The sequence below is a fragment of the Mirounga angustirostris genome, unplaced genomic scaffold (assembly GCF_029215605.1).
Source record: "Mirounga angustirostris isolate CCGP_5_RB_7025 unplaced genomic scaffold, mMirAng1.0.hap1 SCAF_1, whole genome shotgun sequence".
Taxonomy (NCBI): domain Eukaryota; kingdom Metazoa; phylum Chordata; class Mammalia; order Carnivora; family Phocidae; genus Mirounga; species Mirounga angustirostris.
The window spans coordinates 7589932-7662020 of record NW_026991709.1 but is presented as its reverse complement, the minus strand read 5'-3'; the positions used below and the strand labels follow the sequence as shown (position 1 = coordinate 7662020).

The window sequence follows — 72089 nt, the reverse complement described above, 5'->3', positions numbered from 1 at the left end:
GCTCACATGGTTTTCTTCATCATCATTTGCTTCTTGTGTCAATTTATCCAAATCAGATTCTAATTATATTTGAAGAAGACTGTTGTCATTCCCTTCATGACCTTTTAGCATGCTTGCACTAACTCCTCCACCAAGTGTTAGGGAAGGAAGCTTATATTCTCTTCTCTTTGCACATCTAACACATTACCAGTGAAAGAATTGGTACTCAGTAAGCAGTCCCCTTTCTTCCTGACACTTTGGTTCTCTTAGGTACATTCACAGTATGAGTTAGATATATGGGTGGCTTCCCAACCAAAATGCTTCGTTCTGAACTTCTCTCCAAATTCTACTGTAGACCAATTTCCAGACCATTTTCCAACTATGAAAACAGGTTCTCTCCATGAGCTTATGTAGGCTTGTTTCTCCCCAAAGGAATCCAGCCCAGAAAAGATCCAGTAAATGCCCTTAGTTACAGGGACACTCCACCGAGAATGACTTAGTCCTAGGTATTTCAAATATTTTGATATTCACTTGTTCACATCCTGGCAAAAAGTACTAATTTCCATTTATGAGGTCAAGAAACAACTCAGTCACAGTCCTATAGTTGGAACTGTCTTCAGCTACAAGCAACTGAATAAATTTGTCTGGTTTTCATGACTTGAGAGACTCAGAAGCAGGCAGTGTAGGGATGGGAGGGTAATTCACAATGTCACCAGGGACCTAGGTTCCCTCCTTCTTTCTACTCAGCCATTCTTAGCACAGGTTTGCTTCTCTGCATTGCAAGAGGGCTGGCTGTTATACCACCAGCAGGAATAGGGAAAGAGTGAAGGGCAAAAGTGACACATCCAGTTAAGTAAATTCTTGTAAAGAGGTCTTCTAGAGGTGGATGGACACCTTACCTGAAATTTGGTTCAGGTGTGTTGAAACTGATGATACCATACATGCATCCACCAGGAGGGTATGGAAATGTTTACTACTGACAAAATGAAGTTTTCTGGGGTGAGAAAGGCATGCTCCCAAGATGATCCAAAAATAGCTTAAGACAGCAGTGAAAGGAGACTGCCTTGTCTTTTATGGAGGGTAGGAGATTAAGCCAGGGTGAGAGTTCCTGCATGTGGGTAGGAGCTTGTGGGATTGAAACTTTCCACCACATCAAAGGAGGGAGTACCCAGGCTTCCTTATCAGCTTCCTAGATGTGGGGCAGAAGAGGAAGGGAGGTGGGGCTTGAAAGCAGTCAGATATCAGAAATGGAGTCAGACTCTTTTTTATACCATCTCAGTAATCTTCTGCTTATTTCTCATAGGTGGCTGAGAAGTATAGTGTTTTAGCTGCTATAATGGAGGCTTGATTCTTTGTACATAAAGAGTTGAAGATGTTGGTGAGTTAGGCAAGCGTCAGTCTCTTCCCTCCAATTGTCTTCATTCAACAATTATTGAAATAGTTCTTCCTGCTGTTCTTCATTTGGACATGGAAAGTGATCTTGGCTGTCCATCAAAATCAATGGTGTTCAGGTACTCTGCTCATTTTTGGTAGATGACCAGGTCCAGTGAACTACAGCAATTTGGGCTTTCCCAAGGCTCAGAGGAGCAACAGGGCAACTCTGAGAAGGGTGCTGATAGCTTCCCTTTGGGCCATAGCCGGACCCACAGTGTGTGTTCAGTTATAAGTACAAGCATATGAATACAGGCATCTTAAAGCTTGATCACAGTGATATCTCCTTTTGTTAATTGCAAAGACAAAATGAACACATGTTATTTAAAAACCAGCCTAATTATAACTTCCGGGTTGAAGGCTATAATGCTTTAAACCTGAGGAAGAAGTCCTCTGAAAGATTATTCATAAAAGAAAGAAAGTTTCCCCAGTGGAAGGAAAAGAGGAAAGAAATAGAATAATTAGATAAAAGTGTTTTCTAATATTATATCATCCAGGGTTTGGTATGGAAAAGCAAGAGTGTAGGAGTAAAACATTTCTCCCTTTGGCTCTCTAAATCTCTTCACCCGTCTTTCCCTTACAAAGCATTTTTGTACTCAGAGGTCACTCCCTAGTTAAAGACAGCTCTGCAACTGGAAGGCAAGTCCCCTTGGGAAGGTCTGTACGTTCAAACCTTAACAGTAGATTCACAGCTGTGACCATGGACATCTAGGGTGTTGCTGGATGAAGGTAACAAGCCACTTCCTACTGAACCATAGAAGCTGTGGTTCCTGGCTTGCTGATACAGGAGCAAGAAAAGACCTATCCACATGGCATGGATGGAGAAGAATTCAGAACTAGTTTGCTTTTTGTTTTTTGTTGTCAATATTTCAGGGAGCCAAATGTTCCTGGAGGTATGTTCACACTTACTACTAAGAATTCAGCCAGAAATCTCTTTGATTTGACATTTACATTACAACTTTGATATTTGTAGCCATTGCTCAGTTCCCATGAGATTGCTATCTGACTAGCCCAAGGTCACAAAGCCACCAAGCCAGAAAGTACACCAAATTTAATAGCCACCTAGGGCACTCAGTGAAGACATCCCACTTTCCCAGAGAACCCATGGGCAACCCACAGGACTCCCTTGTCAAGGCATCTGAACACATGAGTTCTGAAAAACCTCTTCTGGGTCCTGATTTATTTTTATGTTTTTCCTCCCCCCACCCCCGCCACTTTTCTCTTTTGAAGGGCTTCAGACAAAAATAATTTCCACTGTAGCTGGAAAAGCAGAAAAGGTACTTAACGCCAACCACATTTTTGGTACCCTATAAAAGCTAAATAAAAAATAATAGTTCAACAATGCACAGGGTACTGCATAGATGTGCAAGATATTTGCAGGCTAATGAGCAAACCAAAGGTACGAGAAAAGTCCGCTCCTCCAACCTTATCTCAAAATACAAATTAGAGCTACAAGGGAAACATCAGCACTAATGCTCAGGGCACAAGAGCTTCCCTTGGGGTCTCCTCTCGACTTGAGGTGAAAGCAGCAAACATTCTGTCATGGCCTGACAGTGGAAAAAGAACATTTTTGCTGTGACTCTATTATCATTCAATGCAGATGTTTGGCTCATGTCTCCTGATCTTGTCAGCAAAATTGACGCTAAAACATTGGTTTACGTATGTTTTCTTATGAGGTGCAAATTTGCACATATGAGCATTATTTTACTGCAGTCCCTTGCAGAGCTTCTAGTTCTGGGGTATATTCCCTAGTCTTTTTCCCTGTTATGAATAAATTTACTAGTCATTTCTACCTCCCCTCACTCTTGTATCTCCAAGACCACTGTCTTAAAATACATTTTATCACAGGGATTGTTGTGCCCACCCTCTTTTTAAACAGCCAACAAGAAATGTAGACTCCCACCATGGTCTTGCCGATGGCTAACATCTTGTGACCTCTAGATTTTTCAAGGTTGGCAAGAAGTTAAAACAGTGGGGAATTTTCAAAGGTCATAGAGGCTAGACCTTCTTCAGAGGGCCTGACAACTGGATTGGCTGCACTCTGTCCAGTTTTCCTGGTTGAAAACGGTTAAAAAGTTGCTAGGAAGTTCTGAAAAATCAAAAGTGGTTACGATAACAAGTTAAGCATTAGCAAGGAAGTTTTTCTTGAGTGTGAGTCGTAATGCACAGTTTGGGCTTTACCAGTAATCTTACACCGGTTGTTTTCCTTTCGGAGGTGGGTGGGAAGTCATTCCCCAAATGCATCTGCGTTGTTGAATATCCATTATGTTACAGGGGAACCATTCCTTCTTCCAAAACAACTGTAATTTTTATGGAGTCTAAGTGAAAACAGGCACATTTATTTTCTTATGGGTAAAGTTCTTGGAATGCTGTATTACAAGGAGTTAGTACATTTCTTGACCAAATAACACTCGACCAAACATTGCTTTCACAATTGACTTCTCTTAAAAGAAAGAAAGGAAAAAAAAAGATTTAAAAATGCAAGCATTTGGTCCGTAAACTCAAAAGAGTTTTCCAGGGACTCAGTTTCTAGAAAGGCCCATCTCCCACAAAAGATCTCCATGGTCAACAGGTGGTACTAACCATCCATGTATTGTTCACAATAAAGGTTACACATGTGTATTACTGTTACTCTTGAATTTAATAGACACACCCAAACTAGTTAATTTGTTCAAACGATTGACAGATTTTCTGTGATTTACCAGGATTGATGAGTATGGCAAATGCAATTAAAAAAAAAGTCCAGGATAGACAGCATCATGGAACATATTGTACCTTATTGTAAAATAAAAATAGCTTTGGACAGCCCATGGAATGAGTTCTAACAGCCTAATCAGTTCTTTACTGTGGTTTTCCTGCCAGCCGGGGAGCCCTGCGTCACAGAGAGTGGGTGCCAAGTGTCTGGTTTGCGCCTTGGTAAGACATGTTTTTCTTGCTGAAAATTTTCAGGTTTGCAATGTCCCCAGTGCAAGGCAGCCAGGTCACCTTCCTATGCAGCGGGGCATGGCTTTAGTCCCTGGGGTCTCATCGAAGGCTGGGGTGTTGGAGCTCAGCTCACCAGTGGGCAGCATGAGCCTGCAGCCTTTGCCGTGAGGCCTGCTGACACCTCTCCGTCCGTGGTGAATGGCACGGACCAGGGTAGCCCAGTGGAATTTTCATCTTGTACAAATGAACTCGCTTTCCAGATCCAGACTCTTTGCTACAAATAGCAAATTTGTGACAATGTGTACAGTTGAGGTAACTGCCTAGATGAATTTGGGCAAAGCAATATGGGACTTTCACCCTCCATGCATTATCCCATTTTTTTAGTCTAAACGTTTCAAGAAAGACTGGCTCTCTTTTTCCCTTGGTCCCAGTGTTGTGTGTAGACCGCTTTCTTCTGTCCAGGGAGGGATTATCCTCAACAGGCACAAGCGTACCTGGACCTGTGGTCACCTCTACCCACCGCCAATGTGTGCATTGGTCATTTTGTTTTGTTCAGGCAACACCCAAATAGTGCATTTTCCATGCTCTTTCTTGGTTCTTTACCCAAACAGAAAATGTAATCAGGGAGCCAGCACTACCATGGTGATGAGCTTCCCAGATCGACCCAAAGTTGCTCCGAAGTACATCCTGTCCCACTAATGCCTCTCTGATGCTTGTTTCTGCCACATGGACAGCGATCTGGGGATACCTGAGCACCAATATTTCACATGGGGCTGCATGCATAAAAGACCCCGTCCCCATACACACACCACACACACACACACACACACACACAAGCACACACATGGGAACATGCACCCTTTGAGTCCAAACCAAAAAAATACCCAGGGCAAGGAGTTTAAAGAGAAAGGGCCCCATCCAACATTTGTTATCATTTTAAGTGCCCAAGTAGCTTCGTTTCAAATTCTTACCATGCCTGCAGGCCCTACAAGGTTTCTTTTTTTTTTTTTTTTTAAGATTTTATTTATTTGACAGAGAGACACAGTAAGAGAGGGAACACAAGCAGGGGGAGTGGGAGAGAGAGAAGCAGGCTTCCCGCCGAGCAGGGAGCCCGATGCGGGGCTCGATCCCAGCGTCCTGGGATCATTACCTGAGCCGAAGGCAGACGCTTAACGACTGAGCCACCCAGGTGCACCCCTACAAGGTTTCTTGCCCAGCCCTCACCCCCATGCCTCTCCTACCACACTGGCATCCTTACTCCCCTGCGCACACCCAAAACTTTCCTTCCCCAGCCTCCCCTCTAGGACTCTATCTGCTCAGCCAACTCCTCCATCCTTGCAGGTCTCAGTCCAAACCTAGCCTCTTCAATGGCACGTTCCCGACCTCCCATCCACCTCATTGATCCCCAGGACCTTCACTTACCTTGGTCTTCTTTTCCTCTTGACAAATAAGGCGTATGTATGCTCACTTGGACGCTCCAGGGAAAGGGGAAAGAAAATTCGACAGCACAAAGGGTCTGTTCTATTTATTGCTGTCTTCATAGCTGGTAGGAGAGTGCTTGGCCCATAGCAGGTGCTTCATTAAACTTGGTGACTGTTGAACAAGCCAAATGCTGCAGTGTGTGAGGAGGAAACAAAGAGTTGAGATTCCATTCCCTGCCTCTCCACCTGGCTCTGTGACCTCAGCACAGCCTAAAAATGAAATAATAAAGGACTCAAGCTTGAGAGTCACTTAGCAAGTCTTTATTCAAGTAACAAATGGCTAACAATGGAAATTCGGCTAAAACTATCTGACATAGCTTATGTCTAATTCAGAAACACTGAAAGCCTCTTGCCTTTGTCTGTACGGTTAGTGAGATTCAGGCTAAATTTTTAGAAAGTTAAGATTTTGGATGTTTTTGAAGCTATGACATTTTAGGACCATTTATCTTCTTTCTGACTTTTTCTACTGAACTGTAGGGTAGGATTATAAAGTGAACATCTTTTTATTCCCTTATATTCACAGCACAAACCCTGCACTTGGTGCTCAATAATTACTTATTGGAAAGAACCCCCCTTTTTTTCTGGAGACTTCCTGTACTTACTGTGACCAAGAAGGTTTTTTCAAATGCTTCATTTTATACAGTTTGATCTGCTGGATCAAGGGTTGGCTTTTTTTTTTTTTTTTTTTTTTCGAAAAGACCAGATAGTAAATATTTCCTGTTTTGTGGGCCATGCTTCCTTGTCACAATTCTGTGACACTGTCACTTTTGGCATGAAAGTAGCCATGAACAACTTGTAGACAAATGGGCATGGCTGCATTGCAATAAATCTTAATTATAAAAACAGGTGGTGGGCCATATTTGACCTTCGGGCTGTGGTTTGCTGGTCCCTGAGCTAGACTATTCTTACCATAAAATAACCATTTGTAAAGCAAACTGTCTGGTTCTGTTGTGTTGAATTGGACTTAAACTATGTGAGATCATTTTCCATTGCATTTCTATTGTTGTCCACTTGTTACTTTTTTTTTTAAGATTTTATTTATTTATTTGACAGAGAGATAGAGAGAGAGCACAAGTAGGCAGAGAGGCAGGTAGGCAGAGAGGCAGGCAGAGGGAGAGGGAGAAGCAGACTCTCCACTGAGCAGGGAGCCCGACGCGGGGCTCGATCGCAGGACTCCGGGATCATGACCTGAGCCGAAGGCAGCCGCTTAACCAACTGAGCCACCCAGGCGCCCCCACTTGTTACTTGAATAAAAACTTGCTCAGTGACTCCCAAGCTTGAATCTTTATTTATTTCATTTCTAGATGGCATGAAGTTTGACCCATTTAAGAAACGCACCAAGGCACTGTCTTTTCTTTTTTCCTCCTTTTTCTTTTAAATAATACCCCATCTTTGTGACTATCTTGTTTACACAAACCCAACCTGAGACAAAGTTCCTGGCGCTGGCTCACTAAGCTCCTTGTGGTTAAACTGGTTTCTCACCCACCAGAATCTGGGAGGGAGAAAGAAAGGACTGTACCAGATGTATTTTGAGGAGGGATCGATATGTAATATAAACCAGACTACACCTCCTCATTCTCCCTGGGCCTAAAAACTAGTTCTCATACACAAGTTGTACACAAGGGAGGACAAAGGGATGGACTTTGGTCCCTTAGTTGAGACCCTAAAAATACCAGGAAAGCGGAGATGAATCCCCATTCTGGGCTTGACACAGAAACTCGACCTAAACCAAGCCTTAGGACCTGACCATAGACCATTGTCCTTCCTCATCTCGTGGTTACCAAACCACCCTCTGCAGAGCTGTGCCTTCTACTTCATCCAGACGTTGCATTTGTTTCATCTGGAGCGGGTTGGAAATTGTCTGTAGAACTTTTGACTCCCCTGGCAGGGGGACACCCAGAGCCCCCTGGTCTCCAACTGTCCCCTCTAAACAGATCTAAGCCCAACCAATAAGATACTTACCTCTGGCTCCACCCCACCCCTACACAACCCAGAGTTCAAAATGACTTAGGGAAGTAGGGGAAGAGGAACATTTTCCTTTGACCCCTGGAAAAGCTATGTCTCATCCAGGCCCTAGGGACAATGGCACTAGGAGCTAATGAGACAGTGGGAATTTGTCTTGTAGCTTTTTTTTTTTTTTAGATTTATTTATTTTTAGAGATTGAGATGGGGGAGGGGCAGAAGGAGAGAATCTTCAGGCAGACTCCCCGCTGAGCATGGAACCTCAGGCAGGACTCAATCCCACGACCCTGAGATCATGACCTGAGCTGAAATCAAGACTTGGACACAACTGACTGAACCACCCAGGCGCCCCTGTCTTGTAACTTTTAAGGTATTTACTCTGCAGAACTAATTGGAACCAGTAGGTACTCCAGACTAAGAACAGCCTCCGTTGTTAAGAAGAGGTCATCAAAGTAACCAGAGAGGTAGACTGGGAACAGACCAAAGGGCCAGCCTAGGAACTTGGACACATCAGGAGGCAGATGACCACATGGACATTGTAGGTCTAAGATGCTATTTTCAAGGTTGGGAAAGCCTCTCAGTGGCCACAGAAGGGTTCTATACGCAGCACCATCACAGGGTAGGTCTGAAAACAGGAGGAAGTCGCAGAGGGAGGCTCAGTGGGAAGAGATAGTGGGCTGGAAATCTGGACTGGAAATCTGAGTTTACCTCATGCTGGGTCTGTGCCCAACATCTTCTCTCTGTCTGCCTCCCTGTTTCTCAACCCTGGTTTTATTCTCATCATCCCAGGATCATAAGCACAATATTGATGTCCAAGCCTCACCCCAGCCCAATTAAATCAGATTCCCTTGGCCATTTAAAAAGTCTCTTTGGGTGATTCTAATGTATAGTCAGGACTGAGTACCGCTGTTCTATTTCATTATCATCACAAAGCTAAAAATACTACCAGAAGGAAGTTACCAAAGGCTATCATTTGCCCCATGGTCCCTTCACTTGAGAACACCCTCATCTGAAACTAGGTTGTGAGATCACCTTGTAAATGATTCCACTTATATATTCTTTTAAAAAGATGAAGGATGTATATAGCTAGAAATCAAATAGGACTCTAGTCTGATATCATGTGTTCATTTTTGGCCATTTCTGTCTTCTTCATGGTGTGACCCATTACTGTAGCTCAGTCAACCCTGAGATGACCCACTTGGGTTGTGAATTCATGGGTGGCTGTAAAATACAGTGATTCAGAGTGTGAGCTTTGAAGTGAGACCAAGATTTGCATCTCTGTGCCTCAAATTACTAGCTATTTGGTCTTGGGCAAGTGACTTAATCTAAGGCTTAGTTTTCTCATCTATAAAGTAGAAATAATAATCTTTATCTTACAGATACTGATTTGTTAAATACGGTAGTAAATGTACTATTAGAATAAATAACTTAATAGTTAATAATAATTAAACAAGACAGTGGCTATAAAATATCTAAATCAAATTCCTTATTCATGGTAAGATTTCCACAAATGGCAATTTTTATGATTAAAACCAAAATGAATTGTGTGTCTGGGCCAGAGTCTCAATTTCTTATCATATGGGATAATGGCTCCGGAATAAGAATCATGACCACTAATAAAGTCTTGATTTTTCTTGAGCAGTGAGCTCCCTAGAGTTTGCTTGTGTTGCCAACTTCAATCAGATCCAGAAGTATTGGTTAGTGTTGGCATACAATGAAGACAAACGTTTGGAGGGATATTTCTGCAAAATGCAAGCCAAAAATAAAAACTCCAGGGCTGCCTTTGATTTTCTTTGAATTCACAGAAACTCATATGAGGGATGAGGATATTTCCATATTCCCTACTATCTGCTGGGGGTTAAGAGATGAGTTACAGGGACGCCTGGGTGGCTCAGATGGTTAAGCGTCTGCCTTCGGCTCAGGTCACGATCCCAGAGTCCTGGGATCGAATCCCGCATCGGGCTCCCTGCTAGGTGGGGAGCCTGCTTCTCCCTCTGCCACTGCCTCTCTCTATCTCTCTATGACTCTCATGAATAAATAAAACAAACAAACAAACAAAACAAAAAAAAGAGATGAGTTACAGTGACCTGAAAGGAGAGTTTCTAAAATCTTGGTTAAAATAAGTGTTAATCATTTAAGGTGAAGTATGAACCTCTCCAGTGCTTTCAATTATAAAAAAAAAAAAAAAAAAAAAAAAAAAAACAACCCAGTGCAGAACTATATTACAAAGCAAGTGAAGTTCCAACATAATCTTTAGGAGATAAATTATGTTTCATGTTACCCTACCTTATAACCACAATATTTGCCTCCTGGCCAGTATGGGGTGTGTGTGTGTGTGTGTGTGTGTGTGTGTGTGTGTGTGTGTTGAAGGGGAATGTATTTACCTACTTCTCTATCAGACTGGTAGAACCAGTCCTACTCCACAAATTTCACATCTGGGATTTGCTGTTCACAATAGTATAAATGCATGTTTGAAAACCAAACTTGAACTTAGTCCTTTTTTTAAGATTTAATTTTATTTATTTTTTTAATTTATTTTATTAGTCACCATACAATACATCATTAGTTTTTGATGTGGTGATCTACGATTCATTGTTTTCGTATAACACCCAGTGCTCCATGCAGTACGTGCCCTCCTTAAAACCCATCACCGGGCTAGTCCTTTTGACAGGAGACATTTAAAGTGAGAAGTTATCCTGAGCTTCAATTTAAAGAAAAAGAGAAAATTCCATCATAAAACCAGAAAATGAAGGACAGATGTGTGGATGGATGGGTAGATAGGTAGATGATAGATTAACACTGGAATTAAAAGAAATCCCTGTTATTCTGTACACCATGCTCCCAAGGTCACTGGTACACTTAGCCTCTCAGTGGAAAGGTAATGTCACTGTTGTCATTCTTGTTCCATCTTGTGCTGGTTTCCCCATGTGCATCAGGAGCACACGCACATGGTTTTGCATGTACAACTATAAAAGAAGCTTTCCATTACCTGCTACCCTCTCACTGCACTCTGAGGAGGGAACCCAACACCTAACAAACATCAGAAAGGACCTTGATGATGCAGCCTTCCCCCTTAACTGAAATTCCATCTCTAGGTCTCAGTGAACTGACAAGCATCACTGTTTCCAGATTTGGCCCCTGCTGACCCTGCCCACATGATTTCTACAATCCAACTTTTCCCTGGATACATTGCTGGTAAGAGCACATTGCATCATAAGGAACAGAGAACACTATCCATACACTCCCCACCCCTTAATCTCCGCCCCTCCTTGTTTACACACATCAGCAAGTTGGTTGTATTTGATTCAGCATCAGGTGGAGTAAGCACTTCAGCAGCAAACAAGGAACAGAAGGGGTGTTCGGGCAACGTCAAATATTATCTTAGGTTCTATAACCAAGATAGGAGATAGATTCCCATGCTTGATTTCTGGGAATACTGATGTCCCATAAAAGTCAAGAAACAATGCTTAACTAAGTGGCATAAACCTTATAGCTAATCGTTGCAATGCAAGGCACTTCAGGAAAATTGGTGTGATTACATTCAAGGTTCCTAGGAATGAGCTAATTAAGTTCTATTTATTCAAGTAATCTAAACTATTTGACTACTCAAATGGTTTTCGATAAAAAAAAAAAGAGTAATACTCAGAAAACACGCAGATGTTCACTGCTGCCCTTGGAAGAAGCAGCAGGACTTCTAGGGAATGCAAATCATTTAACGAATTTTAAGCCAGCTCAGGGTCCCTGCGTAAGGACTGGTAAAAACACAGCAGATCTTTTTTTTTTTTTTTCTTTTTAAAGATTTTTATTTATTTATTTGAGAGCGAGAATGAGAGAGAGAGAGAGCATGAGAGGGGGAGGGTCAGAGGGAGAAGCAGACTCCCCACCGAGCGGGGAGCCCGATGCGGGACTCGATTCCGGGACTCCAGGATCACGACCTGAGCCGAAGGCAGTCGCTTAACCAACTGAGCCACCCAGGCGCCCCAAAACACAGCAGATCTTAAAGGAATTGGAGTATCCCAGTTTATCTGTCCCACAATTCAAACACTGAAGAAGAAAGGATAATCTAGGTATTAGAACAGGGATATGCACAGGACCATTAGTGGGTGTGAGTTCCGGCAAAACAAATGAGTATCCTGTCACAGTGGCCAAGCGCAATGGGCAGGAAGAGTGTCTTGATACCAGCCACCCTCACCATAGAACTCTGCTCCCCAGTGTCCCCTGACAGAGCGCTCATGGAATCAGACACTTCCCACCCCCTCCCCCATGTAAACTGCACAAGAACCCAGGAGGTAAATCTGCTTCTCTCAGTTCACTCGTGCAAAAACCAGCTCAGAGAAGTGAGTTAACTTACCCCCGCTCATGCTGTTAGTACATAGCCATTCTAGAATCAAATCCACACCTGTCTGAGACTAAACCTATACTTTTCTCCATTATATTGTACTGCTTGCCAGAAAGAAATAATAGAATAATTCAGCATTCTGAGGCAAGGATGACATTTTGCCTTCAATTCTTCTGTTAAGTCTCGCACTGTAAAGTGAGAACTGACAAGTAAGATAAGATTACCATTAAGCAATTTGAAAAACAAAACATGACGATGTTTGTCCAAGAGATCAATGTGAGTCTAAGCTGATAATCCAAGTACTTCGGTTTGTGTGCATGCTTCACTGAGTGATAAGTGCTATTTACTGACTGATAGACCATAACACTGCGCCTTTGGCATCACCGCTGCCTAGTAAGTACACACAGATTTCAGAAGGGAAGTGAGCTCAGGCAAGTTTTCAGTGATTAGCAGAAAGCTGACAACGGGAATAGTGTGACAAGGAGCAAAGTATCAATCAGCGCTCACTCTGGATGAAGGTGACCACAGTGATGAACCCAAGCTCGTGGGACAGAACAGATGATGGAGACAGAAATGTCCTCCAGCCTGTGGCCAAAAATAAATGCATGAAGGACAAATAACCCGAGGAATATTTCTTAGTGGGGGAGTAAAGCAAATCCAGTCAATGCCATTTCCAGCCTGGATAGGTCCTAACAACCGCTGAGGAAGGTGAAGATGGCACATCCTGGCTTTCAGGAGCCCAGGCTTGCCTCAGAATTCTCCAGATTCCCTTATTCAGGCTGGACCATCAAGGAGGAGAACAGTAAGAAAAAAAAAGGCATCCTTTTATTAGCTTTCTTTATCATCTCTTTGTTCTGCTGGTGACTCAGCAGTGTCTACAAGGGCACTTGATAAGATGAAGCGCCATGCAAGGACACAAGTGACCGTGGACAACACTCCCTTTGAGCCCATTTTTTTGTTTAACACATGTGTGTAGCTTTGGGTAGAGCTGTACCTTATCCAGGCAGTGTTTACCTGAGCAGCATGGACACTCTGCTGAGGTTGACAAGGAAAAGATGGGGTTCACAGCTGGTATTTTAAGAGTGCCCAACACCCTCTTTCTACACTCACACTGCATCTTTGGTGTGAAGTCCTTCAGAGTTTATGACAACTCAGGTGGGATCTTGCACTTTGCATAATTTAGCCAGTTTGCATCACTCACTTTTTCCACAATGACTAGAATATTTGGCAAAAGGTACAATTTTGCAATGGGAAAGATCCCACAGTAAAAACCTTAGTTGTGGGGCGCCTGGGTGCCTCAGTCGTTAAGCGTCTGCCTTCGGCTCGGGTCATGGTCCCAGGGTCCTGGGATCGAGCCCCGCATCGGGCTCCCTGCTCTGCGGGAAGCCTGCTTCTCCCTCTCCCACTCCCCCTGCTTGTGTTCCCTCTCTCTCTGTGTCTCTCTCTGTCAAATAAATTAAAAAAAAAAAAAATCTTTAATAAAAAAAAAAAACCTTAGTTGTTTACCCACCTCTGCTAATAATAAATACCTAAAATGAGACCTGAGAATTCTCCTAGGTCTTCCTGCATTTATGTCCTGTAGAAATAGGGGTACTGAGGCAGAAGCAGAATGTTTTATGATATTCTGTTGTGTGGCTACCAGAGATAGGGGCTATATGGGTTCATAGGGAAGTTATTCAGGGCATTACAAATGAAAGAGTTAGGGGCGCCTGGGTGGCTCAGTTGGTTAAGCGACTGCTTTCGGCTCAGGTCATGATCCTGGAGTCCCTGGATCGAGTCCCGCATCGGGCTCCCTGCTCGGCAGGGAGCTTGCTTCTCCCTCTGACCCTCCCCCCTCTCATGTGCTCTCTCTCTCTCATTCTCTCTGTCTCAAATAAATAAATAAAATCTTTAAAAAAAAAAAAAAACAAATGAAAGAGTTACAGCATAATAATATCACTAACTGCTAAACGAAATAAAGGGCTGGAGAACATTCAATGTGCACACAGCAGGCTGAGCTAGAAGCCAGGGACTGAACTTGGGAGGAGTGGAAAAGGCTCTGTGTGTTCTCAGGAACCCAAATATCAGGTCAAGAAGTGCTAGAACAATGAGGCCTGTAGAGAGGGGACAGTTTGACGCAGACTGGTGACGATGGGTAGTGACTGCAACAGCAGATGGAGTTGCACACCTTGCTTGTCCTTTGATATCTCCAGCCCAAAAAGAAAGATGCACCGTCAACTTGGTGCTTTTTTTTTTTTAAGCTGAAGAATATAGCTTATCAATAACCGAGGAGCAATCATTAAATGTGAAAACAGGGGGAAATTAGATTAATTCACTGCTTTTGTCTTCCCCAATTGATCGTTGAAATTATTCACGGTGATACTAGCATTTTCTGTACTCTTCTATTTTGAATATTCTTTTTTTTTTTTAAGATTTTATTTATTTACTTGAGACAGAGAGAATGAGAGAGAGAGAGTACATGAGAGAGGGGAGGGTCAGAGGGAGAAGCAGGCTCCTTGCTGAGCAGGGAGCCCGATGCGGGACTCGATCCAGGGACTCCAGGATCATGACCTGAGCCGAAGGCAGTCGCTTAACCAACTGAGCCACCCAGGTGCCCTATTTTGAATATTCTAAGTGTAGCTCTTGGAGTCTCAAACACAGATTCAACCTACCATGTATAAAATACTGTATTTGGCCATCTAGTGGAGATAGGGTCGATGGCCTTGCACCTATCATTGTCTGGTCTAGCAGGTTACCTGTATAGTTGGTTCAGGATTAAACAACAATAAGATAGCAATAGAAGAAGTGAGTTAATGCATGTAACACATTGCCAAATCAGTGATACTGTTAGGCTTTAAAAGGAAGGTGGCATCATATCAGTTGCAATGACCTGGAGATGGTAACTCTACCCTGTAGATGGTGCATTTCTGTTTACCAACCCATATTCTCAACACTGAAAACCATACACTACGATGTACCTTTCACTGATGGGAACTGCCACTGTTCACTTAGTAAAAGTGGCTCTGAGGTGAACCAGAGACAAATTGTGTGTATTTAACCTGAGGTATAAGGTTGCACCAACAACAGCTAAAGCAACGAAGTCCAACTTGAATAAGGCAAGGGGAAATTGGACACTGCTGGGTTCATGTTGGTGGTGCTCTGTAACTCACCAACTCCCAAGCCATGTGACAGATAGGGACGTACAATCACCAACTCACTCAGTGGAGGTTTAAAGGATGGTGTCCAGCCTTTATACAGAGTGGTGAGCATTTCTTGTATCTGACTTTTCTTGTATCACATTTTCCCGTTTTGCAAGATTGGATTTTACACATGCCCTAGCAAAGGTCAGTTTGGTGCTAACAAATTAGGATATCATGCTTATATGAACACTTTTATTTCCAAACCAAGTATTAAGAATTTAGCAGTTGACTACAAAGGAGCCGAGGACACATGTGGGAATAGGGTAATCAGCCACAGCAGTTTTTCTGGGACTGAGGGATTTTCCAGGACACGAGACTTTCAGACCTAAAACTCGGAGAAGCATGGGAAAACCAGGATGGTTGCTCACCCTTCAGAGGAATAACTTGGAGATTACATTTCTGTTAAGTAACTTTTGCATTTTAGGATAAGTTTTGTGCTATCCCATTAAAGAAGCATGTGGGAAATCCTCTGTGTTTTCCTGAGGAGGAATTCTTTTTTATTGGGAATGGTGATGGGAAGATGGAGAAACCTCCAGTGACCAACTGGAGGTTGCTCTCAGTCCCATCTGCTTCTCCCCTAGGAACCCAAAGGACAAGGGGACAGGTAATTTTGGAAATCTGCTGGAAGAGTGAACAGGGCAAATGATCTACTAGTTGGAGGGGCTGTGTCCTATGGGACCTGGTTTAAAAACTAGTACATGATAACAAGTTCAAGAACATCTGACCTTTTAAGTATTTCAGTGAGGGCCATTCACCTGTTCTATGCAAGAGGTCTTTCTTGCATCAGACAGGAGTAAGTGGGTTTGTCACAAGATCTGGGAAACCTACAAGGCCAGCTTTTCCATTAGGTTTACTGAAAGACTGTTACTTTGCCTTACTCTTTCAGTCGGTAGCCTCTATGACTTGAGTAGTTGGCTTGTTAAGCTCCTTTTCAGAATTTGTTGTTAATGTTGATCATTTCAAAATCTTGCATGTCCTTCATGGAACCCAGAACAGCCACATTCTTCCAAATGATGCCCTAAAACTTGGCATGTTTGATCATGATTGTATTCAACAGAAGAGGGCCAAACGTGTGTTTATCTGCTTCCCTATCTGTCTCAACCTCAATTAAGGAAAAAAAACTTGAGTGGCTTGTGAGTTCTGGGTTGAGGCAAGCTGACAGCAGGAAGAAGTTAATGCCACAGGGACCTTGTTTGGGCCATATGGCATGTTATGGGAAGAAAGAGAAAAGAGAGAGAATGCTAGAACTGGTAACAATCTTTGAAAGGCAAAATGAGACTATTCTGAATCTTCATATTCTTCAGAGATGTTATATGTGTCATCAATGATCAGCCATGGAAGCACCAAAAGCAAAGGGCAAGCTTTGGGATAAGGGCTGCCACCTGCTTCCATTTTGCGTTAAATGCCTGGGGACACTATTTTGTTTCTAGCCTGATCTGGTGTAGTATCTACTAGGAGAACTTCTCATGCCCACGTCTTTGGAGTAATTATTCTTATTGCTCTACTAACATTTCATCAGCTTAAGCCTCCAAGCCCATCAGCCAAATCTGGGGAGGGAATGAGTCAAAGAGCATGTTCTCACATCCTGACAACGTCAAACTGATACCCACATTTCTTTTTACACCAATACAAGCTTTGATGTGGGTTTCTGCCACTTGAATAAATTATATGTGCACAAACATGTAAAACTAGGGACTAACATAGTATAGCACAGTGTATGAGGACCTTCAATGAGATGTTGGTGTAGATCCTGGGTTTCAGGCTCTGTGGACACTGTGAAGGTCACTCTCTGGTCTTCAGAGTCTAACTCGAAATACTAAGAGACTGGTTGGGATGACCTGTAGGTTCCTTCGAGCTACAACTAAGCCTCTCTGATTCTTCTCTTTGCTTCCTTTTTGGAACATAACTGCTAGTAAAAGTTTCCCTCTCCCTCAGAGCCACACCATGAAGAGATATTTGGTGGGAGAGGTAGGACTGCAAAGGGGGGAGACGAGGCGTTTAAGTACAGGATGGCTTAGAGAGCTGATGAGTTGCCCGGATAAAATGGGATTTACGGGGTTAGCTCTGGGCAAGCCCATTTCTGCTTGGTGACTGAAATTTCTGAATGGAAGGTAGAAATGGTCGAGAACAAAAGTGAGCTCGAATCACTTAGCCAAAAAAATTAATATCAACAAAATGTTAACTAAATAAAAATGTGGCCTTCATTCTTCAGATGTTACTAAGGGAAGGGTAACTTTCAGGCTCATGAGGTGACACTAAGGCCAACTTGACCTATACATTTTCCCACTCAGTGAAACACCCTGATGATTCTATAATGGAATCCACTTTTTGTTTTTGTGGTTCTTGCTCTCTGGACAAGATTCCATGAGGCTAAGGTTAGAGCTGCATTTCTGAGATGTCGCAAGGGGGCGCTCAGTTGGCTTGATTCATCTTCACTGTTATTCGTTCTATTCCTTCTTTCTGTAATGCCTACAGCCCACCTTTTTCCCTGCCTATGAAAACCCTGCCAGTTGAACTCCATCATTCCCTCCTCTGGAAACCTACCTTCAAACTCCCAGGTAGAGTCCACTGCCCTTCCTGGGGGCTTCTGGAATATTTCCATCATACAGCACTTATCACACTGTTTATAGTCAGCTATTTCCCAATCTTTCTGCTGAACTGCCCTTTACTCCAGTCCTGGGACTGTGGGGTCTTTGTAACCCAGCAAAGAGATTTAGTTATGACTCAAATTAGATTGATATGATATCAATAACAAAGTGTTCTAGAAGTGGTGCCAGAAGGCCCTGCTGGGATCCTCCCAGCACCTTGAGGAACTGCCCTTGTGCATAAAAAGACCACGTGCATCTTAAGTCAAATTCCAAATTTTAGTGCTGAGATCCCGAATTTTATTATTTTTAATTTTTTAAATTTATCTTTTTTAAAGATTTATTTATTCATTTGAGAGAGATTGAGTACGTGCATGCACGTTGAGTTGGGGAAGGGGGGTGGAGAAAATCTCAAGCAGAGTCCATGCTGAACTTGGAGACCAATGGGGGGCTTGATCTCACAACACCAAGATCATGACCTGAGCTGAAACCAAGAGTCTGACACTTAGTCGACTGAGCCACCCAGGCCCCTCCCTCCCCAATTCTATTTTGAGTGGGAAACTGATGTAGCAGGGGAGGGGGGTAGGGGTTGCTGAGGGAGTGAGGGTTCACAGTAAAGGGAGAACCTGTACCCATGGAAGTGTTCACAGGATGAGCCTATGGTGCTGGTGGTCTGCCCAAATCCCCTCGGACCTCCTTCTCAGCTTCTGGGTGCGCATTCCCAGGCTTCCATGAGTACTCTTTCTGAGGCCCTGCAGCCACCGCCCAACCCACTTCATAAGACTGCCCTCGGCTACCAGACCCACTTCCTTGTGGATACAGAAAACCAAGCACCAGGGCAGTGGGATACCCTGTTAGCACTTCCACTCTTAGCAAAGGTGGCTGGGCAGGAGCGGCAAAGTCCAGCTCCCTCATTGAAGATGCAACTTTCACTCCAAAAGCCCCTCCAGATTCAGGCAAGGAACTGGCCTGAGCCTAAAACTACCCCCTTACTTAACTTCATCCCTCCCCTCCCCTGCTGGCCTCCCCTCCTCTCCCTCAGATTTCTTCCAGGAGCAATTTAATAAATTGCACACGCATCCTTGTTGCAACAGCTGCTTCTAGAGAGCCACTCCAAGACAAGATTTCAACTTTTGGCTTCCTGAGACAAGCCTCCCATTGGCAAGGTCAAAGGCAAGCAGGCCCCCAGCTCTGGCCTGCAGAGTTTTGAAAGGATTGAGATGGGCATTCTTCATTCTCCGTGGCTCATCTGCATTCCAAAGGGAATGGGATGTTTTACGTACCTCTGGGTCAGGGGCTGCGGGAGCAAAGGAGGGACCGGACCAAGTCCTGTCTGGCCTGTGGAGGGCAGCTGAAGCCGGTGGGGTCATAGGCGGCTTCCAGGAAGTTTTAAAAACTGACATAATCCTCTGTAAATCATCCCATATGTAATGCAACTTAAATAGATCTAGTCAAAGGTAAAAATGTACTTTTTCCCTCTTATCACACAGGAAGGTTTTTATGTCTTGGTTTAAGCCAAGATGGGAACTGGAAGCACTACGGCATTTTTTTTTTCTTTTTTGGAAATTATTCTTGGGAAATGGCTCTCTTGAAAGAGCTAGCTCTTGTGGTCTTTTCTGTCCAGTTTTCGGACATCATTTTAGAACTTTGGATAAAAATTCAGATTTTAGATGTATACTGTATTAAAATTTGACACATGTAAGAGTCTTGCTTTCAATTAACTAGGAAGGAAGGAAGGGAAGGAGGAAGGAAGGAAGGAAGGAAGGAAGGAAGGAAGGAAGGAAGGAAGGAAGGAAGGAAGGAAGGAAGGAAAGAAGGAAGATTTACTGAACATTCATTCATGTTTGTGTTTTTATTTTAGGCTAAAAGATCAATAACACTGACCATTTTCAGTTACAAGATGATTAGCTATGTTTTTTGAAGTGATCTGATTGCAGATTCTGGACCCTCCTCCTCAGAAGTGGGTTGTAAAAGCAGATTCCACTCACTGGATGGGAGGGAGATTGGGTGACACAAAATGGTTTTTGTTAACATTAATAATTTGTCCCGTTTCTCTCTCTCATGTAGCATTGGAAATACTTAGATCATTCAGTTATTAAAACATGCCAAGGAAAATCTGTCCCCTGTGACAGAAATCTCATAGATATTTTTCTAGAGCTTTCCCACTCAACGACTCAACACTTTATCATGCATTTATAATGCCTCATCTCCTTTTGTGAATTCTGTCGTATCTACAATCTCAACATCTGATTGTTGATGTAGCCCCAGCTGATGCAAATGAACAAAAACAGGTAAACATCACCAACATAAAGCATATCGTCTTAACTGTTAAATGATTTCATGCATCCATACTATTTTAAACTCATTTTCTTCTTTCATCATTTTTAAGAGTGTGTCATGAAGGAATATGAGCTCGGCTGTGTACGATCTTGTAAGAACTAAACCTTCCCGGAGTATTAGACTGTGATTATCATTCATGTAGTGTATGACTTGATATATAAAGAAATTGACACATGCCTATGTATGCCCACAATAGACTAATTTGAGAAAAGTGTAGCCTAATGAAAAATGCATGGACTGAGAGAGAAGAGCTGTTTTGAGCCTCACCCCTCACCCCCTTCCCGCTCTGTGACTCTGAGCACATCACTTAACCTCTCTGGCTCCCACTTCCTTGCCCTCAAACTAATCATGCCTTTTTGGCCTGAACATCAAATGAATAACATTTCTAAAAGAACTTTATAAGTTGAGAAAAAGTATTCAAATGTTAGTTTACTAATTAGAGCTGAGACTGGAAATACTGATTAAAAGTAAGAAAATAAGAATTAAATTTCAATCGTAACAAATTGTACTGTCCATTTATAATCTTTTATCAATCTACTTGACAATTAATTGTTTTAGGGACTGTGATGTGCCAGGTGTCCCTTGAGGGACACATAGTGAACAAGACAGGTGCGGTCAAGCGCTAAATGAAACCGACAGCAAATGATAAAGAGTCGGGACAATTTAGACAGTAGTAAATGGCATACAGACTAAAAGGGAGAAGTAGGTACCCAGTTGGGTTAAGCCATATGAGATGGAGGCCCAGTCCCGCTGAAGAAGTGCCATTGGGCCAAGTCCTGACCGGGGTCATCTGGGCGAATGAAGATCTGAGGGAGAACATTCCAGGCCGATGGGACAGCCTGTACAAACCACCTGGGGTAGGATACGGTCAGGCCTTGAAGCTGGGTTTTCCCCTTCTTGTTATTTTGGACCTCTGTGTTTCCCTGTTTTATATGGGGCTTTCATCACGTCCTCCTCTGACGTGCATCTGATTCCATGGTCTGGAGTAAGAGTGCCAGCTCGAAGACATCTGCACCCTGCATGTCTTCTTCGTTCTCTCCAGCCCTGAGCCCCCGGGGAGCCCAGCATCTTCTCCGAGGGGCCACGCTACTCTCGCAGGCTGGCCCCTGCTCCCTGGGAAAGAGAAGGACAAAAGGATGATATACCATTCCTATTGGCGAATAGGAAAAAAGGGCATGATTCATGCCAGGACTTGGAGTCAAGGGAGAGGGTTGGATAAAGTAGGCAGTTTCAGACTTTCCCCCTTAAAAAGAAAATGACCCCTCACTCCTTCCTGCCCCCACTTAGATTGAGCCCCCAGAGGGCAACAGCTGTACCCAGGTGAAGTGGAGTGGTGCGCAGGAGTGTAGAACCCAGAACTCAGGGGAGGGGACATATCATTTGCTTCCAACAAATGGATTGAGTCACCCCCTCTTCTGTCCAGCCTAAAGCAGCTGTAGAGCCCTGACCCTGCCACGGAACCTGTACAGAGGACTCATGAGTGTGTCATCATCATCTTTGTGACAGAGACCTTTCGCTCCCCTGGCGTTTCCTTTGGACCTGTGCAGGGGATCTCACCGGGGAAGGCATCTGTGGGAAAGCCATTCTTCCCCTGTGGGTTTGCCAGAGTCCGTGTGCACTCTGGCCACAGGAAGGCTGGTGACCCACACAGGCCTTGGCATGATGGCCACAAGAAATGGCTCGGTGTAGGGAGGACATACAGCTGTATTCCAGAAAGAAACTCTGCCTCCATTTCCAGAGACAGTGACCTCCCCTTAGACTTCTGCTTCAAAGATGGAAATCTGACCGATTCTCATAAAAGCACGGATACCGGGGCACAAATGCTGGAAACCAGCGCCAATCCCAACTTCCACAATCCAGAAGAATCCAATTTTACCCATATCTATCCAACTTCTTTATGCTTTTTTTTTGGTCAGGGAAAACGGGAGGCTATAGGGAGATTGAGCTAAAAACACGGAGTTTTTCTCTGTGACATTTTGCTTCTATATATTTGATATGTGTATCATCATCTGTATGAGTTGCTTTGCTTTTTCCCAAGAAGTAAGGATTTTTGTTAACAATCATTTGCAGTGGGGGGAGGGAAGAGGAGGAGGGAACGTGGGGTATAGGAGAGCTGGTTAGAAGAGATCATCTGGTTATTTATTTATGGTTTATTTAGGCAAAGGGGCCTTAAAAAAAAGGTTTTGATAAGAATGGCCAAAGTTTCTTCAAAGATTAACTGGCTCTTTTCTTTAAAAGGGCATTAGTTTTCTTTCCTACAGGTGTTCAGAGAGCTCAGGACTGGGTGTCCACTAGAATTTTCTGCTGGTCTGTAGATTTCCTTAAGGCACATTGCTGACATCATGGAGCCCTCTCTCCCTCTCCCTCTCCCTTTCTCCCTCTCTTTCCCCCCCACTCCCTCCTCCCTCCTCGTCCCTCCTCCCTCTGCTCAATCTCTCCCAATCTCTTTCCTCCTCTCTTCAGTTCCTTCAGGTAAATCCTACTCAAACTTGTACCAACTTGTTTTTGACTGACAGCGAGCAGCGAGAGACTTTTCTTCACTTTGAGAGAACCTAAACCCCTCTCTTTCCCAAGGCAACCTGCATCGACCGATCATTTCTTTGCCTGGTCATAACTTCCCATCTAGGCAGGCGTCCGGTGCATCTGTCTCTGCAGGTAAGAGGTATGCGCTTCGGTCAACACCGTAGCCCTCAGCCGGCTGGAGAGATTTCTGAAAAACTTTACTCCCAGGCAATGAACGAGTGGTGATTCTCTTAAAACTCACTTAAAATCATTCAAAACTTCCAAGCTTATCTGGGGGAAATTTACAAGTGCTGTTTGCATGTGGAAAACGGGTTTTTTACTTAATGATGGGGCAAAAAAAAAAAAAGTGCTTTAGTTTTGCCTGTGAAACAATATCCAGATGTTGTCTTGTTTGCTGTGGGTGTAAGTGATCTAGGTGGAGGGAAGGAACGACTCTCACAGTGTCTGTCAGAGCAAGTTTGTTACTGATTTTCAGTGATTATAGAGTTCTTGGGTCTTTTTCTGGCAGTCAGTTTCCTTTGTCCGGGGAGAAGTCAGTGTAGGTTGCCGTAAGGCGAAACCTCACCGGAATATTTCAAAATCTGTTACCTATCCTTAGGAGAAAAAAAAAAAGTTACGTAAGTTTTCCGTGGTAGGTGGAAGGAAGGTAAACAATTCTGACTTTGGAAACATTATGAACCTTTGTTCACAACCTGTGGGTAATGTGTCTTAGAACCTGAGTATGATTTCCAGTGAGTTTAGACTGCTCTCGGCTAAGAAATGTTACTCTGGGTGGAATTTCCACGCAGCGCCCGTGAAGCTAGTTTTTTATCTCCTCTCTGCACTTCCGGATTTAGTCGCCTGAAGGAAATAAGAATTTGTCGTTCAATGAGGTGTTTCTTGACCTCGCAACTTCTGAAAGTCACAGGTTAGGACACTGACAACAAATGCAATGTTCAACTTGGCAAAATTAAAGAGCAAAATGATCCATCCTACTCAGTTCACACATGTAAGTTTATGTCTTCTGAATGGAAAATATTTTCATTCTTTCTTTTTAACCTAAAGGAAGAATTTTAGAGACAAAAATGACAACTGATTTGTAAAGTCCCTTCTGTGAAACCCCCAAATCACACTCTCTCTCTCACACACACGTACAATCAACTGTTACCCCCGATCTTACCCCATTTTGTCCTCTCTCATAAATGTTTAAAAAAAACCGTGTAACGATCAACAATAGCCTTAGGTGACAAATTCTCTCAATTTAAAGTTGTCCGAAGAATTCAAAGAAAAGGGTCCATTACAGCCATCCCTTTGTGGACCGGGTCAGGAGGCTCGCAGTGGAACGAAGTGAGCACTTACTCACGCAGGGCTCCCTCCGCTGTTCCTTCCCTGGGTTTTGGGGGGAGTTGTTATTTTTTGTTTGTTTGCTTGGTTTGGTTTTGATTTTTTAGCAGTTTTCCTACTTCTCTAGCTGGGAATATAATCAATGGCCATGCAGGGAGCCACCCAGAGGTCACATGGCAAGTCTTCAGAAAAGCCTAGAAAAGTAGAAGAGTTTATCCAGATCAGGTAATCACATCTCAGAAACGCTAATCAAATAATGGAGCTGACACGTCTTCACTGAGCTAAGGAAACGCTTAAGTACTTTGGGGATTTGTTAGGAATAGACTTGGTTGAATGTTGTGATTCTGGTCGCTTAAGGAAAACACATTTTTAAAAAGCCCTCCCACCCTCTTACCACTCCTTCCTCCACCAACAGTTGTGGTCATTTTACAGAAAGTGCTATTTCCCCCAGTTTCCTCTCCTCACACTTAAACCAAGGGCAGACGGCCCGGTTTTTGGGGGGAAAGAGAGCGAGACCCCAGGCTTCCCACGCCAGCAGTCGTGAGAGCCAACAAAAGCGGGTCTGTTGGCTGCCTGGCACAGGACTCAGCACACTCCTGCTCTGCCCTGGTGTGGAGGAGACCTGGGAAGGGCTGTGCTTTCTTGTTTTGGGGTGTGTGTGTGCGTGCGTGCGCGCATAATTATATACCTAAAAGACACAACATGCCCCGTAACTGCTGTATGGTACTGACTGCAGAGCCAACGTTTACAGACGCAATCAGTAAATGTCAAGCATTTGAATACCCTTTCCTGCCTCACCTCCTCCCTGGTTAGAGACGTGGAGCAATCCTCTGACTTCCTCTCATGCCCACTTCAGAGTTGTTTGTGGACTATATTTGCCATCTGGCCGTGTCGGAATCTTAGAGCCAACACAGCAGTCCACGGACGAAGCCATGCGCGTGACGGGGCACAGATGACGAGCCCCTGCTCAGGACGAATCAACCTCCCTAATCATTTCCCGCAGTCTTTAAGATATAAGTAATTCAGCCACCGTCTTTCTGCCTGCAACAATTTAAGCACCTCACACTGGAGGAAATGGGGGTGTCTCCAAATGTGTTTTAATTTATCTTTCAAGTCAGAATAACTTTACTCCAAACATAGTCAGGGAGCTATGGCCAGAGTTAATGTTAGTTTGTAGATTTGCAAAAAAGAGGTTGTTGTGTATTAGTGGGTAAATGCAGGAGCCATATCAGGCAGAGGTTTTCTTTTTTTTTTTTTTTAAGATTTTATTTATTTGACACAGAGAGAGCAACAGTGAGAGAGGGAACACAAGCAGGGGGGGTGGGAGAGGGAGAAGCAGGCTTCCGCGGAGCAGGGAGCCCGATGCGGGGCCCGATCCCAGGACCCTGGGATCATGACCTGAGCCGAAGGCAGACGCTTAACAACTGAGCCACCCAGGCGCCCCCAGGCAGAGGTGTTCATCCATCCTTCCCTCTCCCCTGCCTTTCACTTCTGTCTCATAGAGCCACCTGGGCTGTGGGGTTGCTGGTGCAGCTGGAGAGTGGGGTGCGGCAGGGCTGGGAAGTGGGGTAGCAAACTGGGCCTTGCTCTGTGCCGCTCAAGGATGCAGTGCCTTGGCAGGGGACAGCTCTGACACAAGCCCCTGGCTCTTTGCTGCCGTTCGGGTAGTTTCCCTGTGCTGGTTTTACAGGCAGGTAAAGGGAACTGCGTGGCCGGAAATGAGCAGCCCTAGAAATGCCAAACCTTTCCTCAACTAAAGGAAAAAAGTGCAGCCTGCTTCCCCACCTTGAAAGGGAGAAATGAGGGCACAGAATAAGAGAAAATAATGTATAACCTAGAAGTTTTATTTTGTAAGAGTTACTTGGTTGAGACGAAAGGGAAAAAATGAGTAAATCCTTGGAGTGCCTGGGTGGCTCAATTGGTTAAGCGTCTGCCTTTGGCTCAGGTCATGATCCCAGGGTCTTGGGATCGAGCCCCGCATCAGGCTCCCTGCTCACCAAGGAGTCTGCTGGTCAAGAGCCACCAGGTTCCATTGGCCACTTACGCCCGCATCCATGTTTCTGGGTTCTCCACCTGATCATGTCCCTGGGATTACAGATCACTGTGGGGCCGTGGGAATACACAAGGGACTCAGAGGAGGACTCCTGCAGTAGGTATCCAATTCTCAGGCTGGTTTGAGGACCCAGGTAGTTAGGTTTGGGTTTCAATCTACATCCTATTTCAGCTGAAGTTGCACTGGTATCAGGCTAATAACTATGAGATATTTGTGTGTTTTCTCCAGGACCGCACTGGAGTCTGATCAAGATCATATGGGGCTTGAAAAATATACAATTGTGGGGGGATGGCTCTTTAAGGAAAATGAATGCAAAATCATGACTAGAAAATTAGGTACAAAGCTTTGGAGAGGGCTGATCTGGGTATAAGCGAGACTCCCTGAAGCTTGGTTTCATTACCTTCATGATAAATCCGCTCTGTGTCATACATAATAAAGACCCAATACTTGCTTTTTGAAGGAATGGTTGCATCCACTTATGTAAATTTTAAATGCTGGCTGCCCTCTGAGTAACTAGAAAATGATAAGCAAAAATACCGTCGTGCTTATACATATGTAAGACCGGTGATATATGGAAAATTGATCTGGGCGATATGTAGAATGTTTCTCATGCCCCTGGCAGGTTGCCGTGAAATGTAGATCCTTGCGCTGTGGCCAAGCCTTTAGGCCATAACTGGGCCCAAGGGCAAGATGCTATCAAAGTTCTGTTTTTCCTACAGCAGACTGTGTGGGCACTGAAATTAATGGTGCACTTTTTCCATTTGAAAAGCCCTCACTCAAGTTAAAGCCAGAAGAACATCGTGCTAGTCATGAGCCTAGAACCTTGCATGATATGAAAGGCATCGAGAATGTGCTTCTCTTCTAACAGGCTGGAGGGTTTGCCCCCGTGAAGTGTCCATGAAACGTCCATGTGTCTGGCAAGGGACAGCCTCTTCCCTTTGTTTCTGTTAACACTGTTTCCAGGTCAAGCAGCAGGGTGACATGCCATTTCTCGGTACGAATGCTTGAAAACCCATGCCTACCAGGCCAGATAACACTCTCACTGCCTCCCACCTCCTCCTACTTCCTTGCTACTATTATTCACTCCTCTGACTAATATTTCGTGCAGCCCCACTGGGGACACCTTTCCAGACTATGATTGGTATGGGGTGGCAAGGTGTCGTGCTCTCCCAGAAAGAACATGTTGTGATGTTCATGTGTCCCTTGACTGTGAGTGGTACTTTCGGGACCTGCACGATCCCTGCAGATGACCGGCCGGCCTTCGGGATTGCAACATGACCACAGATAGTCAGCCCCTAAGAATGTATTTACTTTTCGCCTCTTTGTTTCTCTACCTCCATCTAATTCCCTCAGGATTTAAGTGGATTTTCAAAGGCATATCCACATACCTTCACACAAACACAACACGACGTAAAAGTAGTTGAAAAAGAAAAAATATGGGTAAGCCTCAAAGAGGTAATTTGATTAAATCATCTGCTTGCTTTATATGAGTTTTATTTATTAAAAAAAAAACACACACACACAAACACAATGTACACAGGCCCACAGTGGCAGAATCTTGTTTGTGACTTCAGAATTAAATGTGAGTTGTAAATACACTTTATATTTGTTTTTTTTTTTAAAGATTTATTTATTTATTTTGAGAGAGCGAGAATGAGAGAGAGAGAGAGAGTACATGAGTGGGGGAGGGTCAGAGGGAGAAGCAGACTCCCTGCCGAGCAGGGAGCCCGATGTGGGACTCGATCCCGGGACTCCAGGATCATGACCTGAGCCCAAGGCAGTCGCTTAACCAACTGAGCCACCCAGGCGCCCCTACACTTTATATTTGAACCAGGGAATCAATTAGGCCTTTGCTGGGTCTAGTCTTATCATGCATCATATTTTATAATTCCTTTGAAAGATATTGTCTATTCTCCCTCTTAGGACCTTTTTTTTTTTTTTGGTATCACTATGTCTATAATTTAATTGTCCGTAAGTGAGGGGACAAGCATCCTCCACTGGTTTAGACTCAGGTCTGGCACGAGCCCCAGGAAGCCATCTATGACCCACTACACCTGGGCTAGCAGCCCTGTGTAGACGTCCCTCCCCACCCCGGACTAGCTGGTTCCTACCACTTGGCCCCACATTATAAGAACCCATCTACTTGTCTCTTTCACCTACTGAATTGCAAGCTCCGTGGTGATGGAGATTTTACCTGATTCTTCCTCTGCGCTCCCAGAGCTTGGCCCAAGTAATTCCTCAGGCGATGCTTGTTGAATCAACACGCATTGACACAAAGGTGGAATTTTTGCCATAATTACATCTTCAGTTGAACCATGACCTGCATTTATGCCAACTGAGAACTTTTTATCCAAAGTGTTTTAAAAATACAAAAATCTGAAAACTACAAACTGGTGCATTTTTTTTCTCTTGGTGAACATTACAAAGTGATAGATCAACTGCTAGAATTGCTTTAGTGGGGTTATTATAGAAGGGAGACATATTTTTACAAGTTTCTACACGGTACCCTGTACCCACAACAAAGTAGTTGAGTAAACCCCATACAGGGAAAATAGGCAGCATGCAAAATATTTTGGAAAGAAGGAAATTGAAATAAAACTCCATGGCTTTGGCATGGGAGTGTGGACTGAAAGTTTGATTCTGAGGATGAAAACAAGGGAAAGAAAGAAGAGGTGGAATTTGCTGCAATCCTGGTGAAGAAGAGGATGATTTGATCCCTGGTTTGGCCAATCCCGGGGACGAGGCCCTATCGTCACATCATTCAAGTCACCCTCAAGTGCTCTGTTTTGATCTGGCTTGTGTTAGCATACCTGGGGAAATACGGGTATTTGGCTTTCAGATTGTTTTAAATTTTAAGTTGAAGAGAATTTTCTAAGAGTTCCAATATTAAGGATGAAATAGTCTAGGACTCAAACTTACAAGAGCCACCTTTCTGGGATCACCATCAAATGCGTCTCCGACTAGGAGCAGTCTATGCCAGCACACGGTGTTTCAGAGTCTAAGGCTGTGTGAGCATATGTATATTCAAAAATAAATTTTATAACGATGAATATTAGCTTGTCTAGTCCAGTCTCCTGGGGATGTTCTCTAAACTATGCTTTTCGTAGCACACTTTGTTTAGTTTTCAATATCTGAAGAAACAGTCTATGACATTTCTATGACTAGCCCTAACATGGGTGGAAATGCATATTTAATGAGTTTTTAATCAAATCCAATCGGGATTTTGGATGGTTGGGCTCCAGCCCCAGTCCCCCTCGCCCAGCACACATGTGCGGGCAGCTTGCTCAGCAGGAGCCTGGGTGGCTGAGGGAGAAGCCTCAGTCCTTGATCTCAAGGAGCCCCCAGTCTGCTTCTGTGAGGATGTGTGGGTGGGAACAGAGGTGGAAAAGTAGTAAAAACCACTCTAAGAGCAGAACATCTGCCGTGCCAGGCAGAACACAAGAACTGCTGGAGGAGCCATGGCAAACAGCTGGAGATAGTCAAGAGATAAGACCAGATACATTTGGGACAGTTGGGAAAGGCCTGGGGTATTCCAGAGAGCGTTGGAGAGTGACTAGGACTTTGAGAGTCAGGATGGGAGGAGAAGCCATCAGAGTCAGAGAATGGCAGGTGCACCAGGGAGAGAAGAGAGGTGAAGTACTGGCAGTAGTCAAGGTGATGATGCTGAGGGCTCGCTAAAGGCCACTTGGTTCTAGGTCCGCCTTAATCCTAACAACAACTGTTCATCTTATCCAGTAAGCTTTATTATGAGCCTTGTTTTTGAGAGGAAAGCAGGGCACAGAGGTTATGTAACTTGCTTCAGAAGGGGTGAAGCCGTCTTTGAAGCAAGGTCATTGGCTTCTAGAGACCATGCCCTTCAGTGCTGAGCCTCTGGAGATGAGACTCAAGGGCAGGCTGGTGCCAAGAACTGTTTGGGGTTCAGTTTGCTAAGCAGTGAGGAATCACTGGAAGCTTTGGTTTTGGGGGTTTCTGAGCTGCATTTACAAATACTGGTCTGGCAGTAAAGGCCATGTGATTTGCCAGAAGGGTGTTTTGAGAGGTCGGTAAAAAGCATGAAGACCTGGAGCCCAGAGTGACAGCAGAAGGGATAAAGAAGGTGCTCGCTGGGTGCATTAGAAGGCAGAATCTCTGGGCTTGCACTAGATTATGTGGGAGGGAAGGATTTTACAGACAGGTGGTGGGATGAGGATGCCATTGTTTGGAACCAAAAGTCAGGAGAAGTAACTACATTTAGGGAGAATGAATAATATGATTTCTGTTGGGGACAAGTCAGTTCTGGGCATTTCTCTAGGAAAGGTGTGCCAGGGGATGTTGAAAACACAGAGTGGATCTCAGAAGAAGTGCTGTTGGTCAGCAGCAGTTAATGTGATGGGACCAGACATGGTCAAGAGGGTTAGGTGGAGGACACAAGAGACAGTATAAAGAGAAATAAAGGAGGATGAGCATAGGACCCTGGGGAACATAACTGGCGAGGGCCTGGTTGGAGAAGAGGGAAAGTCTACCACGTAGAAAGAGAATGAATCATCAGAGAAGCAGATAGAGGACCGAAGTAGCAACTGACAGTAGGAACTTTCTGGAGATGCTCTTGCTGACACCACCTTGACTCATTTATCATAGCAGGTGAGAGCAGGTTTGGAAGTTGAGGGAAAGAAGCTGCTGGTGGTCTGATGATGTCAACAAGAAAAGACGAGGGGAGGACTTGGTGGCCTCTTCCCAGCTCATGCTGCAGATAAAAAAATCAGAGGATTGAGAGATTATTGTTTGGCTGGCAAATCAGAGTCCTCGGAGGCCTGCAGGGTGGCTCCTTCTGAGCCTTTTGTTAGTGAGTTTCTTTCCCTCCATGCCCTGTTCTAAGGGTGACTAGCCCATTCCTTTTCCTCCTGAAACTCAACCAAGTGATTCAATAAATTCACCTCTATCACAATTTTCAAAGTACAGGCTTAGTGCAGAGGGGAGCTTACTTGTGCTCCTGAAGGAAGATTCTAGCAATTCAGGCCCTTTGACACCTGGGTGAATACCTGGTTTTTCCAAGTTATGAGCTTCAGTTCTCCTGAGACGCTCTGGATAAATGACAAGCCCATTCTTAAATGCGAATGTGTTTCCAGTATAAAGGGAAAGATAATGCAGTGTCCAAATTTGCTAATTACTGCAATGATTAAAGCAAGACTTTTCAAGTTTATTCTTTCATAAGATCAGCGACCTTTTGAACACAAGCAGGATCTGACAAAGACAGTCCTAATGAGGGAAAGAGAATGAGCAAGCAATGCCAGTTCCCTCGGAACAATTAGCTGCTGTTGGCATTGGACCTACAGCTTAAAGTTTGTTTTGCTGGGACTACCTTCTGGTTTCTTGGTGTTGTGCTGTGATTAAACAAAACTTCAGCAAAACAAAAAGGGCTGTATTATGGTCATTTTGAAAAATATATAGGGGGATTAAAAGAATGGAAGCTTTCGTTTTCTTAGCAAAAGTCAAGTGAGGAATATATCGGAAACTTCTGGGTAGGAGAACATACATATGTGATAAGAGTTCTTCAAGCCCTACAGAAACAGAAGATGAGTGAGAACAAGCCCCTGGCAGGTAGTTGTTAAGAGAGGCAGGCTGATCTCATGACAAGAAACCTTAGACTTTGGAAGCCGACATTTCTGGATGTGAATTCCGGGCATGCAGACTCCCAGCCACAGAGCCCGTGGGTAAGGCACAGTGATGTTCTGAGCCTCGGCATCTTTGCACATTTGGGGGCACATGGGAAACCATCAATCAATAGAAACTGGTTCCTTCTTTTTCTATTCAAGGTCCCCACCTCCCATGTAGATTCCTCAACATCCCGGCCGCCCCCCCACCCCAGCCCAAGGTGAACACAGGCTTTTCTTTAAGGTGGCTCGAGAGAAAAAGGGTAGATTTGAAGGCAGAAGCACTAGATTGGAGGGCTGTGTGATCCTCCACCAGTTATCTAACTTCTCAGTTTCTCATCTGTAAACTTGGAGGAATTCCTGCCACAGGGATACCAGGGAGTTAAATGAGATGCTTTTTGTGAAAGTGTTGGGAAGGCTCTTCTGTCTTCTAGGAATCAATAGATAACAAGCATTCTCCAAATGACCAGAACGAGCTTACTTTCCTCCCTAGGGACTTAATTCCCTTTTTATACAGTTCTGTTTTTTAAAAACTGACTTTATAAAGGAACTCAGAATTCCAGAGTCTAAGTCACCACCCTTAACAAAATCTTCAAACAGATTTTTTATTATTCTTTTACTTATAAAAGGGATTATACCCCAGGGTGCCTGGGTGGCTTAGTCGTTAAGCATCTGCCTTTGGCTCCGGTCATGGTCCCAGGGTCCTGGGATGGAGCCCCACATCGGGCTCCCTGCTCAGCAGGAAGCCTGCCTCTCCCTCTCCCACTCCCCCTGCTTGTGTTCCCTCTCTCGCTGTGTCTCTGTCAAATAAATAAATAAAATCCTTTTTTAAAAAGGGGGATGATACCCCTATAGCTACTCAAACTTGGATGAACAAGATTTAGATTTGGCAGAAGCTGGTTTACTGGGTTGTTCTCATTGCAAATTCAATCAGAAATTACCCTTGTAATTATTTTTTGACATCCTTCATATTTGTTTTTGCTGTCAAGAACACATAGAAACATTAAAAAAGGTAACTTTCTCCTAGGTTTTATAAGGAGAGGAGAGTGACAAAGCGAAATACTATGAACTTGGCACACAAATGAACCATGCTCTGGAATTTGGGTGGGTCTAGGAAAAAGTACAGACTCCAGTGGAAAACATACATGGGTGTGTGAGAAATCCCTGTAAACTATAAATTGAGTACATACTGCACAGGCTGGTATGGAAAGAAACCACAAGACTCTCTAAAATCAGGGAAAAGGAGACAGAGAGGAAGTTTGGCACCAAAACACCAGGTGTCCCTGGGAGTCGGGGACGTTTGCAGTTAGGAGCAGTCTTGCTTGGATTTATGGAACCTGACTATCATAAGCATCAATCCGGGTATCTGTTAGCCAGCATTCTCCACCACTGAGCTCAGTTTCTTACGCTCCTCTCCCACCTCTCCTTACCAAGGTCCCCTTTTCAGTTGCTCTGGATTCATCCTCACCTTGTTGCCTTTGCCTGGGTGGTCTCTTTCCTTGAAGACGCTCATCTTTCCTTATCCTCCCAGTCTTGTTATCAACTTTCAACACCCTTCCTTCAAGGCCCATTTGGCTCAGCTTTCCTTTCCATGGAGATTTACCACTTCCAGACTCCCTGAATTTCCTTTTCTCTGGGCAGGACCAGACCAAGAATGTGTCTGTGCCACCAAGACCTTTTCATATTTGGGTCCCCATGTGTGCATTTATTCAGTGCAGGTTTCGCCCCTCACCCCAATCAGATGACAGCCCCTGCTGCCGGGGGGGCGGTGCGAGGGGGCTGTCACATTTGACCAAGTGACAACTAGCTACCCTCCTCAGAGTCCTGCTTTGCACCCTGTGTTGGGTGCATTCAGCTGGCCATTTGTGATCCTAGTTCTAATGTAAGGCAAGCTTTCTTATCTCCCTTTTTTGAAAGGAGGGTGCTGAAAATCAGGAAGACCAGATACTTGTCTGAAGTCACCAACCCCAAGTACCTTCCACAGGGCATTTTCCCTTGTCCTCTGGATGCGCCCATCAGGTGGGCCTTGGCCCAAGCTTTTAGACTTTAAGGACTTGCCCCTCACTGTCATACCAAAAGACCTGAGATTTGAACCCAAATCTGTCCGGCTCCAACCCTATTCCTTTCCACTATATCATGCTGCTTCCCTATCACCAAAATGCTCAAGACGAAGCTGAGCATGGAATAATATGGAACGAATATGTGGTGATTCATCCAATTTTGTCAAAATCAAGGGAAGATACCAAAAATCTGTAAATTGGACCAGAGCGCGCACGCGTGTGTGTGTGTGTGTGTGTGTATACAGAGAGAGAGAGAGAGGACAGGTTTAACACAGGTGAACCATTCCTACTGTCCCTAAACTGTTGACATTGCTCAGTAGTTCCTTCCCTGAACTGTCATTCTTAAGGACGGCCCTATAAGGAAAATCCCTGAGGACTGAGCTGAGCACCATTTCGGTATTTTTCTAGCCAGAAAGCAGCGAGCCTGTGAACTCTACTGCTTTCAATATGTAATCGTCCACACCCTGGCGGTGGGCCTGGTCACTGTTATTCCATGCAGATAGTCCACATCCTGTCCAGAGGTCGTTATGGGAGCAGATTGGCAGAGAAGAAACATCTGTGGAAATGCATGTGGAGGTCATGGAAAACAAAGGTGCATGAGGTCCATCCAGTGTCAGGGAAATTTCTAGTGTGTTCCCATTTGTTTATTATAATTATCCACCACAAAACCTGTGACCTACCACCAGAATCGGGCCCATGACAGTGTGAGGCCCATGACAGCTTTGAGAGCTACTAAAATGTGATTCTTTCGTTGTTGTTGTTGTTTTAGATTTTATTTATTATTTGAGAGAGAGAGAGAGCACAAGTGGGGGGGGTGCAGAGGGAGAAGTAGACTCCCCGCTTAGCAGGGAAACCAACACGGGACTCAAATCTCTGGACCCTGAGATCATGACCTGAGCCGAAGGCAGATGCTTCACTGATTGAGCCACCCAGGCGTCCCCCAAAATGTGATTCTTGATCAGATAATTCTCCAAGGTTCTAGAGCCTTTGGAGAGAATTCAAGAGAGAGAAAGAATTTCTAGTGCCCCCCAGCACCTATGAAGAATGAGAGAATGCCGTACTGCCTTCCATGTGGTAGTTCTGCTTGGCAGTTTCTGTTACCAAATAGCTTTTAAAAAAATCAGATACAGATACCGTTTTTGGCAAAGGGGCTGTCATTTACCCATAAAAACCAAAGCCCTGTGCTGGGAGTCTTTGTGGCCCAAGGGCTCTGCTGTTCATTCATGACGAAAGTGGGTGAGGACAACTCGAACGCCCAGCTTCTGCCTCCTGGGGTAGAGGACAGGTTCCCACCCATTCTCTCAGCTATCACGTGAGCACAGAGCCTAAGGTTTGGACTGCACACACCCTCCCGGAGGCCCAGGATTCTTTCCTGCAGAGCCAGGTCCCGTCATTGCCACCCTGGATCTCCGGGACCTTCTGTGGAGCTGGGCCCTGGCACCTGGACTCGAGGTAAGACCCCCAAAGTGCTTCCCGCTGGTCATCCAGGGTGGTACAGAAGGAAGAGAAAGATAAAACACCCAAACCTCAAAAGACCAAGGAATTTCTGGAAGGTCCAACCAAAATGATTCATCTTGACCTCAGGCATAATTTTTTCCCTACTCTCTATTCTATTTCATTTCTACTAGCATGTATCTTACTGATTTGAAGAAAACTTCCACTTTTGAAATTTCTAGTGCTTAAATATGAATTAGCACAACTCTATGAGATTGCAAATAAAATACAGCAATAACTTTGTTAGGAAAAAGAGAGTAATACTTGTACCTTGTACTGTAAAGCCTGAAATTCCAATTTACTTGCATAAACAAAAACTTTGGGTATCAATCTGTTAATAATCCATCAAGCATGCTTCTAAAAATAGCTATTAGCTATTAATTCAGATTAAATTTACAAATAAGTAACTTGCAGAATTAGTGCTGAGTTTTGAGCCTTAAAGACCTTGATCTCAAGGACACGGTATATGACAAATGCAGCTGTGTGAACAAGCACACATCCTTAGGCGTATTTCTTTCAATATCATGTATCATATTATTCACAAACAGCATTGCATGTGAAAAGTAATAAGATGTTTAAAATATTAAATGACAGTAGCTAGCTAGTAGCCTAGTTATCCTTATTGATTGTCCAGTTGAGCACAGTTTACCTTGGGCTTTTAGGACCCACTTAAGGCCTGAATAACTCTTACTCACAACTTTTGAGAGTGAGAAAGATCCTCCATATATTGCTATAAATTCATCTTATCTCTGAGAGACGACTTACATGTGTATAACTTTATTTAACATCCCTAGCTATTCATTCTAATACTTGAAAAGCTCCTTTTCTTTTCTTCCTTCCTTCTGCCCACCTTCTCTTCCTTCCTTCCCTTCTCCCTCCCTCCCTTCCTTTCTTCCTTCCTTTCTTTCTTGATATCTTTTAACCAGTGTCTCCCCCTTTCCCAATATTAACAAAGCAATTTCCCCAGCTTGCAAATATTAGGACCTTTTCATCTCTAATAATTTTCTAGTCAGTCTGTTCCAATGTCCTATCAATAACTTATCAATTACCCATGACACCTGAGATCTCTCCCACCAGAATTTAGGTTGTGAATTTTCACAGGAAAATTTATTTTTAAAACCAGGGTGGTCCATAAGACCAAGGGCTTAGTTAGCCCGAGCCGTGTTAACCCGGCAGCTGCGTTGTTGAGCACCAACAGATACACATTCAATGTACACGTTAAAGAAGTAAGTGAAGTTTCAGAATTTCGCGTGCGCTCTGATGTTCACCGCTGCCCATGCTGAAGAGAGCTTGGAGGCCATTTCCTCCAACCCTCTCATTTTACAGATGAAGAAAACAGGCCTAATTGATAGCTGGCAATACTAAATTATAGCCCTTCTAAAACTCAATAGCAGAGTTAGTAGGCTTCTTAATGTGCTCGATACCATATGGATCCCACGAGCTGATGAGTGTGCTGTGACCTTGAGCATTTACATTCTGTGGTTTTCAGATGTTTATGTTTCTAACGTGGTATTTGTAATCCCAAGGCCCAGTAACCTTTTACCGCAGAGGCCTTGCCAGTCCCCAGTTTTGGGCACCTCCCTTCTTCCATACTCAGCCAGGGCTCCCAGGCTGTGCAGTATCCGCAAAGTCACAGCAGGTGCTGCTGAGAGACCAGGTCCTGAGTGAGGGCCTCATGGACCCTGTGGCCAGTTGAACTCCTTTCTTCATCTCTTGTCTCCCTCCTGGGCTCTAGGGATCGAGCCCAGATCCTTCCACCTCCTTCAGCCCTGCTCATCTTACCCCAAATGACCATAGCATCATTCCCTGGACTAAGAGAACAGTTCATCAAGCTTCATCCTCTACTGCTTAACATTTTTCTATAGCTTTTCCTATCTCTCTTTCCCGTCTCGTCAACTGGAACAGAAGCTTTATGAGAATAAGCATTTCATTTGTACACTGGTATCCCCCGTGTCTGGAATAGTATGGAAAATAGTAGGTGCTCAATAAATACATGTGCAGTGGGTATAACCTTTCCTCTTTCCCTCCTGTCTTTGGGAAACAGGTGTCCCCCTCCTTTCTAGGACTTAACCCCTGGGAGCATCAGTGTCTCCTGTCAACCCTCAAAACTTTGACCTCTAATTCATATCCTCTTTCCTGAAATCTTATTTCCTTAGTTGTCCACTCTGCTGAACTTACATTGCTGTCCATCTGTCTGCCCTTTCTCCAGCTGCTTTGCTGGAAAGTCCTCTCTCCTTCTCCTCAATGCAGTCTCCAAGATTCTGCCCTCATATGCCTTCTGCTCTTGGTATTTTTCTTTTATATAGATCTCATTGACTCATGTGGTTAACTTTTCGAGTCTTCATCATGAGCCCCAAATTTATTTCCTAGAGATGAACATCTCAATGCAAACATGATGAGAGCCAACCTCACGATGTTGCTCTCTCTGCTTTTCATGTAAGTCTTCCTCTTCATCCAGGGACCAAACCCCAGAGACCTATCAGCTCCACGTCCCCTGCCACCATCCCACACCTAATAGTTGTGTGAATTTCCTCTGTTGGTAAGCCAAGGTGGTGATGCCCTTGAGTTCATGCATTGCTTAGTGAATTTAACAGCATCCCGAATAATGTCTCTATAGCTACTCTCCCGATCTCCACCTGTCTTGCTACATGAGCCTGGCTTCTTTTTACCTGTTGAAACGATTCAGTTTGATCTCCATGGCCTTTTAAAATCTACTGCCAGTATAGCTTTTAATCTTTCTTCACACTAACTTTCTTGGGGTACCACAGTGATTCTTAACCATCAATACACATTAGAAGCAAATAGGGAATTTTGAAAAAGTACCAAACCTCAGGCTCCAAATAATATGTCCCTCCTTTCCCTTCTCCTAATGAGAGATTCTGATTCAACTGATACGTAGGGAGGCCAAGGTACCAGGGCACTTAAAAATTTCCCCAGATGTTTCTTAGATGCAGCCACGGTTGAGAATTATTGATATAACCTATTATCCAATCAAATGAACGTACTCAGGAAAGTACTTTGCCTCACATCATACTTTTGCCTGGGCAATTCCCCTCACAGACAATTCCCTTTTTTTTAATTTCCTCTTCCTACAGAAAATGCATGAAGACTTCTCTGATTCTTTCAGTTGGAAAGAATCAATCCTTTCCTGGAAGTTTCTGTATGTTTCTATGTATTACATTCATTCATGTCAGCTGGGAAGACACTGAGTTAGATAAGGACAGCATAGAGTATTAGAATAAGACAAAGTCCCTGTCTTTATGTGGCTTACAGTGGGATAGGAGAAACACATGAGCCAGTAAATAACATAAGTTTTGTGATAAAAGTCTGTAAGTGTCCACAAGATAATGTTTAGCCATAAAGGATTCTATTCTGCTTGGTGTTATAATAATTCATGTATACGTCATCTCCTCTATTAGATGGTATAATCTGAGGACCAAGACCAGACATGAGACCGCATTTTCTTATAATAGTGTTAAATGTTTGCTGAATGAGTGAGTGAGTGAGTGACTGAGTGAGTGAGTGAATGAATGACATGCTGGTCATTAGGCATCAATGGGGAGTAGCAACAGCTTCCAGGAAATAGTGGCCGGGATGGAGGGGTTGTCACCACTGGAGTTTAAAAACCATGTCATCATCTTTAATCCTAGGCTATGTGTGAGTTTTACAGTTTTCCTCAATCATCCTTTCCATAGTTTATTTAATTAGCAATAATTGCACCTCGGGTAAACCTCATTGGCTACGATACTGTTACTGCGCAAAGCTCCATAGTTTATTTAAAATGGTAATAGGAATAGCATTAGAAACTAGGTCCCATTTCTCATGACGGAGAAGAGGGTAATGGTCCGCCCAAAATAATAACTTAGCCCCTTTGGTTTTAATAAATAAATCCTAGAGATCAAATGTGATGGTTTGATGGATAAAGAGAAGAACTGGAGGAGATGAGAAGAAATAGCTGCTCACCCTATTGATCCATGAGCCTTCCCTCCTTTCGTTCTGACCTTACCATGGTCTTCAAGTTAAGTCCTTGGGCCTCTTAAAAAAAATATTTTAATATCTTTAAGTTAATGGAGACAAATAGGATTCTGCAGCATCCAGGCTAATGTTGTGTATGTGTGTGTGTATGTGTGAATGTGTGTGTATGTGTGTATGGGGTAGGCAGGGTAAATAAGGGAGGAACTAACGCACATGGGAAAGTAATTACACTTCTTTAGTGGAAACCTTTAATCTCTTGAGGAACTACAGGTATGATTAATCATTCCCTAAAAAGGAAGCCATCCTAGGGGAGAAAAGCCATATCTGAACATCCATGTTCTCCTTAAGGTCACCCGTGAATCACAGCGTAAGGGTCATCAGCGGAGGAAGCTGAAATGGTCAGGCCAGCTTCCGGGAGCATCTGAGTCAGGACAGACAAAAGGAAGTGTTTCTTAACCCAGAGAATTGTAGCACAGTGGAAACTCACTTCCCACAGAGGTGGAACAATGTGTAACCATAAGTCACTTCAGAGAAGGAATTCAGAGAACATCACGTGTACTGATAAATGGGTTGAAACTGCTCACATGTTTTGGGTCATGTCTTTGACCTTTATTCATTCTTTAACTTACAGATCGATTATTAATCCATTTATTGATTCATTTGTTGACTCATTTATAGAGTGATGAGTATAAGTCATCAAAACTTTTTTTCTTTTTTTTTTTTTGAGCACCTACTATATATATCCAGGACTGTGTTACTGGTGGGTACAAAGATGAACATGGCCCAGTCCCTGCTCTCAAAGAACTCACCATCCGGAAGGGGAGTTGAACGCATTAAGAGAAAGTCATGATGCTGGAGTGAGGGTACTGCCAGCATGCGTTATAGTGGGGAAGGAGAGGCAGGGTCTTAAGTGAACCCTCAGTGGGAGGAGTTAGCCGGCTGAACCATGGGTGTTCAGCTAAGGGATCTCACACTAGGATGGGCTTCTCACGCAGCCGAGACACTGGGAAGGCAAAGGCAGGTAGAAAGGTGTGGGGCAGCATGCAGCATGCAGAGAATTGAGAGCTGTTCATCATCACTGAAGCATGGACGATGGAGAGAATATCCAAGGATGTCACCAAAATGGTAGCCAGGTGTTCTCACTTGGAAAACTTGGACGTAGGGTAAAAAGCTTAGACTTTTTTTTTTTTTAAAGATTTTATTTATTTATTTGAGAGAGAGAGAGTGAGAGACAGAGAGCATGAGAGGGAGGAGGGTCAGAGGGAGAAGCAGACTCCCCGCCGAGCAGGGAGCCCGATGCGGGACTCGATCCTGGGACTCCAGGATCATGACCTGAGCCGAAGGCAGTCGCTTAACCAACTGAGCCACCCAGGCACCCAAAAAGCTTAGACTTTATCATGTAAGAAATGAAAAACAATTTGAGGGCTGACACCGGGAACTGACATAGACATGTTTTCATTTTTGAAAGGGAGATTGGCTCTAAGAGGGAGCCAGAGTGAAGAGGGGCCGGCCGAAAGGAAGCCAGGGACGCGGTGAGCAGGGTCAAGCCTTGAAAGGGCGGAGGAGCTGGGGATGGAAACAAGGACTGTTCTGGAGACAGAACCGAAGACAATGGGTTGTGGTTATAAAGGAAGAGGGGAAGGGAGGCAGACTGGCACGAGGCTTGGGGGGCTGTGGAGCCACTCACGAAAGGACACGGAGGAGGAGCGCCTTCTGGGTGGGGTGCTGCATGGCACCACTATACGCTTCCAGGGAAGGCCAACTTTGTAGGCGGGATCCCTCCTGCGTCTTCCCACAGTAAGCGGGGGTGTGTGTTACAGGGGACGGAGGCAAAGTAACTTTTTCTCCACTCAATCCATTGATACACCAATACGTAAGAGCATTCATTTTGAGACCCATGGCTGCTTTTTCTAGCACTGCCAGACTCTAAGCTGCCTTTCTTCCATCATTCATTCATTCATTCATTCATTCATTCATTCATCAACATTAAGCCCCTGCTGAAACTTTGGCCTCAGCACCCGCAATATAAGGTACGACAGCTTATATTCCAATGAGGGGCAATGAAGTGTGACGCACAATGAGCTGGATTTTGAGTCAGACCGACCAGGATCTAAATACTGTCACCACTACTGACGAGTCATGTGGTCTTGGGCAAACTTCCTACTTGTCTGAGCCCCTTATTTTCACTGGAGTTCTACTAGTTACTCCCCCGTTTGGAGTTAAGGAGTAAGAACTGCCAACACAGTGCTGGTCACGTGTATGTTCTCAGCTAATGGTTGTTGGTAATTTGATAAGTGTTACTGCAATGAGATATACATAAGGAAGCAAACAGTTGCACCACTGAGGTAAAAATTGCGAGAGACAGAAACACAGGGCCCGGCCGGGGAGCATGTAGGGAAATCTGGGGAACAGGGGAAGCACCTGCCTAGAATGAGCAGTGTCTCAAAGGTAGATAAGAGAAAACAGGCGAAGAAAGGGAGAGAGCTTTCTAGCAGATGACCTGGGATGTTTGGGAGCATTGAATCAATCAACAGAGGACCAACCCATTAAGGCAACTGTGAGTCATTCAGCGTGGCTTGTGCAGGCTGAGGAACAGCTGGTGCCAAGGCAGAGGTAGGTGGCACAGCTCCTGAAGGGCACACACACCATGTGCAGAAGGTCAGGAGCTTAGGCCTTGGTTTGTAGATAACCTGGGTTCCTGAGCTGGGCAGTGGAGGAGCGCTTTCCGGAGATCACCCAGGCTGCACCCTGAGGAATGCTTTAGAGGGATGGCCACTGGAGACAGGGACCTGATTACGAGCCTGCTTCAATCCCCAAAGAAAGAATGTATGTGCCTCGAACCCAAGGCGATGGTGGTAAGAAGGGAGAGGGGCAGATTCAAGGTATCCCAAGCTTGGCTGCGTGATGCAAGGCATTCTCCTTAGCTGAACTTTTTGTCCCTCCCCACAACCCAAAAACAGCAATTTGGCCTTTCTCATTCCATGAGGGTTATTTACCAGTGATCACAAGGATACAAGAGATGGCACACAGGGAACACAAGGATATGTTGCTTGGCAACCAGGGTCCCGTTCCCAGCTCCACCCTCTGAAAATGCGATCTTTCCTGGAAAATAGGGCTGAAGACAGATGCAAGATAAAACATTAAGAATTGGCCTACTAGGTATAATTCAGGGGCCAACTCATGTCAAGTGGCCAATGTGGTCGCCCCTTAGAACTTCCTCTTTCGTCCTCTCCACGATCCTTGTTAATCCCGAACACATGCTCCCAGGCGTTGGGGTGTTCGACTCTGAGTCCTCTGGGGCTGCATTATGTTTGTGGGATGTGGGCCTAGATTCAGAGGAAGCATCGTCTTGATCACACGTTGCTTTTCCCTGACACCAGCCACACAGGAGAGAAGATGCAGATATTTGAAAATGGGTTCGCAACCACTATTGCAGAGTACGAGGTGGCTCAGAAATTGAGCTAAAGCTTGTGGTTCAAATCAGACCAAAGTAGTCTTTTGAAAGTTGCACTGGGACACACCACCGTGAATGGCCAGGTACACTGTGAATTAGGAGAATCATTTTGTTTGTCAATAACGAGTGTGGGTGTTTTAACTCACAAGTATTCATTGAGCACTCTATGTATTTTTCTCCTCTTCCTTTGGACAAAGGACATTTGTAACCCACTGACTCTCAACACCAGGGTCCCATTAGGATGAGGGTATATGGAGGTAGCTCTTTCTAGTCAGAAACTTCTGACTTAGTTTTCTGCAACTTACCATTAGCCCCGTGGGATCTTTGATGATAGGAGTTGTCCAAATGTTGGTTTCTAGCCATGCTTCTCATAAAGGGGGTTTCCAGATTTAAGCCAACAGAGGAAGAGAATTGCTGACTACAGGACTGGCTTACGATGCTCTTTAATGTTCTCTTTTTTTAAAGGAAGCCAGCTAGTGACCTTGAACTTTCTCCCATAGGTAAAGCTCCTTTCGCAACAGAGTTGTGTAAGAGAAATCAGCCTTCCTGGCCCCCACAGCTGGTGATGGCCATCCATGGGAAAGAACAAAGTCCCCGAAATCTTTTTCTATGTTCTGTGTTGTGTCATTCAGATGAGGAACTGTAGTTGCAAAATTCTGAGTGCAACCCCAAGTGTAGCTACCTTGTTGCTGGGGAGCTTGCTAGAAAGGCAAATTCTCGGACCTCAGCCCAGAACTTCTGAATCAGAATCTGTATTTTAACAGGAGACCCAGGGAATCTGTCTGCACATCAAGGTTTAATAAGCACTGGTCTAAAGCAAAGGATTGAAAAATGTACAGCCCCCCCTCCACACACAGACACACACACACACAAGGACACACACACACACACAAGGACATTTTGGGACCTAAAGGCATGATACATACACTTTTTGTCCTGTAATAATATATTATGTACATTTTAAAATATACACAACATATAAACACTGAAAAGGAGGAAGTAAAAACTCAATTTGAATACTTCTATTCCTTCCTTGCTCTTGGATTCCTGAGACACAAAATGTCAGAGACTCCCGGGGCGCCTGGGTGGCTCAGTCGTTAAGCGTCTGTCTTCGGCTCAGGTCATGATCCCGGGGTCCTGGGATCGAGCCCCGCATCGGGCTCCCTGCTCCGCGGGAAGCCTGTTTCTCCCTCTCCCCCTGCTTGTGATCCTGCTCTCACTGTGTCTCTCTCTGTCAAATAAATAAATAAAATCTTTAAAAAAAAAAAAAAATGTCAGAGACTCCCGTTCTAAGGAAGCAAACGGAAAGCCATTGCTGAAAGGGATCTTAGAGCCTTCTATCTATGACAGCCAGTGAGCTTGAAACCTCATGGAACATGAAACCATAGGAAGTAATTTGTTAGGCTAAATTGAATATATTGATGCCGCTCATGCTTGTCAATTACATCAGTGTGAGAAATAGAAAACCCATTTTCTCTTCAAGGCCAGATCCTGTAGGATATTCTTTGAGCTATGACTCAAAATGGAAAGTCTAAACCTTCATTTCTAGTTCGGTGATTCAAGTCAGTGGTGGATTTGTACCCCTCTCTTTTCTGAGGTGCCTCGCTTCGGACTGGCCTCCCCTCCGACCTACAACGTCAGTTCTCGTATCTTTAAACGAGCTTCATCAGTTACTAAATCCAGACAGCTGGGAGTTCGCTTGCGTGGCATCTTTGTCTGCCCTGTTCTTCCCTCAGACACGAAGAGCCTACATGTGGCAGGACTTGTGTTGGCTTTAGGGTTAAAAGATAAATTAACACTGAGCCTGGTTTAAGGAGAAACAGGGGTCGCAAACACATCACTATAGCAACTCTTAAATGTTATCGTGAGGTGGGAACAACTTACAAAAGGCAGAAGGAAGAAGCAAGAGGAACTCTCCCTGGAAGCTGAAGGGGGTGATGTTTGAGCTGGGCCTTGAGGGATGAATAGGAGGTTGCCAGACACAGGGTACAAAAAAGGAATTTGGTGTAAAGGGACCTGCCTGAGCGAAGGCATTGGGCGGGAAACCTGCTTTATCAGCACGCCTCTTGAGTGAAATGCAAACTCTTCTAACCCACTCAATTAAAGGAAGCCTTAAGCTGACATGAAATAATAACTCTGAACACTTACTGAACACTAGGTTCTTGGAGTTGTACTATCTAAACGTCTCTGAAAGTAAATTATTTCATACGGTTTGGCCACAGCAGTGTGTGGAAAGTTTCTCAGTAGGGTACAATAAGTACTTCTCATTTACAGTAAAATCTGGAATGTTTGGGAATGGTCTGTACTAGGGAAATTGAATTTTCAGATTAACTCCATAAAAATGGAAAGTGTGGTTGAAAAACCTTCCTAATTTTGTTTTCCTTTGAAGAGATAACTGCTATTAACATTTTAGAGGCATTTCAGTTTAATCTTACCTAGAAAGGGAAACACAGAGCAAATACACTGTATGTCCAGCTTCATCAAATACCTGTTTTTAATTGAACACGTTTAGCACTTTGCCATGGTTTTTAAAGACTGCACAGTATATCAGCTTATAAATATTTTATAAATTTAAAATCATTTCTACCGTATTGGCGATGCAGTATGATTTGAATGTTTCAATATTGTAACTAATGTAGAAGGCATTCTTGTACATAATCCCAATGCACACTTCTTATTAATTCTTAGACATAAAGTCACTGGGTCAAACAGTATAAATAAATAGTTTTAAACTTTGAGCATTTTGTCAATTGGCACCAGAAAAAGCTACGGCAAATGACTCTCTCAAAAGCCATATATGAAGCCATTCGCCTCTGCGTGCTTGTCAGTATGAACCATTGACATGTCTTAAAAATCTTTGATGACCTGACCAGTGAAAAGCTGTGTTCCTTGGACCCGTGGGTCCCGGGTCTCGTACTCTGCCAGGCTCCTAGGCTGCCCAAGGCTCAGACTGGGGCTGCTTCTCCCATACTCTATGTCTGGGAGAATCTCACCCACTTACATGTTTCAAATTCTATTTGCAGCCTTCAACATTAAAGGCGGCCCTCCAGGGGCGCCTGGGTGGCTCAGTTGGTTAAGCGACTGCCTTCGGCTCAGGTCATGATCCGGGAGTCCCTGGATCGAGTCCCACATCGGGCTCCCTGCTCAGCAGGGAGTCTGCTTCTCCCTCTGACCCTCCCCCTCTCATGTACTCGCTCTCTCTCATTCTCTCTCTCTCAAATAAATAAAATCTTTAAAAAAAAAAAAAAAAAAGGCGGCCCTCCTGCCCAGCTCTCTCTTGTGAACATCAGCCCAGACCCCAGGTCTTATCTTAGACCTGTCCTTTGCATCCCCCAGAGCTCCCTCAGACCCACCCCTGGAGGGCCTAGATCCTCCTTCTGTATTGAGATTGTGTGCCAGAGTGAGCTCCACAGACATATAATATCAAAGTGTTTGAACAGCATGGGATCTGAGAACATATGAATGATTTTTAAATTCCAGTGGAAGATCCAGTGTCCTCTGCATCAGTGTTCCCTTTAACCCCCTCACCCCCATCCCATCCACCCAGGAGGGCAGGAGCCATTTTTGAGACCTCACCTGCCCCCCCCCCCACCTGTTAGAGGTGTCTATTGACTATCTGGAACAGGTAACTCAGAGCCCCTGGCTCCTCTCAGTCCACGGATGCTGTCCAGGCATCGTGACTTACAGCTTGGATTGCTGAAAGCATCAGCTAACCAGACTTCCAGCATCTATGCTTGCGTCCTGCCACTTCATTCTGCATGTTGTGTCAGAAATGATGACTTTATTTTTTTAAGATTTTATTTATTTATTGGACAGAGAGAGACACAGCAAGAGAGGGAACACAAGCAGGGGGAGTGGGAGAGGGAGAAGCAGGCTTCCCGCTGAGCAGGGAGCCCGACGCAGGACTCGTTTCCAGGACCCTGGGATCATGACCTGAGCCGAAGGCAGATGCTTAATGAGTGAGTCACCCAGGTGTCCCAGAAATGATGACTTTAAAAGCAAGTCTGATCCTCTCTTCCTTGATTGAAACCCTGAGATGCTTCTCGTTCCCCTAGGATGGGGCTGATGGTCCTCAAGGAGCCCCCCAAGCCCTGCATGGTGTGGCTTTGCTCCAAGCTCCTGCCTGACCCTGCTCTACTCCTCTACTCAGTGCCCTTCCCTACTTCCCAGAAGTAAAAGCTCCGTGACTCCTGGGGCCTTTGCAAACGCCATGCATTCCTCTGCCCAGAACACCCATCTCACTCCTAACCCACCTCCTTAACCTGTCTAGTGCTCCGTATTCTTTATGTCTCCACTTTAATGCCTTCCTGGGATCCCAGACTAGGATATATTACACACCCCATGTTCTATTCTCTCATCCATTCTTGAATGTCTCCCTAATTCTTCCCACAAATACCTTTAAAAATTCGTCTAATGATTTATTTAATGCCTCCCTTCCCTGCTCTACTATAAACTACACAAAAGCGAGGACCAAGCTAATCTTATTCACTGCTGGATCTCCAACACCCGGTGCAGGGCTTAGCACATAACAGGAGCTCAGTAATTTCTTGGTGTGCAAATGAACGAACAAACACTGTCAAAATGTCTTCAGAGTTTTCAGCTTTTTAATTTTTTTGAGGTGTATGTTTATAAAGGTTGCTGTTTTGGGGGCAATGGTTTTTTATTAACTTGCAAGAACTTTCTATAACCAAAATATTAACCCTCTGCTCTTATCGTTGTTAAACATAATTCTTTTTGGTAAGTCATATTTTGTATGTTTTGGTTCTTGCAAACACAAAATGATAATAGCTCTTATATAATAAGTAGTGGGAGCAGGCAGAGCATTGTTGTGCTTAATGTATTATAACCTCACACCACCCCATCATGTGTAGGAGTTCTTATTGTCCCTATTCTGCAGGTGAGAAACTGAGGCACAGAGGGGTTAGGTAAGTTGTCGAAAGTCGCACAGCTACTATTAACAGAAGGAGAACTCTGTACTCTTAACCTTTGTGATGTTTCTGAAGAAAGGCTTGTAGCTTTTTTTTTTTTTTTTTTTTTTTTTTAAGTACAGAGGAGGTAATATTCAACCTGACTTTTAAAGTACAGATGGGAGTTAACGGCGAAGGGGGAATGAGAACCTTTAGGAAGGAATGGCGTGTACAAGACAAGGAGCTTGGAGGGCACTGAGTGCACAGGGAAAAGGCAAGTATGCACCCAGGCTACATCCGGAAGGGAACAAAGATAAAGAGGGAGCGGAGAGCCCGGGCTTAATCAAGTCTTGAGCTTTGCAGAGGTGTGCGGGACTGGTCCTGTCAGCAGTGAGGGCTGTTGGAGGATTTACAAAGGGGAGTGTCCTGGGGATAACTACTCTGTAGATGAGTAGCTTTCTTTCTTCCTGGTAAGAATGAGGAGGAAATCACGGTCAGATAAAGCTGGGTGCTACTGAAAGTATATTTGCTGTAAAAATCCAGCTTCACAATTCTGAGAAGTGCAATGTGGCAGGCTCTGAAGACAGAGGGTTGTGTGTGTATCTGAGCTATCTTTTCCTCCTTTGGTTCCACGTAAGAAGAAACTGTACCATCGCTTCCGAGTAGGGGGTATTGGGTTGTCTCCCCAGGGGTACTGTCGTTCCAGTCCCCATGCACCAGGGCATGGTCACTGCCAATGCTGGGCCGTGCAGTGATGTTCTGCTGGAAAAGAATGAACTGCGGTTCTAATTGTTAGGGATCCTGGATATTCTTCTAAAAGAAACAAGGATTGCTAAAAATGTTAAGAGTGTCTATGGGGCAATCAGGCAAGGAGGATTCAAGATGTTGGCCTTATTTCTGTGACAGGATCAGAAGCACTACACTTCAGAGCCTCATTCACAACAGGGCTTAAACCCAGGTCCACGGAGCCTGGAGAGATTAGCAGCAGAACTGAGGGGTGCCCATGACCGAGGCTGGGGCAGAGGGAGGAGCAGTTTGTTGTCAATCACCTCTAACTAAAATTTATACTTTTTTTTTTTTTTTTTTACTATGAACGGGGAACACACTGCAATCCTACCAGCCGCAACTATGACTTGGACAGAGCAGGAGTCATGTTTTTCCACTTCACAATGCATTTGTTTCAGACACCTTGAAATAAGGTTTCGGTTCAGCACACCTTCAAAATACCAGCACTTATTAATTAATGCTTAAAAGAGAAGCCCAGTTTGGGTTTTTTTTAAAGGCTTTAATGAGTGCATTTTAATATTACTGGTGTCTTTTGTAATCCTCTTTAGCTTATTTTTATCTATTTAAAACCATTCTGAGAAGGCAGTCCAACCCAAGGGACCACAACACAAAAATGGTCAAGGACCGCCCCCCCCCCAGCTGAAAGATTAAAAATGGGACTAGCTAGCTAGACTTTCTGACCGCTCTGGTGAGCCATGCATGAAATGGCCACACTCTCATCCCACAATGATTACATTTGTCTTTAGGGTTCCTAGTACTGGGAAAGTCTGGATGGTTGTTCTCCTAAGAATGATATCTGTACATGAAACCCTGTCTTTAAATTTTTTGACCTTCTGAGCTACTCTTGAGCATACATTTGCTCTTCCCTAAGGATGCCAGATTTAGCAAATACAAATATAGTTCTCCTTGGGACTCCTGGGTGGCTCAGTCGGTTAAGCATCTGCCTTCGGCTCAGGTCATAATCCCAGGGTCCTGGAATCGAGTCCTGCATTGGACTCCTCGCTCAGCGGGGAGCCTGCTTCTCCCTCTGTCTGCCGCTCCCCCTGCTTGTGCTCTCTCTCTGACAAATAAATAAATAAAATCTTTAAAAAAATATATAGGTCTCCTTTATACTATATCTATATAGTACATATATATGGATTTTAGATAAAAACGAATAATTTTTAGCATAAGTATATATCAAATATTGCATGGGACATAGTTATACTGGAAAATTATTGTCCACCTGAAATTCAGTTTTGACTGGACATCTCATATTTTACCTAGCAACCCTAAAAACACCGAAATTGGGCTGGTAGTCCTCCAGCTAATTAACTATAGATGGCTAGAAAGTGTCTCCTTACACTGTTTACTGATGGAGACTTGTTAACCGCCAAAGGTCTCAGACTTTGAATGGGAAGGGATTTTGAAGTTTGAGATTTTCTTATTATCACTCAGGGATCATAAGCATCTATGTTTTCAACTTTGGGACCAGCAGACAAATCAGAAATATGACCAGTTCTTCAAGTAAACTGCCCAAAGATCCAAGAATTTGGGTATAAACTGTGTCCCCTTGAGATACCATGATATCCACTTTCTCTATCAGAGAATGTGGTCAAAGTTTAGACCGAGAGTGAAACTGAATTTCAAAACCTTTTGACACTTGTCCCATTGTTAAATAATCCAAATTAAGCAAAAGTCCTAATTTCCTTTGTCTGAGACAAGGTTCCAATCATGATAATAATGAGTGTGGAAATCACCAAGGACAAGAATTCCACTCTTGTGTCCAGGTGAATCACACCAAAGGCCATTAATCATCAATTGACAGAGACCAACAATTCCAAATTAATTCTAAGCAGAAGAAAAAGTAGTCAGCTTGCAGCCGGAAAAAGAAGCCAGCCTGCTGCAATCGGTATGTATATTTATAACGTGATACTCTTTCTATATTTCTATGCCTTTATTAGAGTAAAAATATTATAAATGTGAGGCAAAGCAAGATGTGAGGGGTTAAAGGTGTTAGAGTCAATGTCTTGGTGAGTGAGAGATTTATTAACGGGAAAATCAACCTGAAATTTCGCAAATTATGGGAAAATCAACTTGAAATTTTGCAAATTATATAATGATACACTGTAACAACACAGAGTTCTAGTCTCAAGCAACTTTTCAAGCAGGGAGATAAAGGTTAGAGAAAACGAATGTCCTGGCTTGCTTCCCATTTTTCTCTTCTTCTTTTAATGCTCCAACTATGTTCGGTTTGAGTTTTATTAAACAGAATACACCAAATAAAATACTTGTTTCTCTACAAGCACTGTCTGCAAAAACAGACGCCTTCCGTTCCGATTTATTCCAGGTTACGGTCAGACAATCCCAAATGCTCTGCCTTTTCTTCTCCTTATCTGAAATCTGAAGGGGACAATGTTAAGCCACCTTCTCTGTGTTACATTTGAACTAATCCAGACAAGAATAGTAAGCGAGAGTCCATGAGCTAGTCAAAGAAATCTCTTCCCTGAAGAGAAAATCGGGGCCAGTGTCGTTAGGGAGGATAATGCAATACAATCCGCCTTGGGTTTTTTTTTCCCCCTCAGACATAAATTTTCCTGTTTTACCAGTCATTCCACAACAATGCATGTCCAAGCCATGCTGTGATTAGAGGGGAGAGTATGCTTATTACCCAAGTTCTTCACATGTTGGAGCACGGAGAGATCAAGGGTGGTAAACCAAAGGAAATTTCCATTTGCTGTTCATCTGCTGCACATTCTTACTCTATAGGAAAGTTAGCTGTTATTAAGTAATAACGTTCAGCTGAAGTTGGTCACTTGTAACAACAGACAGATGTATAATGTTTTATTTAGGTTAGCCAGCTCTTTCACAAATAAAGGCCTTGAAATTAAACTGTCTTTACAAAAATATTCTGCAAATGATACCTCTGCCTTATTCCAGTGCTCAGATTCTTTGCCATGGAAAATGGAAAATGAGTCTCCTGTTGAACCTTGTGTCTGTTTAAACTTGTTTTTGCCGAGTAGAGAAAGGTTGATGTTCTACAGAATGAAAAAAATTTTAAAAAGAATCTGCATTGAGGACGAAAGGGTATAACTATGCAAACCACATTTAGAGACGGAAAAGGATTTTTTTGGTACTTATGGAATTTGAAACAATAATAATAGAATGGAAACATAGGGAGAAGGCTAAATATTTGACCACAGAGGCAAATTGGATCATCAGACGCTCACATGCAATGCAAAATGTGGGATTTGTCTTTAAAGGAGTAGTCGTTGGTTTCCAAAAGAAAGATATCGCCAACCCACCAAGCCATCACTGACAAACTCTGGCCACATAATTCTTTGGGAAGTTGGGTTCTTTTTAAGACAGGTTTTGGGCAGCACCTGCAGGGCTTCTGATTCAGTAGCTGAAGTGGGAAACTTAAGAATTGGCATTTCAAATGAGCTTCTAGGTGGTGCTGATGCTGCAATTGTTGGGGGGATGGGTTCACCCACTTCTATGCTACTTTGTCATCAGTATCCAGTGAGATGGATAGCTCATCTCAAGATACTTTGTGAGAACAAACACAGATACCTGCCTGTCAAACGGATTAAGAAGCACAAAGCCTTGCTTCCTCCCCTAATCCTGCCACTGGCTCAATGACCTTGAACAAGTCACGCAACTTTTTGATCCTCTTTTCCCCCAGATATGAAGTGCGAATTTAGACTGGATCAGCACTCTTCAAAGTGTTCTCAAATGTTACATAAATGCCAGATAGTTCAGCAGGACTTCTCAGAAGCTGTAGTATACAGTCATGAGGCATCAGTCTCCAGTGGGTGCAGACCATGAGCTGTTTGGATGTTTGGTAGGCAAATCTTCCCAAAATTATCTGAGTACAAATCCCTTTATTTGTGGAATGCCTGCACCATACACTTGGGGGAAAACTTAAGAAAGGACAGCTAAGACCTTTCAGCTCCCGCTCACTCAGCCATAGAGTCCAAGTTCACTCTTTAGGCCTCCGACGTTCTTGGCCAGTGAACCCTGAAATCCACTCCAGGATGATACCCACTATCCAATGAAGAAACTTTTGGGCAATTTTCAACCAATTGCTTTCCTTTTCCCCTAAATGTCTCATTTTTCCCCACAATATTGTACTTAAATTTCTATCCCCTAGGACACTTCTGGCAATTGAAAACTCTACCAGACATCTACTGTACTTATATATTTAAACCCACTGACTTTCTCTTCTTTCTTACACCAAAGGGCCCATTCCTTTGTTTGAAAGTAGTGGGACTAAACTTTGAGATTTATGATTTATGTGCTTGTGAATTTCCTATGTGTTTTTATAATTCATTAAGTGGTGCATAGTGCAGATCATGCTCTCAAAGTGTGGTCTCAATACGAGCAGAGTCAGCATCACCTGGGAACTCATTAGAAATGCAGATTCTCAGGCTCCCCTCCAGACCTACTGAATCAGAAACTCTGGGTGGGACCGAGCCATGTTTCAAGACCTCTGGGTGATTCTGGTGGCCGCTGAAGTTAGAGAAGCCATGGTCTAGAGATGAGAGACATGGAGTACAGGCTCAAGCAAACCTTGTGCTGTATCATAGTTTCCTAACCTGGAATCCTCAAACAATAGCAGTACCTCTTTCAGAATTGATGTGAGAATTAAATTAATATATGGCACCTCTATAAGGTCTGGCATGGTATCAACAATAAATCAAATATAACTATTTATTCTGCGATGGATACTAACATGTAGTGAGCAGGAACTTACCTTATGCTGCATCAAAGTTCATCATGAGTAGAGATCTCTTTGTGAGTTGAATTTGACGACCAAGGGGCACAGTGGCTAGATAGAAACTCAGCTATAGAGACAGATAGATCTGACTTGCCAACAAGGTCCTCCATGGATTAACTCTATGAACATGTGTGAATTATCTCATCTCTCTAAGCTTCGTTTCCTCATTTAGAAAATTGAGAAAATACTTTCTTCACAAGGTAAAAAGAAGGATTAAATACCATATTGTATGTTGCTTTGGAAAGTTCCTGTTCCCTTTTAAGTATCCCCTACCCAAATGAAAGCTGTCAGTGATATAATGATAACGTGTGGCTCTCATCACCTTAACTAAGGGCTTCTTGTTCAACAGAATATTAGAGTGATAGCATCTAAGGCCCTTTTATCGCCCTGAAAAGTTGTCTTGTCAAGATAAACTTAAATGTTGATTTAGACGCAATTTAACGAGAATTTACTCGCCTTTCCTATGTTGTCCTTAGAGGTCAAGCAAGTCTTTCTTCCTACTTGAATCTTGTTAGATTTGGGTTTCTTTTTCTATTCTATGTTTAGTCATAGACCGACATTCAGAGTTTACATTAGGATATTTCAAGACTTTCCATATTTCCTTTAAATACTGTATCTTTTAGGTCAGGCATATAATCCTAAGACACAAAAACATGTAGTAAGAGTGTCCCTGTGGTCAGGCTTTCACTAGATTTTGCCTCAGTAACAATCACTTCCAAGAATCCAGTGGCTTAAGCAACCAGAGTTTTTTGTCACTTGTGTTGCAAGTCAGCTTTGGCTTAGCTGTAGCTGGGCTGCAGATGCCCCCCTCTCCCCATTCCCTAGAAGGAGGAACAGCCCATCTGAGACCCACCTGAGACCCTGCCATGAGTCTGATGCCTCTGTTCAGGCGTGGTGTGAGTCACTGCAGCTCACACCCCATTGGCCAACACAGTCATGTGACTACATCTGACACAAAAGGATGAAAACAGATTCTCCACCCCCATCCCCAGGGACAGGCCCAAGGAAGGATTCCTTATAGACGGACCCAGCAGAGAAGAGCAGCAAATAACTGGAAGCCACAATCAGCTATAACAACCAAAAATGACCTAGCTTTGTCAGTTAGGATCCAACTTCTTATCCTCAAAACACAGAGCAAGATAGAGGAAACTCAGTTGCAAATTTCCCATCATCTCCACTGGTGCTTCCCCTTCAGATCATTAGGATTCTTATGGACAAGAAGGACCAATTCGACAGCTTCCCAGAAGCTGTCATTCTTCCCAGCCATCCTCAGTCCTCAATGGCCTGATGGGAAAAATGGGTTTGCAGAAGGAAAAAGTCATTTCCCTGACAGATAAGAACCATAGAGGCACCCTTTGGAATCTGCTGAGAGTCAGCTTTGTCCACCTTCTTTTTCGGTAGACATGCCCATTTCTGAGGTCACCTTGACAAAATCAACCATGTCCTCAGCCGACATGGATGGAATTGACGACTTCATAAAGAACAGTCAGACCAGCCACTGAAGCGAGTCATAGACTACTTTGAAGAGCAGGGAAGAGTATGGCATGAGGCCAGAGCCAAAGGTCCCAGCACATGTGTTTGTGTGGCCACAGACACAGGATCCAAAGAAAGGACAGCCAAGCCTCACTGATTTTATTTTCAATTATTTTTAAACCTTTTGAGTTCAGTGAACCCCAAGTACATTCTTGTCGAGCATTTCTTTTTCTACTTACTAGTTAAACCCATGGTTCCTTAATGTGAAATTTAATCCAGGTATTTTGGATTCATAGCTAAGAGATCATGCAAAAACTGTTTTGTTAGAAATACTTGATGTCCAAGGAAGCTTTTTAAGCAACTTTTCCTACAAACAGGAAACTGTTTTGATAGAGCTTTAAAGTCAGATACCCTCAAATTGCAATTTTCATCTGGAAATCCAAAGTTATAGTTTGATTTGGATTTCATTATTTCATGCCTCCCCACCCCCTTTGAAGGTACGTGGAATAACTTCACTTGAGCTTTGGCTGAGGAACTCTGCTGCCTCCTATTTTGTTATTAGCTATTTTTCTGTAGATGAAAGTTAGTTATTTTTCTGCCCACCAGGGAACACAGAATGAAGTTTTTATCATGATGGGCAAATTGGAAAACTCCCAAAATTTGACTCAACAGAGCACTAAGGTTTTAGAAGGAATCTGTTGTACTAACTAGGAGGGGGAAAAAATCATTCTTTAATGCTTTAAAAAATCAGTACTTATCATTGGCCCACTAGGTAGTTGGCATTCATCTATGAGGATGGTGGAGATAGGACATTTCTGAAAACGAACAACCAGACGTTTTCAGTACCTGTGTGCAACAGTGTTATTTTAGAATGTTCAGGGAAAATGAGGGGATAAGGGTCTTCATCAAGAAGGGAAAAGCTATTGATATCATTTGAACTGTATATCATAGTGTGGTAGCTAGATGACATAGTGTGGTAGTTAGATCTGTGAGCTGTTAGATGTGCAAATTCTTGGGCTCCGTCCCAAACCTACTGATATCAGAAACTCTGACCTTTCCAGGTGATTCTGATGCAGCTAAAACTCGAGCACCTTTGTCAAGGGGGCAGAGAGGGTAGGCATGGGAGCTTCACAGGGGCACTGTGCAGCTGTTGGGAACTTGGGTGAGTTGCTTAACCTCTTTGTGCCTGTTTCCTCCTCATGGGGATAATGATGGCACTTCCTTCATGGAGTTGGTATGAGGGTTAATTAAGTTCATGTATGGAAGGTATGAGAACAATGATTACAGTGCTGTAGTGTTAACTATTTAGGATGATGATGATGATGATTATAACTTATCTGAATCTTTATTATTGTCGTTGTTATTATTTATCTGCATCTTTCCCACATTGGACAACTTCTGACTCTATTCTGACTCTATTCATGCTTATTATTTGCATGCATATTTCTTCTAATTGGTCAGTGGCTTTCTGGTCATTTATAGATTGATTTCTCTGGTCATTTATAGATAGGACAGGGTGTTCCGGCTCAGTGCAGCTGATTTCTTTGATCATCCATTCTCCTAAAACCCTCTTTCTTTGACAGAATTTTGTCCTCTCTGAGGAAATGATGGGAACTCCCTTTCATTTTTCCATTCTCATTGTTTTGTCCCCAAGACTGGATGTGTAGTTCTTCATATAGCTAAATACCTTTTTCAGTGTGCTTACTCTTTAGTTCTGCTTCAAAAATATGTTTTTCTTTCTTTTATATTCAGAAAACAAATGCTCCACAGCATACGCAAAATGACTTCATTCCATGTGTGTGTTATTGGCTTGAAGTAGGAGAGGAATGTTGACCTCTCCATTCAGTAGTTTCAAGGACTTCACCTCAATAAAGATATCACCGTTCTAAGATTACAATCCCAACCCACGGGCTGGAATAAAACCAGAGAAATGAATACAATTTCCAGAGACTAAAGAAAACGATAATGGTTTGTAGGGAATATTGCTTATTCGTGGGATTAGGAGAGGGGAATTTAGAGAATATCTTTCAATCCTGTTTCCCAACTTAGCTTTTGGAAGCTGCTCTTATTTCTTAACATTTTAGAAGTGAAGCCAGGTAGATTGCAGAATCACTAAAGAAAAAAAATCTAAGGTAGTGACATAAAATTATATGAAATGAGTGTGTATAAACAATGAAGTAGACTTCACGAAGAAAGTCTGCTGCAGAATACAATACCGTATATTCAGAGCATATGATGAAGGGTAATGATAAAGCATACAGGTAAGATTGATGGGTACAAAGAAGGAGATGCTGGATCTTCACAGATGATGATTACAGTGATAATAAATGCAGATGCAAATGGATAAGAGATCGTTTGCCAAACACTGCAAACACACTGGGGGAATCAAGTGTGCGAGAGGCTATCCAGGTTGATAACGGGGATTATTGGCATGATCAGAGAGTACTTATTGTAACTATTTACAGTAACTGGTGGATCAGAAAGGAAGTGTGAAGGGTATGTATACACCTGGGTGTAAGACAGACAAAAATGTGGAGAGATCTACAGATACATATCTTAGGAAGAAGAACTCCAGAAAAGTAGGAGGCGAAAGGGCCTTTTGAATTTAGAACAGATTATGTTAAGCTTTGGAGGCTAAAGAGGCATTTGTGGTGTACTGACAAGAACTCCAGTCTAGCTTTTAAAGACTTTGGACATTTTTCTTTCTGCCGTGAACCATCTTTGTGATGCAGACCAGTCAACCTCCAGATCTATCTGTTTGTTTGAAAAATGTGTGTCAGATGCCTCGGCTTTGACAATATTTTCAGCTCTGATGTTCTGTGACTCAACAGTAATAATGCATTTCCACAGGCGGTAAAAATATTCTAGACTCTTCCCTTCCAATGCTCACTGTTTACTTCCTCTGCACTTCCCCTTCCTGCCTCCCTGTTTGCTGGTCAGTTGATAGTGGGCCTCAGGGGGGGTGAGTTAACCCACTCTTTCCAGGGTGTTTTAGTATTGAGCTCCCTCCAGAGGGTGGGAATTCTATAGGGAGGACAGTCGTTGGGGCTTCAATTTAATTCTTAAAACATTCCTTGAGCCTTTGGTCTATTCTGGGCACCATGCCAGATGATCAGGGATTGTAAGGTGAATGTTAGGGCTCTAGCCCTGGGGGGAACAGTTAAGGGTCGGTTTCACTGGGTCAGTCTCTTTGTAAACACCTGTGAACTCCACGCGTCCCTCTTTCTTTCAGGCAGAAGCAGAATCCCATGGTAGCCAGGTGGGTGAAGGGGAGCAAGGACGTCCCACCTGCCTTGAAGAAGACGCCTTCTGACCTGCTGAGGGAGTGACCAGGTAGTAAACAGTCTGAGGGCACAGGGTGTTGAGAGGGAGGGAAAAGGTGTTTATTCTTTGAGTGTGGTCCACCAGCCACTCTTTTCCACAATGAGATGCTAAAACCGAGACCCCCACCCCCGAGGCTCTAGGTCTTGTTCCCCCTTTAAGACCACCAATCTTGAGTGGCTATTGGTGTCCTTATCTCCAACACTAGATGTGCAGAAATGTAACAAAAGAGCTTTTAGCAGAAACAGGGAAAGGATCCAGCTCATCCCAAAGGCTGGCCCATTGCCCCTTTTAAAGAGAGGTTAAAACAGAAGCTTCATGGCATTGCCTTCATGCAAACAGGGCCAAGTTTTCCAGAATCTGGCAGCCAGCTGAACTTGGAGCTTCGCTCATGCCCGCAGGACACTTGTATGTCACTCACACTGGAAAACTTAAGCCTCTGTTTTTATTTCAGTGGATTGAATGGCATGCACTTTCCTCTAGCAGTTTCTCTCTCTCTTCTTTTTAAAGTGCATGTGTTTACTTGTACATAAGCTGCATTTGTTTTTGGCAGTGCTCGTGATCTGAGCTTGACTAGGTGTTTGGGCATGGTGGCATGGCGTTTGGTTCCCAATCCTTCGTGGTGGTCACTTTCCTCTTGGTTACTGAGAAATGCTGCTGAGGAGCTGATAAAGCCTATGCTCATCAGTTATATCCTATATTTTTCTTCTAAATTGGTCTCCAAATAAGTGGAATAGGCTTCAACAAGAAAAATAAATTCTCAGTAGCTTAGGGTCCTTCTTTGCAATGAAAATGAAAAAGTAACTTTCCTTTCCAAGAAGAAAAAAAATCTTTTCAAGGGCAATTCAGTAAATGACATGCTCTTAATATAACAGGAAAATTAAAAAGCACAACAACTCCCTGCATCCTCAACAAGTGTTAGCCTCTGATGGATGGTTTCAGTTTCCTTGAAAAGGTTTGCCCAGAAGATTGCTTCCAAAACTTCTATTGAGATAATGCTGCTCTAACAGCAAAGGTTATTGCATGAATCACAGACCACTGTATCCAGTTCCTTTTGAAAGAAGGGATTTTTCCTTTATCCTTAAAATACCAATGAGGTGGAAAAACAAAAAAACATGCGAACCAGGAAGAGTTACCCTGTAATCACTCACATTATCTTTTTCAAGGAATGTAGGGTGACTGATTTCAGTCACCAGGCAGGTAGTATAAGATGCTGTATGGCCTCACACCCAGCTTGTTCCTGTCTGTTGATGCAGACGGGAATGTTCCCTGGGACTTAGCATGGAAGTCCAGCTTCTAAGTGGGTCTGTTCTGCCACAGTGTCGGATGCCTATACCTACCTACTTGTTTTTAGCTTTTTTCAAGAGATTCCCATGTTGGTTCTAGTCAGTTCTAAAGGAGTAAAGCAGAAATTTTGTGACATACCTAAATGTCATACCTAATATGACATTTTGATAAGCAGCATATCAACCAACTACTAATAAAGCGTAATTATTCACTATGTGTTTGTTGTTCGTTGGTTGATAAGTTAGTCCTTTCCAATGTCATCAAGAACTAAGAGAGGTCATGGATTCTAAATTATTCATTGGATTGGGGGGAGAATGAATTCTGTTGCAGAGAACGCCACACAAAAGGGTAAGTTTTTAAAAGTTTTATTAATATTACTGAAGTTTTTAAGATATGTATTAATATTATCTATTGCTATATCAAAACTATCTTATAGATGGTACATTTTAGTTATATCAATACTGACCTTATGCTCCGTCAAATTATGTTTAAATTTTGTAGAATTGGAAATCTGTGCTAGTTGACTATACATAAATATTCATAATACTCAGTGGGGTAGATGCATGTGAATGTGATTTCGTGAGAAGATTGGCATCATTTTTTGAGCATAAGGCTTTGTTTTGGCACTTTCTAGCTATTATCTCATTTAACCATCACAAAAACCTGAGGAGTAAGTTGTATTCCCATTTTATAGATTAGGGAGCTGAGATCCAGAGAAGTTAAATAGTTTGCCCCAGGTCACACAGCAAATAAATTGGAGAGTTGGCCTTTAGCCCAGGTTTGCTTGTCTCCAGAGCCCATGCTCCTCACTCCACCCTACTTTCTTCTTCAGACTAGTAGACTAGTCTTGCCTTCCAAATTCTCCTTTCTGATATACGTCTATATGCATGCCTACGTACTTCACTTGGGTATCTTATTTCTGTTTTCTGGATGTTCTACTACATGTGACAGTAATGGAATGTCTTTCTTTGCCATTTCCTTAGGTGATTTCAACAGCCTGACAATGGACGCCATTCACATCAGCATGTCCAGTGGCCCCGGGGTGAAGCACACTGCAGGAGCTGGACCCAAGACCAACAGACCGCGAGTCATGTCCAAGAGTGGGCACAGCAACGTGAGAATTGACAAAGTGGATGGCATATACTTGCTCTACCTTCAAGACTTGTGGACGACCGTCATTGACATGAAGTGGAGATACAAGCTTACCCTGTTTGCAGCCACATTTGTGATGACCTGGTTCCTTTTTGGAGTGATCTACTACGCCATTGCATTTATTCATGGGGATTTAGAACCAAGGGAGGATGTTTCGAATCACACTCCCTGCATCATGAAAGTGGACTCTCTCACTGGAGCATTTCTCTTTTCCCTGGAATCCCAGACAACCATTGGCTATGGAGTCCGTTCCATCACGGAGGAATGCCCTCATGCCATTTTCCTCTTGGTTGCTCAGTTGGTCATCACAACCTTGATTGAGATCTTCATCACGGGCACCTTTCTGGCCAAGATTGCCAGACCCAAAAAGCGGGCAGAGACCATCAAGTTCAGCCACTGCGCGGTCATCACCAAGCAGAACGGGAAGTTGTGCTTGGTGATTCAAGTGGCCAACATGAGGAAGAGCCTCCTGATTCAGTGCCAGCTCTCTGGTAAACTCCTCCAGACCCACGTCACTAAAGAGGGGGAGCAGATTCTGCTCAACCAAGCCACCGTCAAATTCCACGTGGACTCCTCTTCGGAGAGCCCCTTCCTCATTTTGCCCATGACATTCTACCACGTACTGGATGAGACGAGCCCCCTGAGAGATCTCACACCCCAAAACCTGAAGGAGAAGGAGTTTGAACTCGTGGTCCTCCTCAATGCCACCGTGGAATCCACCAGTGCAGTCTGCCAGAGCCGCACATCTTATATTCCAGAGGAGATCTACTGGGGCTTTGAGTTTGTGCCTGTGGTTTCTCTCTCAAAAAATGGAAAATATGTGGCTGATTTCAGTCAGTTTGAACAGATCCGAAAGAGCCCAGATTGCACCTTTTACTGTGCAGATTCTGAGAAGCAGAAACTTGAGGAGAAGTACAGGCAGGAGGATCAGAGGGAAAGGGAACTGAGAACTCTTTTATTACAACAGAGCAACGTCTGATGGCAATGGTCACCCCCGGTTTAACTCTGTGAGCTGTTTCCACATCTGAGCTCCCTTCAAATGCAAAGGTCACTGTGAAAATGAAAATGTGTGGATTCATTCTAAAAAACTATACAGACATACAAAATCCATTTTTTTTCCCTTTGATCTGGCGCCTAAGCAAACATTTCCACATTTGAGAAGGTTCCTCTTTAAAATGCTTTGTCTGAAGCAAACTCTTAAAATTCCTATTTTCTAAAATGGGGCTATATTTCCAAAACCGTGGTGTAGGACAATTGAAATAATGTTGTGCCGGGTGGACAGACATTTAGCAATGCTGGTGTTGAAAGGAAATGTATTTCTAGACAGGATAGCAGCTATAACTTAAGGTATTTATTCAAAACAAGTATCAAAGATGTTGTGGCCGAGAGTTGAAATGTGGTTCAGTATTCCTTTATGCCATTGCTTTACAACACCCTCTTTTCGAGCAGAGAAAATGTTATCTTTATTGGAAGCTATCTGGCAAGTCAAGGGGACTCTGTACTCACAAAAATAATAATCCCATTCTTACTTGTTTTCATCAGATTTAATTGTACAGAGTGAAATTGAACAAATCAGGAGTTAACAGTTGTGAAAACATACACGAATAGAGTTGACTCTTTTGTTCACAGTAATTTTTTTTTTGTTGGAATGTACTAGCCATTTTTTATTCAAAATGTAGCTCACAAACCAGCATCAGCACCATCTGGGAGCTTATTAGCAATATAGACTCTCAGGCCCCACCCAGACTTAGAGAAACCAGAGTCTGTAACTTCACAAGACCTCCAAGTCATTTCAGACAAATGAAAGTCTGAAAAATGTCCACTCAAGAAAGTGTTCAAGGGAACTTTCTGAAGCCACAGCACCCTCAGGGTCCCAAACCCACATGGCCTCCAGACCTGTCCTTCTTTCTTCGGCTTATTATTATGGGCCAATATTCTTGTCAGCCACTGCATTCCTTGTCTATTAAAATACTTTGTTTGCCAAGGAACTGCCACTGATACCCCAAGATTGAAAAGCGTTGCTTGAGGGTAATGGTTGTCTCACTCATGCTAAGCACATGCTTGTTGACTATCGTTAGCACAAAAGAAAAATGACGCCGCATTAAAATCAGAAATTTGCTCAGATGTTGAAGTCCACAAGGTTGGATGGGGCCATGAGGAACAAGAAGACTTGAGGATAATGAATTCATATACAGATGACTCCTTGAAGCATGGCCGAAATTTGATAATCTGATGATATGTAAAGAATGCCCTCAGTATTTAAATAAATCTCATGCAACCGAGTGGTATGGGGTAACAGTTTACTCTTGGCAGAACTTAGGGGCCAGGAGCCACATTTTGGGAGGCAAAGAATATACATGGGCGGGGATTGGCTGAATGTGCAAAAGGTGAATTCTCATTTCATTCAAACCAGGACAGACTTGTGTATTCACTCAAGAAGAATGGGACTGTAGGTGGGTAGGCATTGCATGGGCGTACACGTGAACCCACATACATGTACACACAGCCATTTCTATACAGGATTCTATACATTTCTATACAGGAACCCACATACACACACACAGGCAGGCACATCCTGGCTTTTCGAGCATAATTGTGGAAGTTGAAAGATGTTTGCAATTAAGACAGCAAGTTGTCAACAAATGCGCTCACATATGTTTTATTCTATAAAAATGGGGACACTGGGGCTCAGAGAAAAAGGGGAAATTAATCTGGATTCGGGTTAGCAGTGAAATGATGCTATGGATTACAGAAAATGTAGTCATATCTTTATGCTACCACATTTTCAAATGTCCTTCCATAGAAGAGAAGATGTAGCTGAAACCTCTGACCTGGAGCCAAATACCTAACACAGATGTAAGAATAACAGGGGTAAAGTTAGTTCTAGAAGTTTAAGGGGCAATTTCAATGCACAAGAGGCTTTTTCTTTTATTATTCAGGCATTTTTTTCTCTCTGTTGATAATTTAATGGCAGATTGTTTTAATTTCTTAAAGAAATTACATTAGTTTAGTTAGACACGAGCTCTTTTAGTTATTATATGTGGTTTTTTATTGTCTATTGTGCTATAATCAACAGGAAAATAATGCCATGGGCATGTTTACAGGTTTTCTGTTGCACTATTAAATTCTTTACACAGGATTTACATCAGTGCTAATTTGAATGTGATCAAGATTAGGAATCTTGCATGCTTACATTGTATTTGGTACACTGATGTAGTGTGAGATGGAGAAATCTTCTGTTTATTCATTTAGCATTTCTATTGCAGCCAAATCTGGAGGACTTGATCATTTGATCTTTTGCACTATACACAAAACAAATATGCCGTATCTTAAAAGCCAATACTTGTACAAGTCAATAAGCCATACTGTAATATAATATTCTGTAAATAGTTCTAAACTTGCATCTGGTTTGAAAGTTAGCATTTCCTTACTTATTATGACTTTGTACACAATACTCTGGTGTTAACATACTAACAAAAGAGGTTAGGTGGCAGGCTTATTTGATTAAATCTGGATAGTCTTTTGATGGAAACGGATTCACGCTCAACACCTAACTAAGAAATAATCAAACTAATGGAATGTTGCTGACCCAAAAAGGCTTTTGCATTTTGAAACATTTCCAACACATCAGGCCTTCTCAGTGAGACCATTCAAAAATGTCATGTTCCGTTTTAAAAACCACAAAGCAAATAGCAGTATATCAGTGTAATCGCAAGCTGTGTCTTATTTCAGTAAGAAAATATATTGTACGTGCATGGTACCTGGTAGTCAATGGTCCCAGACAGCATAGCCAAGATTCACTCATTGATCCTCCCTAGGAGCCAACTTTGGAGTCGGGGTGGAGTCGCACATTGGTTCCTTTCTCATGAGGGGGGATATTACAGCACCAGACGAGACTCCAGAAATGTGAAATAACTGGCTAAAAGTGAAAAAATGCCATGAACAAGTGGACCAGGTTTTGAGGTGACTTTAAATAACGATTCATTTTTCTTTGAATTGAATTTTCTATCTTAATTGATGGTGATTTTGATACAATTAAATGTAAATTAAAATCTATAAATAAGTGACACTTCTACTCCTGTATGATTCTTTCTCTCTTCCTTGGATCCTCAGCACTCATATCATCTGGAGAAAGAAGGAAAGATAGACAAAAAGCAAAGAAGGCCCTAAGCTTTCGCAGTGGTATCTCAGTAAAGGATCATCTTCACCTTCGGGCTTGGTTCTGTATTTTGTCACTGTAGTCAAAGGGTCAGACATTTGACCGTGTGGCATCGTGAAGACTGCTAGTCTCTCAATCTTGGCTTTTCATTCTTGCTAGACTTTTCTTTGCCTGCTAAACATTTGAAGCAAGTAATTTTGAATGCAGGTTGTTTTATCAAAGCTTGCTGGGATGGTATTTTTTAAATGAAATGTTAGTATTTCAAGTCCCGATTTCCATGTTCTGTGGTGTGCACTTGAATTCCAGCATTTGACTCTGGATAGGTCCAAGATGCACTTAGTTTTCTTCCTCTGGGAGGACACACTTGAATGTCTAAATTTTAAAATTTCACTCCTAATTGATTAACTACCTACATTTAACCCTCTATGAACTTCAGTTTATCTTTCATCAGAATGGACTGCTCACCCCTCCTTGGGTCTGTGGACAGCATTTTCTTAGCCTTTAAGAAACACTGATGGCCTAAGTCCAACTTTTTCCCCGAAGTTTTCTGCTAAATACTTAATGAAAAAGAAACAGGAGGCAGAAATAAGGCTTCAGCCAGTTCATCTCATCTTCATCTTCTGTCAGTTCTGCTGAGCTCAATTTCCTTTCTATTTAACACGTGCTTCACTGGCTCTTCTTCATCTTTGTTATATACTTTATTAAGTCAAATTATCCTGTGGGTTAAAAAGAGTTAACACAGATTAGTAATTTGGGGATATTTAGGTGGCCAAAATTTGGGGACAGGGATTTTTATTTTTCAGTTGGTATGTTGCTGGTGTATAAGAAATAGAAAACCAAGAGACAGCTGGTAATTGCAGTTGATAGTTAATTCCTAATTAAATTACAATAATTGATTGTGGAAGTCAAAGGACATAATTGACATAGGAGTTCAAAAGCCAAACATGTCATATGTGTAGGTAAATCCATATAACTCTGAATAGTAATGATAATAACAGAGTGAAGAATGCCAGGCATGCTGTGTCTACAGGATATGTCTCATATTTAATGATTTTTGTCCTTCATCCTGTATGGACTTTATTAAGATGTCATAAATATTCTGTATTCATTTTCCCCCCCAAAATTTACAAAATTGCACAGCCAATTAGAAAACTATTTCAAATTTAATGTCTCGTATTTTTATTTGCTAAATCTGACAGCCCTGCAGAGAGTACTCACTTAATCCCAAGCTATGCCCATCTCTAGAAGAGCAACAAACAAATGTCCCTTCATTTGGAAGCAGCAGGTCTCATACAACTGGCAGTAAAGAAAGGGAGTATTCCAGAAGGATATTTCCCTGGTTTGCCCCATTAGTAAAAGTAAATTTCAGGAAAACCCGGAGGGCCCCTGATACATTCTGTGCAGTGCAAAACGGCGTGTCCTTCGAAGCTGTCTATCAAGGAAAGGCCTAGAATGATGGGTTCAAAGTCCTCTGCCACATGGCATACAGGAATCCTGGTTCCCAATCCCCACGAGAGAATCAGGCCGATGGTTAGGGTGGATTCCCAATGAAAGCCAAAGATGGAGAAGTCAACCGAAGAGTCCATCACCAAGCTTTTGCTTAGCAGCTCCCACTTCATGATGGTGTACTTCACTTCACCGGGGGCTTATCTTCACTCAAGGCCAAACCATATCTAGTATCCAGGCATTCCCACCCCTTGAAGATACCCAATTTCACCCCTCAAAAATATTTAAGTAAAGGTAGAACCCACTCAAAATTAGACTAAAAGGAAGCTACCACAATTGATTATAGAGTACCTATTCCCTAAAATAATAACAACAATAACAATAATAATAATATAATAAATCAGAAGTCGTTGACTCTAAGCTTATCATTACTGTTATTGTTATTATTGCAAATGTCCTTAATATTATGGAAAAAATAAAAAGCTTCCAAGAAGGTGATTGGAGGGGAATTCAAAGGAATGATTTTTTTTCATTCACTGAAATTTAACTATATTCTTTCATCTGCAATCAAATCTTAAGATTAAGGATGTTGTATTAAATCAAATCATTACAGGAAGTATGACTATATCAGGGGCTTTTTACAAAAACAAACTTCCAGATCACCAGAGGAAGCTGTGTTTGTGTACTGACAGAGTATTAAATAGCAAGCAGGACAGGAAGGCAGGATAACAGCCAACTTGGATCTATTTTGGAAGAATCATTTCTGTAGGGTGTCATGGAATTGTAAGTTACAAAAAGTATGCTTTGGTAAACAGACATCTCCATTCCAAAAGGACCCACTCCAAAATACCATTTAATCAAATTCACAAGAATGTTATGGAGATCAAAATTCCAAATAACATGCAGATTTTACAAGCTAACAGTCCCACTACTTATAAACCCTGGCAGTATGTGCATAGCAAAATCTTGATTACGCCTCAGTCTCTTGCTACATATAGCACTATTCTGATTGCTATACTGTGCCACAAGATGAGTGTCCCTGCTTCTTTCTGACTTTTGAACAGGTTTTATGCTTGGATTTGCCTAAGCAGAATCATGACTTGCATTTCTCAATATTGAGTTACTATTGGTGGATGTTAGAAATCTCACACTAACAAATACGTATACTATGTCACCACCAAGCCCAATCAGACTATGACCAATCAGCTTGAAATATGTACTTTCGGGCGCCTGGGTGGCTCAGATGGTTAAGCGTCTGCCTTCGGCTCAGGTCATGATCTCAGGGTCCTGGGATCGAGTCCCGCATCGGGCTCCCTGCTCCTTGGGAGCCTGCTTCTCCCTCTGCCTCTCTCTCTGTCTCTCATGAATAAATAAATAAAATTAAAAAAAAAGAAATATGTACTTTCGTGTTCTACAAACCTGCACCTCTATTCGTCAAGGCATTTCTTGTTTGCATAGGTATCTCCTCCTTTTCCTATTTATATATGGAATCCATCTAGTCTGCGAAACAATAGCAAATACAATAAAGCTCATTTTACAGTCCTGAGTTTCTTTTTATTTCATTGGAATGGTAATGGTGTCACAGTGGCATTCTTGTAGAGAGGGATCAGAGCTCAGAAGCTGTTTCCAATGACAGCAACTACAATAATTTGGGGCTGAGTAGGTCCTAAAACCTTGTGAAGATGGGATTATCTGTCAGAGCCTGAAAGAATGTATTTTTCCTTCCATTTTAATCAAAGAAAAGGAAATGAGACCCTGTCTCATCTCTTTCTTTTTCCTTAACGCTCTAGCAATCATTTCATTTTCGTCACTGATTAAGGATAGAGTAACTATTCAACAACATCCTTTCGGCACCTCATCCCTTACCAAAGTCCCTCGTGTTCCATTGCTCTTTTACTTTGATGGATTTAAAGAAAGAAAACACATGGTGACGTAACCCTTAAAGGCATCAGTCTGGGTGTAACTATGGAACAACACAACTATTATTTATTTATTTATTTTTTAATCATTTTATTTTTTATTTTTTATTCTTATGTTAATCCCCATACATTACATCATTAGTTCTAGATGAAGTGTTCCATGATTCATTGTTTGTGCATAACACCCAGTGCTCCATGCAGAACGTGCCCTCCTCAATACCCACCACCAGGCTAACCCATCGTCCCACCGCCCTCCCCTCTAGAACCCTCAGTTTGTTTTTCAGAGTCCATCGTCTCTCATGGTTCGTCTACCCCTCCGATTTCCCCCGCTTCATTCTTCCCCTCCCGCTACCTTCTTCTTCTTTTTTTTTTTCTTAACATATATTGCATTATTTGTTTCAGAGGCACAGATCTGAGATTCAACAGTCTTGCACAATTCACAGTGCTCACCGTAGCACATACCCTCCCCAGTGTCTATCACCCAGTCACCCCATCCCTCCCACCCCACCCCCCACTCCAGCAACCCTCAGTTTGTTTCCTGCAATTAAGAATTCCTCATATCAGACAACACAACTATTTAAAAGCCACACAGCAGAGATAGGCACTGGGGACAGCTGTTGTCCTGGAAGCACCTTGCTGGAGAAACCATACACACACACAACAGAATAGCAGCCATAGCTCCAAACCTGCAACACGTGTCTCTTTGGAACCTTCTCTTTTGGAATCTTGGCTCATCCACTGCAATGTTCTCAGTGGTGGCAAGACTCTGTTCTTTGAGCGAGAACATGACAGTTGGAAATAAAGAAGGCTGGTGCATATAGTAAGAAGTCAAATTTGAGGATGCTGTCTGGGCAAGAAAACAGAAGGTTTTCCAGAAAGTGCACAGTAATTTGGAACACAATAATGAGGCTTGGGAGTAGGAAACATTTTATTAATTTCAATTTGCACTGAATTTCTCTGACCCATATTTTTTTCTACCCCATTATCTCAAGAATCTGCTTGCCCTTGGGGGGGTCACCTTGGCCAAGAATTGAGCTCTCCACGTCCAAGACATAAGATAGCTTTGCCTTCACCACACTATATCCCTGGGGCAGTGAATACAGGCATTTGTCACAGCAGCATGGGAAGCCTTGCTTCTGGGCTAGAAACAAGGCATCCTGGCAGCTGTCGTTTCTCTTCTCAGAAATCCTGGGTTTTGGTAACCTACCTTCAAAAATGTCAGACAAACAAGGGTAAAGATTTAATATTTCGTGCAAAAGTGCACGCAAAAGTCCTGGAAATTCTTACTCATTTGAGTTGTTTCGCCAAATTTTCTGTATCTTTACTTGAATTTAACATATCCCTTATAGTGCTTAGCCTGTAGTATATCTGAGTGTCCCAAATGTATTTTCACCCAAGGACCACTCTCTGTACTTCTTAGCCTTTCTGAGTCTGTCAGAAACTCTTGCTCTTGACAGTACACATTCCGATAAACTCCCTTTACATGTGATTTAAAGATCTACCACAAGTCTGCTACAAACAACAGACTCACAGTTTTACACCAACACAGAACATTGTGTGCTTTTCCTTACCTCTCCACCTGGTGCCTCTGGCTGACCTGCTACATGTGAAGCACGTTGTAGCATGTTCTATTGCCAGTACCTTTCTTCTGCTCATACAACACACACACACACACACACACACACACACATACTTCAAGACTTCTGGCCACATGTTGAATTTGCAGAGGACAAAACCATACTATGCTTGTAGGGTTCTGAACACTTCAACAGTGTCGAACATTTACTAGTCCATTATATACCTAGTGAAGGAAGTGGGATATGTCTGATCATCTCTACTTTACAAGAGAAGGACCCCACTGTTCACCGAGGTGCAGTGCCTCACCCAGTAGGAAGCCAGTTCAGCCATCTACAGCTTTCCTTCCTGCTCTTGTGCACATTCCCCTAAATTTACAACATGGAATGTCATTATGGAGTGGATTTCAAAGTGACATAGGTCAAAATTGGGCAGAATGGCTCACCCAGGGAAAGCATAAGGCTGGGAGTCTGGATGAACTCCATGAGGGCCTAGCATGCTGCCAGGGGCCTATTATTCAGGAGCTGAGCACATAGGATAAGAATCAGGAAGGCAGAAACGACATGCAGCAATCATCCTGGAAGGAAAGGACAGAAGGGTATGAATGCCACTCACCAAGATTGAAACAGAATTCACAACCCTGCTGCTCATCCAAGTAGGGACAAACAGCCAAAGAATAGATGTGGGGGTGGCCAGGATTAAGAAATCCTGAAAGAAGGTCATGGTGACCAAGAAAACGTACCTCATTTGGTTCAAAGTTCTTTATATTCATTGTCATAATGAATAATTACATCAGATCTCCTTCACATAGGTAAGCATTGTTAGGATCCCCATTTTACAGAAGATAAAACTGGGGCTCAGAGGAATTAAGTAACTTGTCCAAAGTTACATAGCTAGTAAGTGGTAGAGCCAGGAGTAAAACCTGTCTTCTTCCCCAGGCTCTATCCTATATCCCGGGTGGGCCCTTACACAAGGCATCCAAAGGAGCCTAGGGGATTTAGTGGTTGATGTTTTTGGAACAAAGCAGCATTTGCTTGGCCCTCAAGTGTTTTCGCCCAGTGAAAACAAAAGCATGGTTGAGTTGCTATGTCACCACAGACCTGGCCCATGAGTGCTGAATCAATCCTGAAGAACAGCAACACAAATAATCAGGGATTTTGCTCGAGAGTTGCCTACTGTGGATGGGGCGGTATGTTTCCAACTGGTTGTTTTGCTGAGTTGTAACAACCTGAGTTGTAAGGATTGATACTGGGATCTTCAGTGAAACTATAAGGTGGGTAATCACTTCAAGATTTGGCTGATTGAGGAGAGACAAAGACAGCTTTGTAGGTATAAGCAAACACTACAGAATCAGCAGAACTCTCTGAAATCTGATACTGAGTATATGGGGCCTGTCAGGGGCAAGTGAGTGGCCCCAGCACATGCCATCCCTGCAGTAATAATGATCAGGGCTGGAGTGGGAGTGATCAGGACCCAGACACCAAGAAAAGCTAGAAACACAAGATCACAAGGGAGTCCCTAGAAGCAGACTGTGGAGGGAAGTTCCAATGGACCAGTCCTGATACCAGGGAAGACAGGTCTGCAAATCTTCCCATTTCATGGGCAAATGGGAGGGAAGGGTGGTATGAATTCACAACAGAGGATGAGATCAAGGGAGTGACATTTTAGGAGCAGGACCCCAATCCCAGGGTCTTCAAATCAGGAATAGAACCTTGTCCCTAGGAGGGAGTCAGTGAAGAAGAAAAGCAAGGCAAATCTTATTTCTGGAACAACAACAAAAAAAAAACTGAGGTTGGAACTCCAGCACAAAGAGGCTGGCTGAGTTAAGAATGGAACTGGGTAAAATATTGTGGCTTCCTCCCTGGAAAGAAGGGTTCAAAGCGAGCAGGACCTGGGTCAAGGTAGACTTGGTGAGGACCCAATAGTCCATCACATCTTCACTTCCCCTGAGTAGGAGTCAGAGCTAGAAACCAGAGCTCATGCTTCAGAGCTCCCAAAGGCAAAGGTCGAGGCCAGGAGGCAAGCCGCACCCTTCCAGATATGGTGTGTCGTTTGCTGACAGAAAAAGTGGTTCCTTGCTTCACTTAATATTTGCTCAGCCAAGCCAGACACTTTAATAATCACCTGATTACAAAGCCACGTCCTTGGAGTGCTATGACCTCCACATTAGTATTGATTTGGCAACATTCCTTGCACTAAGGAGTTAAAAGCAGATTCCTGAAAGAGCCACGCTATTTGTATTCTTTTCCTAGGGCTACTGTAACAAATTGCCACAAACTTGTTGGCTTAGAACAACAGAAATTTGTTGTCTCTGTTCTGGAGGCAAGAGTCTGAAATCAGTTGTCAGGACCATGCTCCCTCTGTAACCTGTAGGACAGGTTCCTTCCTGACCTCTTCCAGCTTCTGGGAGCCCCAGACATTCCTTGGTTTGTGACTGCATCTCTCCAACCTCTGCCTTGCTCTTCATGTGGCCTCTCCCTGTGTCTTCATATGGTCTATTCTCTATGTGTGTCTTTCCCTTTTCTTTAAGGACACAAGTTATATTGAACTAGGGACCACTTAATGAGCTCAT

At 43.2% G+C, this 72089-nt stretch overlaps 1 protein-coding gene across 1 annotated transcript; it reads left to right on the top strand.

Moving 5' to 3' along the window:
• Positions 1-41426: 41426 nt before the first annotated feature.
• KCNJ15 (potassium inwardly rectifying channel subfamily J member 15) lies at positions 41427-67511 on the top strand. The gene is made up of 3 exons (XM_045902451.3): positions 41427-41892; positions 57891-57991; positions 60250-67511. Exon 3 carries the CDS (start codon positions 60270-60272, stop codon positions 61395-61397), a length of 1128 nt encoding a protein of 375 aa, XP_045758407.1. The 5' UTR covers positions 41427-41892; positions 57891-57991; positions 60250-60269; the 3' UTR covers positions 61398-67511.
• The last annotated feature ends 4578 nt before the right edge of the window (positions 67512-72089 follow it).

Coding starts and splice junctions, on each gene's coding strand:
- KCNJ15 (XM_045902451.3), top strand. CDS start 60,270: ATGGACGCCATTCACATCAGCATGTCCAGTGGCCCCGGGGTGAAGCAC.